Below are 72089 nucleotides of genomic sequence, written 5' to 3'. Positions count from 1 at the left end.
TTGCCCCTTTTTATTTCTTTTCTCTTTTTTTGGGCCTTTCTTTTTTTTGGACAATGCTCTATTTATGATGATCATCACACTTGTATTTATTTACAACGCAATGATTACAAGTCGATACTAGAACAAAATATGACTTTATATGAATGCCTCCGGTGGTGTACTGGCATGGGCAATGAACCAAGAGTGACATGTATGATAAATTATGCATGGTGGCTTTGCCACAAATACGATGTCAACTACATGATCATGCAAGGCAATATGACAATAATGAAGCGTGTCATAATAAATGAAATGGTGGAAAGTTGCATGGCAATATATCTCGGAATGGCTATGGAAATGCCATAATAGGTAGGTATGGTGGCCGTTTTGAGGAAGATATGGGGAGGTTTATGTGTGATAGAGTGTATGATATCACGGGGTTTGGATGCACCGGCGAAGTTTGCACCAACTCTCAAGGTGAGAAAGGGCAATACACGGTACCGAAGAGGCTAGCAATGATGGAAAGGTAAGAGTGCGTATAATCCATGGACTCAACATTAGTCATAAAGAACTCACATACTTATTGCAAAAATCTACAAGTCATAAAAAACCAAGCACTACGCGCATGCTCCTAGGGGGATAGATTGGTAGGAAAAGACCATCGCTCTTCCCCGACCGCCACTCATAAGGATGACAATCAAAGAACACCTCATGCTTCAAATTTGTTACACAACGGTTACCATACGTGCATGCTACGGGACTTGCAAACTTCAACACAAGTATTTCTCAAATTCACAACTACTCAACTAGCATGACTCTAATATTACCATCTCCATATCTCAAAACAATCATCAAGTATCAAACTTTTCATAATATTCAATTCACTCTTTATGAAAGTTTTTATTATACTCATCTTGGATGCCTATCATATTAGGACTAATTTTATAGCCAAAGCAAACTACCATGCTGTTCTAAAGGACTCTCAAAATAATATAAGTGAAGCATGAGAGATCAATAATTTCTATAAAATAAAACCACCCCCGTGCTCTAAAAAGATATAAGCGAAGCACTAGAGCAAAATTATCTAGCTCAGAAGATATAAGTGAAGCACAAAGAGTATTCTAATAAATTCTGATTCACGTGTGTTTCTCCCAAAAGGTGTGTAAAGCAAGGATGATTGTGGTAAACTGAAAAGCAAAGACTCAAATCATACAAGACGCTCCAAGCAAAACACATGTCATGTGGTGAATAAGAATATAGCATCAAGTAAAGTTACCGATGGACGAAGACAAAAGAGGGGATGCCTTCCTTGGCATCCCCAAGCTTAGGCTTTTGGTTGTCCTTGAATTTTACCTTGGGGTGCCTTGGGCATCCCCAAGCTTAGGCTCTTGCCACTCCTTATTCCATAATCCATCAAATCTTTACCCAAAGCTTGAAAACTTCACAACACAAAACTCAACAGAAAATCTCATGAGCTCCGTTAGCGAAATAAAACAAACCACCACTTAAAGGTACTGTAATGAACTCATTCTTTATTTATATTTGTGTTAAACCTACTGTATTCCAACTTCTCTATGGTTCATAAACTCCGATACTAGCCATAGATTCATCAAAATAAGCAAACCACACACGAAAAACAGAATCTGTCAAAAACAGAATAGTCTGTAGTAATTTGGATCTAACGCAAACTTCTCTAACTCAGAAAAACCTACCAAACTATGAAGACCTATATAATTTGTTTAGTGATCTACTGCAATTGGGATCAGTATTTTATCACGTTCCGGTGATTTTTAACAATTGTTTTCGTGAGCAGAAAGTTTCTGATTTTTTCAGGAAGATCAAATAACTATCATCCAAGAAGATCCTATAGGTTTTACTTGGCACAAAAACTAATTAAAACATAAAAACCACATCTAACCAGAGGCTAGATCAAATATTTATTACTAAACAGAAACAAAAAGCAAGAAAATAAAATTGGGTTGCCTCCCAACAAGCGATGTTGTTTAACGCCCCTAGCTAGGCATAAAGGCAAGAATAGATCTAGGTATTGTCATGTTTGGTATGCAATCCGTTATTGGCTCTCATAATAGATTCATAAGATAATTTAATTTTCTTTCTAGGAAAGTGTTCCATGCCTTTCCTTAATGTAAATTGGAATCTAATATTCCCTTCTTTCATATTAATAATTGCACCAATCGTTCTAAGGAAAGGTCTACCAAGAATAATAGGACATGTAGGATTGCAATCTATGTCAAGAACAATGAAATCTATGGGCACATAATTCCTATTTGCAACAATAAGAACATATTAATTCTTCCCATAGGTTTCTTAATGGTGGAATCCGCAAGGTGCAAGTTTAAAGAACAATCATCAAATTCACGGAAACCTAACACGTCACACAAAGTCTTTGGAATCGTGGAAACACTAGCACCCAAATCACACAAAGCATAGCATTCATGATCTTTCATTTTCATTTTAATAGTAGGTTCCCACTCATCATAAAGTTTTCTAGGGATAGAAACTTCTAATTCAAGCTTTTCTTCATAAGATTGCATTAAAGCATCAACGATATGTTTGGTAAAAGCTTTATTTTGACTATAAGCATGAGGAGAATTTAGCACGGATTGCAACAAGGAAATACAATCTATTAAGGAACAATTATTATAATTAAATTCCTTGAAATCCAAAATCGTGGGTTCATTGCTATGTAAAGTTTTGACCTCTTCAATCCCACTTTTACCAATTTTTGCATCAAGATCTAAAAACTCCGAATTATTGGGGCGCCTTCTAACTAAAGTTGACTCATCTCCAGGCCCATCATTATCAACATTCAAATTAGAAAGCAAAGATTTAATTGGAGACACATCAATCACTTTCAGATCTTCATCCCTATTATCATGAAAACATGAAGAACACGCTTTCACAAAGCAATGTTTTTTAGCACGCATCCTAGCGGCTCTTTCTTTGCACTCATCAATGGAAATTCTCATGGCTTTGAGAGACTCATTGATATCATGCTTAGGTGGAATAGATCTAACTTTCAAGGAATCAACATCAAGAGAAATTCTATCCACGTTCCTAGCCAACTCATCAATCTTAGGCAATTTTTCTTCAAGCAAAGCATTGAAATTCTTTGGAGAAATCATAAATTCTTTAAACACTAGTCTCAAAATCAGAGGGCATCTTATTAGAATTTCCATAAGAGTTGTTGTAGGAATTACCATAATTATTAGAGGAATTAATAGGAAGCGGCCTAGGATTAAAGTTTCCTCTATAAGCATTGTTACCAAAATTGTTCCTACTCAAAACATTAATAGGAAACGGCCTAGGATCAGAAGAAACACTCTTATAAGCAAACAATTTCATAAGTTCATCCATCTTTCCACTCAAAACATTAATCTCTTCAATCGCATGAACATTTTTACTAGTAGATCTTTCGGTGTGCCATTGAGAATAATTAACCATAATATTATCAAGGAGTTTAGTAGATTCTCCTAATGTGATTTCCATAAAAGTGCCTCCCGCAGCCGAATCTAAAAGATTTCTAGAAGCAAAATTCAATTCGGCATAAATTTTTTGTATAATCATCCATAAATTCAAACCATGTGTAGGGCAATTACGTATCATTAATTTCATCCTCTCCCAAGCTTGTGCAACATGTTCATGATAAAGTTCCTTAAAATTCATAATATCGTTTCTAAGAGAGAGGATCTTAGCGGGAGGAAAATATTTAGAGATAAAAGCATCTTTGCACGTATTCCAAGAATCAATACTATTTTTGGGAAAAGACGAAAACCAAGTTTTAGCACGATCTCTAAGTGAAAACGGAAATAGCTTCAATTTAACAAATCAACAAAGTTGTTTAAATGCGTAGCGGCATCTTCACTAGGAAGGCCAGAGAATTGATCTTTCATGACAAGATTCGACAAAGCAGCATTAATTTCACAAGATTCAGCATCGGTAATAGGAGCAATCGGAGTGCTAAGAAAATCATTGTTGTTGGTATTGGAAAAGTCACAACATTTAGTATTGTGTTGAGCCATCGTGACAAACAATCCAACACACAGGCACACAAAAGAGCAAACAAAAAAGAGGCGAACGGAAAGGAGGGCGAATAAAACAGCAAAGGTGAAGTGGGGCAGAGGAAAACGAGAGGCAAATGGCAAATAATGTAATGCGAGGGATAAGAGTTTGTGATGTGTACTTGGTATGTCTTGACTTGACTTGACTTGGCGTAGATCTCCACGGCAACGGCGCCAGAAATCCTTCTTGCTACCTCTTGACCATTGCGTTGGTTTTTCCCTTGAAGAGGAAAGGGTGATGCAGCAAAGTAGTGTAAGTATTTCCCTCAGTTTTTGAGAACCAAGGTATCAATCCCGTAGGAGACTACACACAAGTCGCCTCGTACCTACACAAACAAATAAGAACCTTGCAACCAACGCGATAAAGGGGTTGTCAACCCCTTCACGGCCACTTGCAAATGTGAGATCTGATAGAGATAATAAGATAAATATTTTTGGTATTTTTTTATGATAAAGATTGAAAGTAAAGATTGCAAAGTAAAATAGATTCGAAACTTGTATGATGAAGAATAGACCCGGGGGCCATAGGTTTCACTAGTGGCTTCTCTCAAGATAGCATAAGTATTACGGTGGGTGAACAAATTACTGTCGAGCAATTGATAGAAAAGTTATGAGAATATCTAGGCATGATCATGTATATAGGCATAACGTCCGCAACAAGTAGACCGAAACGATTATGCATCTACTACTATTACTCCACACATCGACCGCTATCCAACATGCATCTAGAGTATTAAGTTCATAAGAACAGAGTAACGCATTAGGCAAGATGACATGATGTAGAGGGATAAACTCAAGCAATATGATATAAACCCCATCTTTTTATCCTCGATGGCAACAATACAATACGTGCCTTGCTGCCCCTACTGTCACTGGGAAAGGACACCGCAAGATTGAACCCAAAGCTAAGCACTTCTCCCATTGCAAGAAAGATCAATCTAGTAGGCCGAACCAAACTGATAATTCGAAGAGACTTGCAAAGATAACAAATCATACATAAAAGAATTCAGAGGAGATTGAAATATTGTTCATAGATAATCTTGATCATAAACCCACAATTCATCGGATCTCGACAAACACACCGCAAAAGAGTTACATCGAATAGATCTCCAGGAAGATCGAGGAAAACTTTGTATTGAGATCCAAAGACAGAGAAGAAGCCATCTAGCTAATAACTATGGACCCGAAGGTCTGTGGTAAACTACTCACACATCATCGGAGAGGCCATGTTGTTGATTTAGAAGCCCTCCGTGATCGATTCCCCCTCCAGCGGAGCACCGGAAAAGGCCCCAAGATGGGATCTCACGGGTACAGAAGGTTGCAGCAGTGGAAAGAGGGTTTTGTGGTGCTCCTGGATGTTTTCGGGGTATATGGATATATATAGGATGAAGAAGTAGGTCGGTGGAGCTGCGAGGGGCTCACGAGGGTGGGGGGCGCGCCCAGGCGGGCAGGCGCGCCTCCCTGCCTCATGGCCTCCTTGCTTCTTTCTTGGCGTCCACTCCAAGTCCCCTGGATCATGTTTGTTCCAAAAATAACTCTCCCGAAGGTTTCATTCCGTTTGGACTCCGTTTGATATTCCTTTTCTGCGAAACACTGAAATAGGCAAAAAAACAACAATTTGCACTAGGCCTTCGGTTAATAGGTTAATCCCAAAAATAATATAAAAGTTTATAATAAAGCCCATTAAACATCCAAAACAGATAATATAATAGCATGGAACAATAAAAAATTATAGATAAGTTGGAGACGTATCAGCAATCTATGTCACAATAAATATATGGCATGATATTTTAGCAACTAATTGGGCTTGGCATGCCATCTCAGCTAAGCAGATTGAGTGCAGAATAGGGCAAGGAAGCTTCTTAAGCAGAGCATATTGACTGTAAACTACTTCGGCAAACAGTGAGATTAACAACGTCTATCAGCTAACATTCAGCGCTACACCGACATGCACGGGGCCTCAGTCTAGAATGCGCGTACCGTGGGAGAAGCTCACCGCCGTGCGTCTCCACATGACCGTTGGCAGCGGTGGCGGTGTTGACCGCCGTGCGCCTCCACAAGAACGTCACGGCGCGGCTAGAGGACGGTAGTCTACGAGAGCGTACTATGGGAGCGAGTGGATCGCCGTGCATCCCCTCGATGAACCGCGGCGCCGACGTATCGGCGCGGCGGGGAGGGCGGCTTTAGCGGAGCGAATGGAGTGGATGGGGACGGGGGGAGGGGGTTTGGGGAATATTATTGGCTAGTTGGCTGAAGGGCGGTTGAATTTGGGATTTGGGGGGAATTTTGGGGGGGGGGGGGGGTTTCGCGCGGTGGGCGGGGGGAGTTTGTCGCATGGTCGGTTTCTCCAAGTGCAGTCCCACGTGTCAGTGAAGAGGCAAGCCGAAGCGCGTTCCGTTTGCATGAGCCGTGTGCAGGACCGAACGTGTGTGGGGTGAAACGCGACCGTGACATGGGTGATGTGAGTGTACCGCCTTTTTTCCTTTTAAACTAGGTGCTTTGCCCCCTCACAAAAAAAACTTGGTGATTCGCGCGATCCATTGATACTACTAATAGTAATCCGGTAATCCTGACTGAAACGGCGCGGCCAGGTCTTTTCCCGCGCGATATGCTGGGAGGTTGGCTTAGTTGGGTTTTTTAGGACGAGTAATGCTACACCTACATAATTAACGTAATGAGAAACGTGTGAGCTGTTGATTGTAGATTGGGGGAGGGAGGGGCCCACCACCATGAAAATCAGGGAGGAGAGAGAGAGGCAATTTACGTTAACCCTTTCGTAGGTTCCCGTAGACGTAGAAAGATGTGAAATGCGTGAATGTGTAGTGGACATACTATTGGAGTGCCTAAGATAAATTGTATATGTAGACCCTATGTGTTTATTTACTTCGCATGTTAGCTTTGTCTCGGTTCAATAAAAAGCAGAGTTGGTGATGATGGTGTGCCTTCCATCCTGCAATATAGACCGTCCGATCTATATCTAACGGATAGGAAGGAAACTATGACAATTTACCCGCACTCCTCTCCACATTTACAGATAAGGCCTTCCCTCATTCATCCTTTTCTCCCACAAGATCTTGATGTTCCGTGCAACGCACAGGCATCTTGCTAGTACTCCTACAATATACTATATTATTGTGAAAGTTCATATACACCAGCCGAGATTAATGCAAACACGGCAGGTTTTCATTACATTTCGAACTTTTATAGGACAGAAAAATAAAAGAAACCCGACCCTGAACCTATTCTACAGCGGCGACCGACGTCCTCCATCTGCGATCTCCATGTACGGGGGCGGGGTTCAAGACGAAGGTGCGGTCTCCAGCGAGGAAGAGTAGAACATGGGAGACGGACCGGCCAGTTGGCACACCATGCCTACCGCCTCCCATGCCCTACTCATCATCGGAGGAGTCCCCGACCTCGGTGGTGCCGGACGTTGGACGGCGGCAAGTAGGACGCGTGGCTGACGGTGCTCCCGTCTTCGGCTGCCATCGTGGCCATCGCTAGTGCGGTCGCGTCCGCGTCCGGCTACGCCGCTATTGCGTCGCAAGTGGCGACTTGAGCGAGAGCGGCAACCTCGAGCTTCATCCCCGAAGACAAATCTCTCCCGCAGAGCCTTCACGCTCGCGGTCATGGCGGATGTGGTGCCAGGTAATAGGACGTTGCGCTATGGTGTGGAGGTTAGCTGGGCATTGCCGCTTTAAGTAGCGCATTCCGGTGAGGCCAAAGCGTCCGGGCGCGTCATTAAGTCACCAGAGTTGGTTCCTCGGGCACCGAGCCTCTTAACGACGACATACGGACGGACGGCATGAATGCGGGCAGCTGGCGCCGACTGGGAATGCACCGTGCGATGGCACGAGGGACGAGGGTTTTTGGTGTGCCAGGGTAGTCAGCTGCGGTCGTGGCAACGATGGAGATGCCCTTTGCTCACATGCGACCCCACATGTCATTGAAAAAGCAAGACGACCCGGCATGGTCTCGGGTCTTGTGGATGTAGTTGGTCGTGCTACACCACTCCACGGACGCGTCGCGGCGCGCACGCACTTCGACGCCCCATGAATCCTCGACGAGCCGGGTGTTGATCTGCTGGTCGTTCCACGGTGCTAACGTTACCCTCGGCACACTGAAACCGACCTTGTCCAGCGACGATGAGCGTGTCGCTCACCGCGGTCGCCCTATCCAGAGGCGGTGCTGGAGCTGCGCCACATTGCTGGCCCCCACGACCCACATGAACGGTTACCGGTGGCGAGGAGGTTGTGGGCCAGCTCCTCCATTGGACTAGTCTGCGCCACGTCGTCCTGACAGGTGTGCCCCACATGTCGGTTTCCCTGTTTTCCTGGCCATATTCGAGTGTCAGTGCTCCACGTTGCGCATTCGGCACAGAACAGGTGGTTTTTGTGCCCTGGTTCAAATGTGGTACAGTACCAAGTTGTTACCCTAGACCCAAGTGTGGTGGTTTTGGGTACGGTACCACCCCTTTCCTTTTCAAGTAGTGAAGCATAACACTTGATTAAGTAGCCAGATGGTGTGCTAAATGTAGGTGTCCGACTATTGGAAAGAATAATTGAGGTGTGCCCGCTCCGTGCCTGCATTTAGGGGTCCAACTTACCATGTTCCGGTAGTAGTAACTATACTAGTCCCTGCGTACTCCCTCTGATTTTATTTACTCCACATTTTAGCTTTGATCAAAGTCAAACTTTGTAAACTTTGACAAAGTTTATAGACATAAATAATAACATATACAATAACAAATCAATACTATTAGATTCATTATTGAATGTACTTTCACATCATATATATTTTCTATTGTAAATGTTCATATTTCTACTCTTACTAGCAAGATGCTCGTGCATTGCACGTAACATCAAGATGCATTTGTATGACTAGTTTATCTTGTGAGAGAAAAGCATGAACGAGAGAAGGCCTTATTTGCAAATGTGGAGAGGTGTGTGGGTACCTTTTTGCAAAATTGCCATAGTTTTCTTCCTATCCGTCAGATATAAATCGAACGGCCTATATTGTAGGATGGCAGGCACACCATCATCACCAACTCTGTTTTTTATAGGAGTCCGTCCGATTTATATCTGATGGATAGGAAGTAAATTATGGCAATTTTGCAAAAAGATACCCGCACCCCCTCCACATTTGCAAATAAGGCCTTCCCTCATTTATCCTTTTCTCCCACAAAATAAACTACTCATACAAATGCATCTTGATGTTCCGTGCAATGCACGGGCATCTTGCTAGTGTAGATAAAAAGCAGAGTGGGTGATGATGGTGTGCCAGCCATCCTGCAATATAGGCCGTCCGATCTATATCTAACAAATAGGAAGGAAACTATGACAATTTACCCGCACTCCTCTCCAGATTTGCAGATAAGGCCTTCCCTCGTTCATCCTTTTCTCCCACAAGATCTTGATGTTCCATGCAAGGCACGGGCATCTTTCTAGTTTTCTATAAATTTGTTCAAATTTTATGAAGTTTGACTTCAGTCAAACCTAATATGCAGAGTAAATAAAAACAGAGGGAGTATCTTACTCCATGACCAAGACGGAAGGGAAAACGAGACAACTTATTATTTATTTGAGCTGTTCAAGTATAATCATGCGGCGTTGCTTATTTCTCATTCCTCTCCAACCCTCTTCTCCATCGATCATGCCGTCCTCCGGTCGAGTCCATCCACCCTGATGCCTCATTTGAACATTTCGCAGACTATCATTCGCATGTGGGCCTAGACCATGCTTGTATTTCCAATGTTGTAATTTGTCCGACATGCATACAAACAAACGGTTCATTTAAAGTTTCACTTTGCCTCCACTAAGTGTCGCTTCCTGTCTTAATTTTGACATTCCATCCTGTTCATGCCCCGAAACATCTTGACGAGATCGATTGATGTTGAGAGATCAATTGCATGTCGTGCAAGGAGATAAAGGTTTGGTCTGTTTCTATGATAGAAATGACCCGCGGGGGGGGGGGGGTGGGGTCTGTGGGGATCAAAGGGAGTATATTGTATGTTCATAAGCGAAACGAATGTATTGTACCCACCCTGGTTCTCTTTCAATCGATCTCTGGACATGGAGATGAAATCAAGAGAAAACGAGTGGGTGCATGTGTGATACCTAAGTCGAATTCAAAATTTTGAACCGGTGATCATAGCGTCCGCAAATCATATATAAAGGGTATTCAATGTTTGTTTCGCTTTTGAACGTACAATATACTCCCTCCGATCCTTTCCAGTTTACATATAAGTTTTATGTGTAGTCAAAGTATCTCTACTTTGATCAAACTTACAGAAAAAAGTATCAACATTCAACAACGCCCAATCAATATTGTTAGATTCGTACGTACTCCTAGATTTGTATTTAAACAAAGATGGTTTTCCAATTTGTTTTCAACCACATGAATGTGCTTGTTCTCGCGCATGCTCTTCTGTAAGTGCATCTAGTGCCACCACTAGTTGGTTTTGGAGTATTGACGGCAAACCTGGTTGAGGGACTAATGTGTTTGTGAGAATTGCAGGATAACACAGGTAGTAGTAGTCCCTCATTGATTCGGTTTACCTACCGGAGATGACCCCTAAAAATGTATGAAGACATTGAAGACAATGGTGGTATGTGAAGACATTCACATTGAAGACTATGACATGAGAAGACATCGCGTGAAGACTATGGAGCGCGAAGACTTAGTTGTTTCGTTGTTTCCTTTTCTTCTTGGTTGAGTCATACGAACCACCGTACTATTAAGTGGGGTCCCAGTGACCAAAGTCAGAGTGACTAAAGTGATGCTCAACCAAATCCTATGTCTTCGAGCAATGACAATAAGAGCAAATCTTATCCAGAGCTGGATGAGTCAGCTTTACTTGTAGCCCAAGTCAAGCTGCCACGTGTGTTTGAAATCTGACCGTTGGAACACGTGTCAGTTCCTTAGTGACCCAGGGTCATTTCGGACAAATCAGGTCAGGTTGCCTAGTGGCTATAAATAGCCCACCCCCTACACCATAAATTGGTGGCTGCTCAGAGTTAGTGAACGGCTTTTGTCGTTTGAGAGCAACCCACCTCCGAAGCCTTTGAGAGAGAGAAATCCTTGCGAGGACAAAGCCCAAACACCCAGATCCAAAGAGCGTTAGGCATCACTGAAGTCTTTCTGTCCGCGTGACCTGAAGACTTGTTACACTTGAGGGCTGTGAATCCTCCAGCCGGTTAGGCATCGCGTTCTGAGCATCCAAGAGTCATTGTGGGTCGCCGGTGAACGAAGTCTGTGAAGGATTGGAAGTCTACCTCGAAGACTTACTAGAGAGATTGGGCGAGGACTGGGTGTCCTTAGCTCAAGGGGAATAAGGTGAAGACACGGTCTTCTGAGTTGAATCTCAACCTCCCTAACCAGACGTATAGTTGTCACACCAACTGGAAACTGGTCCAACAAATCATTGTCCTCACCAAGTGACTGGTTCTATCCTCTCCCTCTCTCTACTTACAGATTGTCTTCGTGAAGTCATTGCCTGCCTGTGTTACCTGTTTGACTTCACTGTGTGACTTCTATTGTTGTTTGGCTTCATACTATCTTCCATCCTGATCTTTACTACCTAGCTGCTATTAGTCTTCGTGCTTTCACTTCATTGAATACTTGACTATGGCTTGCTTAGTGTAGTCTACCTTCCGCTGCATGTTTATAGGTTCATTTCTATCGGTTGTCTTCGAAACTCCCATGTTTTGAAGACTTTCATAAAAATCACCTATTCACCCCCCTCTAGTCGATAACTAGCACTTTCAATTGGTATCAGAGCAAGGTACTCCCTTGTTCTGTGTGATTCGGTTTAACCACCTGGAGTTTTAGCTATGTCGACTGCAGGGATAATCAATGTCTCCACTGCTTGCCCCGTCTTCGATGGAACTGAATATCCCTACTGGAAGAATAAGATGCGCATGCATCTTGAAGCCATTGATGTCGACCTCTGGTATGTCGTCAAGAATGGTGTTCCCAAGACTGGTGAAGGTGTCACCCCTGCTGATGTCAAGAAGTTCATTCAACTGGATTCTACTGCCAAGAACATCATCTGTGGTCATCTGACCAAAGGACAGTATGGCCGTGTGAGTGCTCGGGAAATGTCGAAGCTAGTCTGGGACTAGCTCTCCAAGGTCAACGAAGGCGTCTCAACCCAGAGAGATCAAAGGATCGGTGTTCTTCGCAACCCCTTCAACCGCTTCAAGAGAAACGACAATGAGAATGTCCAGCTCATGTTTGATCGCCTCACTGACATCACAAATGAGCTTCGTGCTCTCGGCGCCACTGAGATCACCAAGCATGAAATCGTCAAGACACTCCTGAGATCACTTGACAGCTCGTTCGACACCCTTGCCCTGATGATACAAGAACGCCCTGACTTCAAGACACTCGATCCGTCTGACATACTTGAGAGGCTCAACACACATGAGTTCCAGCTATCTAAGAAAAGAGATATCTATGGTCCCAACTATGGCCGAACTCGCGCTTTGAAGGCAACATCTGAAGAAGAATCTGACTTCAGTTCCGGTGATCCTGAAGACATTGGAAAGGAGCTTGCTATGCTTGTGAAGAAGTTCTAGAAGTTCACTAAGAAGAAGGGCTTCATAAAGTCTTCACGATCCAGCTCAAGAAATGATGAAGCCTCCACTCATGACTACAAGAAGAGAACATGTCACAAGTGCAAGAAACCTGGACACTACATCTCTGAGTGTCCACCGTGGGACAATGAGAACAACAACAAGAAGAAGAGCAAGGAATATGATTCTGATGACAAGAAGAAGAAGAAGAAGTCCTCAAAGTCTTCTTCCAAGTCCTCGTCCAAGTCTTCATCACATAAGAAGAGCTCATCTGGCAAGGCTCGTGCTTTTGTTGGCAAGGAGATGGATTCAGAGGAGGAGTCTGCTTCTGAGGAGGTGGAGGTGGAGTCTGAGGAGTCCGAACCTGACGTTGCAAGTCTTGCTCTAGCTACAGCCTATGTTACCAAGTCCATCTTCAACACTGAAGACAATGGCCTCGTCACCAACACCGATGCTAATGACAAGGACGACTCTGCTTCCACCTACTGTTTCATGGCACGTGGTGCCAAGGTAAAATCACGCGATGCTTACTTTCAAACATCAAGTGAAGATGACTCTGATTATGAATCCAAACCCAGCTACAAAACACTTGCTAAAATTGCAACTAAACAACAGAAAGCTATGGAAAATACTCAAAAACTGTTAGACAAAAGCGATGACCTGTTGGACGCGGAAATGACCTGTTCTCAGTCCTTAATTGAAGACATAAAAAATCTTCATGTTAAGTACCAGGAACTTGAAAGTCGTCATGAAACGCTCTCAACCACTCATGAAAAGCTTTCCTATGATTATCTTCAAAGGAAGCAAGAGCTTGAGAAATTGAGAGCGGCTCATGAAGATCTTCAAAAAGAGAATGAGTCACTTCGCGCTCAACAGATCAGTCCCGCTCAGGAAGGATTTGAACCACCATGTCTAAAATGCCTTGAGCGTGATAACGCTACTTCTGTTGGTGAATGTTCTACTACTGCTACTATTGCAATATCTTCAACTGTTGATGTGGCAACTAACCCCTCTGCTGAGGATACCACTACTATTGCTGATGAAAATGCTAGGTTGAAGACATTGCTTGAAACAGGGATGTACAAAAGTCTCAAAGGGCATCAGACACTGTGCGATGTCCTCAAAAAGCAGATTCTGAACCGAAACCCTAGTAAAGATGGTGTTGGGTTTGAGAGGAAAATGAATGTTGATGGCTCCTACTGGAAGCCTGAGCAGTACCACAAAACCACATGGGTTGCTGCAAAGGGACCTTCGGTGGATCGATCCACCTTATCTGGCTTCACTTGTGCTAACCCTATTATCATTGATGACTCCTTTGATGCAAACTATAAACTGTTTAAGAATCAGAATGGTGAAGTGTTTGCCAGGTTTATTGGTACTAACTGCAGGAATGGGCCACCTATGAAGAAGATCTGGGTTCCCAAAAGTTGTCTTGAGAATCTTCCTATGAATGTCATCATGACACCGCCTGGGAAGAAGACAAATCCCAGACCAAAGGCTTCATATGGTCCAAAGGCTTCATACAGATACAGGACTCACCTGAGTCACCCTAACGCCAATGTTTTGCAGGGAAATCATACTCAAACTTATGAATATGAGCGTGTATCGTCAAACCACTATGTTCATAAGACTAAGAACTATTCTGCTTATTCATATGAGTACTATTCACCTCCTGCAAGGCTATTTGCTAGGGCTTCAAAGCCGAAGTTCTCAGATGCTGCACTTAGACTCATTGCTTCTAAGCCACCCCTGAAGATGTGGGTGGTTAAGAAGAATTAACTTTCTTTTGCAGGGAAAGGTCTCCAGCCGGAAATCAAAGGTGTCTGATGCTAATGCTGGAGACCTAAAACATCTTGTACGGCGCAAGATCAAATGCCCAAATGGTCTCACTATGTATTTTGTTTCTGAATCGCTTGCCAATCATCCTATCAGTCCTAATCTTGATCTGAGCTTTGATAATCCTCTTGTGCGTCAAATGTTTATGCTTCACAATACTCTTGGTGAAGCCTATCCCCCTAACTATACTGTAGGGTATGACACCTCATGCTTCAGAATGGATTATGGACAGCGGATGCACTAATCATATGACTCGCGATCGAAGTCTTCTCATGGACTCAACCTTACGTCCATCTGACAAGAGTCACATCACATTTGCTGACACTGGTAAAAGCAAGGTATTGGGTCTAGGTAGAGTTGCAATCTCAAAGGATCAGCACATGGATAAAGTGATGCTTGTTGAATCCCTTGGTTTCAACTTAATGTCTGTCTTAATGCTTTGTGACTTGAACATGATTGTGATATTCGGAAAATATCGTTGCCTTGTACTAATGGAATCTGACAAGTCTCTAGTCTTTGAAGGGTATTGGAAAGATGATCTGTACATGGTAGATTTCTCAGCAGGACCACAGCTTTCCGTATGTCTTCTAGCAAAAGCTTCAGAGTGCTGGCTCTGGCATCGGAGGCTAGGGCATGCTGGCATGAGCAACTTACACACTCTCGCAAAGAAGAAGCATGTCATAGGCATCGAGGGCGTCAAGTTCAAGAAGGATCACTTATGCGGTGCCTGCGAAGCTGGAAAGATGACAAGGGCCAAGCATCCCTCGAAGACAATCATGACGACATCTCAACCCTTCGAGCTGCTACACATGGACTTATTTGGCCCTACACACTACTCTACTCTCACTACTACTGCTTGTCTCTATGGCTTCGTCATTGTTGATGATTATTCAAGATATACGTGGGTGCATATAATTCTCTACAAGACTGAAGTGCAGGATGTCTTCAGACGCTTCGCCAACCATGCCATGAACAACTATGGCATCAAGATCAAACATATCAGAAGTGACAACGGCACAGAGTTCAAGAACACCGGCCTCGACCTTTACCTGGATACATTGGGCATCACTCATGAGTTCTCAGCTCCATACACACCTCAACAGAATGGCATCATGGAGCGCAAGAACAGAACACTCATTGAGATGGCACGGACGATGCTCGATGAATACAAGACTCCAAGGAAGTTCTGGCCTGAAGCTATTGATACTGCATGCCATGTCATTAACCATGTTTATCTTCACAAGCTTCTGAAGAAGACATCCTATGAACTCCTCACTGGTAAGAAGCCAAATGTCAGTTACTTCAGAGTATTTGGTGCTAGGTGCTGGATCAAGGATCCACATCACTCTTCAAAATTTGCACCGAAAGAACATGAAGGTTTTATGCTTGGTTATGGAAAGGATCCGCACTCCTACAGAGTTTTCAACCTCTTTCACTATAAAGTGGTTGAAACTGTGGATGTGTGGTTCGATGAGACTAACGGCTCGCAAAGAGAGCACCTGCCAAATGTGCTAGATGAAGTTCCACCTAGTGAATCCATCAAGCTAATGGGAACTGGAGAAATCATGCCGTCTGAAGCACAACCTAAAGAGGAACTTATCATTTCTGCACCTAATCAACCTGAAGAGAATGCCCAGCCCGAAGGCAATCCTTCTAACGATGACAATGATCAGCAAGAGCAAAATCTTCGTCCAGTTCATCCTCGTGTTGCAAATGAAGTACAAATTGAGAAGATAATTGATAGCATCAATGCACCTGGTCCACTCACTCGTTCAAGAGCAACAGAGCTAGCAAATTTCTGTGGGCACTTTACATTTGTCTCAGTATCTTAACCCAAGAAAGTTGATGAAGCCTTCATGGAACCTGAATGGATTCAAGCTATGCAAGAAGAGCTTCAACAGTTCAAGCTGAACAATGTCTGGGAACTTGTCAAGCGTCCTGACCCCCTCAAGCGCAACATAATAGGCACAAAATGGATATACCGCAACAAGCAAGATGATCATGGTCAAGTTGTCAGAAACAAGGCTCGTCTCGTTGCTCACGGATACACTCAAGTTGAAGGGATTGACCTCGATGAAACATTTGCTCCTGTGGCTAGGCTTGAAGCTATTCGCATATTGCTAGCCTATGCAAATCATCACAACATCCTGCTATATCAAATGGATGTGAAGAGTGCATTTCTCAACGGCAAGACTGAAGAAGAAGTGTATGTTGCACAACCTCCTGGCTTTGAAGATCCAAAACATCCTCATATGGTGTACAAGCTAAACAAGGCACTGTATGGCCTCAAACAAGCCCCTCGCGCTTGGTATGACACACTCAAAGATTTCCTGAAGAGCAAAGGCTTCAAACCTGGTTCCCTGGATCCCACACTCTTCACGAAGACATATGATGGTGAACTATTTGTGTGCCAAATATATGTGGATGACATTATCTTTGGCTGCACCAACCAGAAATATAGTGACGAGTTTGGACACATGATGCAAGAGCAATATCATATGTCCATGATGGGTGAGCTGAAGTTCTTCCTTGGTCTTGAAATTCGTCAGCAAAGCAATGGCATCTTCATATCTCAAGAGAAATATCTCAAAGATTGCCTGAAGAAGTTTGGAATGCAAGACTGCAAAGGTTATACGACGCCAATGCCAACCAAGAGTCATCTGGGTCCTGACGCCAATGTTAAAGAGTTCGATCAAAAGGTATACCGCTCCATGATTAGTTCTTTACTTTATTTATGTGCATCTAGGCGAGATATCATGCTTAGTGTTTGCATGTGTGCTCGATTCCAAGCGGCACCAAAGGAATCGCATCACTTAGCTGTGAAGTGAATTCTTTGATATTTGGCTTACACCCCAACATTAGGATTATGGTATCCAAAGGGCTCAGAGTTTGATATAGTTGGATTCTCGGATGCTGATTATGCTGGTGACAAGGTGGATCGCAAGTCTACATTAGGCACATGTCACTTTCTGGGACGATCACTTGTCTGTTGGTCTTCAAAGAAGCAGAACTATGTATCACTCTCCACTGCTGAATCTGAATACATTGCTGCTGGATCTTGCTGCACTCAGCTTCTATGGATGAAGCAAACACTCAAGGACTATGGCATCCATCTGAAACAAGTACCACTCTACTGCGACAACGAAAGCGTCATCAAGATTGCCAACAACCCAGTTCAGCACTCGAAGACAAAGCACATTGAAATTCGTCATCACTTTCTCAGAGATCATGTCATGAAGGAAGATATTGATATCATACACGTCAACACTAAAGAGCAATTGGCAGATATCTTCACAAAGCCCTTGGATGAGAAACGGTTTTGCAAGTTGCGGCGTGAGCTAAATATCTTGGAATCCTCGAATGTCCTGTGATCAGGCACACATCCTAACACTTATGCATGTTGATGACTTAGATGTGCAACACACAAAGTAATGTATGTCTTCAATCAATGAAGACTTACACTCTGAGTGTGAATACATTAATGCGGAATTTGACTTCGGAGCGCCACGGTAATTGTGCGCCCTGTCTGGGTCTAATACTTCCTATACGGTGGGTAACGCCACCACCAAATTCTTCTTTTGAAGTGTTTTTCTCATGGCGTTACATTTGCTAAGTCTTCGCATTTAGTTTGTCTTCAATATTAACATGACTTCATGCTTATCTTCACAATGTTGATTTGGTCTTATTCTGATATATACATATATTAGTGTTCTGTCCTCTACAGCATTCATTTATAGCTATGTCTTCTCGTTTGAACCTTTTGAACTAAGTGAATGTGATCGGACCCTAACCTCTCTATGCTTCTACCTCAAACTTTATCTATCCAAATCATATGCATTCTGTTGAAACCGTCAAATGTCTTCTATGTGTCCTTGTCAGCATAAGATACAGAGACAAACATTAAATCGGTTTTAAATGCTCAATTCTTATTGCCTGAAACCCGGAGAAGCCGAAACGACCACCCGACAGTCCAGGCATGCGTGGGAACATGGAATAACTTCCAATGTGTTGCATGTTGGCCACGTGTCCCTCAGATGTGAACCGCCAGGGGCACCTGCGTAATTGCACTGTGCCGTCCCTCTCCCTATAAATGCACATCCCATCGCGGTCAAAATCTTTCTTCCACCTCTCCACCTCGAAAAACCCTAGCGCCACCGCTAGCTCTTGATGACGCCGGCGACAAAGTGCTTAGCTGCCGCGACCTCACCGATGCCATCCTCACGCCGGCCGCGGACATCGTCTTCTCCGCCGCCGCCGTAGGTGTCCTCCGTCGCCAAGTTAGGGCGCGGATGATCGAACTGCTCGGTCTCATCTTCTACTCCGTCTAGGAGTTCATCGTGTGGTAAATTAAAACTCTCTTTTACTGTCTTTTTGATCGGGTAGATTCAATCTTCCTACCAAAAGTGGTTTCTGCCTCCACAAATTTGGATCTATCCTGTTTTGCATCTCATATGATGCCTAGTATATTCACTTATGCTTCACACGTAGTTAGATTCCTCACTTGTACCTATTCTTGGATTCGTACAAATCTGGAACCAACTCTCAACATATAAGTGAATGTCTTCGCGCTATGAGGTCAATGTCTTCTAAACTCATTTATCTTCAAAATCTTCTGAGAATGCATATGACCTCTTCCCCTTCCCTCGCATCTCTAATGCTGTCACTGGTACATGTCCATGGGAGAATCCCTTGGTTCTCATAGTCTGCATTCATTTGCAGAATTCTTACAGCATCATATAAACTCTCCCGAAGCTAGTTCCTGTCTGACCAGTAGACGGAAGCCTTTGACAGCTTTGAAGCCATTCAGTCTGAACTTCATGGCAACAGATAAGTCAGCAAGCAGGGGAGGCAGATAGCGCCGTGGGGGAGCATCAGGAGATTTGCCACCTGACCTCTGTGAGCTATACAAGACAGATCCAGAGGAGGACTAGAATCAGCGCAAAACACGAGTCCAATGGATTCGAAGATATTGGGCAGAACAATGGTACAAGTACAGGTTCGTGACCCAGGAATATGCTGAAAAGAATGCCATCTAGCGACCCTGGGAAGACATCTTGGACAAAAATCATCCACCCCGGTCTAGAGCTGAAGCCATTGATCAAGGTTTCTACCCTTGCATGGTCCGTGGACCACATCCTGCTGATGTCGGCCCTTCTTCGCTGCTATGGTGTCGTGACGACAATCTATTCAAGCGCAACTTTCAGTTTGGCAAGAACTCGGCCAAAGAGAAAAAGAAGTCGCGGGGATTAGAATTCAACCCAGGTCCCTCTGCTCCTCGTGCTGATGGCACACGCGAAGCTGAACCCAATCTTGTTGGGCCCTTCTACAACCTATAAGGTCTCATCACTCATGTTATGGTTCAAGGGGCACCCGTGGATCACTCTGCAGATGACGCTGATCTGACGAAGCGCCTGCACCACCGAAGCCTAAGAAGCTGAAGAAACCCAAGGCTTCGAAGCCTTCCACTGCACCAAGAGCTTCGCGAGCGAAGCCTCTGGCCACTGCTCCTCCTGCACCAAGTGTGCAGTCTGAAGATCTCTCACGCATCTCCAAGTCTGAGAAGAAGAAGAAGAAGAAGAAGCCCATGCACACCACTGGTCAAGCACTGACCCCTGCTGCTGTTCTAAGAAATGAGAACGATGCCATTGATCTGTCGAGTGACGACGATCTTGGTGATGATGCTCTTGAGCTGCTGATAAAGAGCAAGCAAGAGGCAGAAATCTTCAATGATTTGCCTCTCTTTGACGTGGAAGTGTTGAACAATTTTATTGATGAGTGGTTTGAAACCCCCAATCTCAGCTTTGATGATCTGCAATTTTTGTTGCTCGTCCTGCATCTGCACAACAAGAGCATCGTTTGATAGCTCATGAGCCTGCTTCCCCAGAGGCTCCTGAAGCTGAAGACATTCCAGCTGTCAACCCCACCGCAGCTGAAGACATTGGTCCCTAAGACAATGTAGAAGATGATGAAGTCCTTCCTCAGATCGAGCATAATGTGGTATCATCGCCTGTTCTCGCGAATAGCAAACTCATCAGCATTGGTCGTCCTTTGACGCCAATCGCTCAGAATGATTCATGGGCTGATCACCCTCAAGACTCCCCCCGTCAAGAAGAAACACCAGCTACTCCCCCAACTCAAGTCACCACTCTAGTGCTTGAAGATGATGACTTTGAGGCCCAACCTACTCCATCTCCACAAGCGTCGCCAGCGTTCCGTAGGCTTCATAAAGGACCAAGGCCACAAGTCACTCTGTCGAGTGTTCCAGAAGGAGAAGAGCACCAATCAGTATCACGCCAAGTATTTCCTGAAGCCTCTCCTACTGCGAACATCCCCCGAGTCTGAAGCCAAGGCGGCTGAAGATATTCCGGCTGCATCAACCGATGAACAAGAAGAGCCAAGAGATGAAGAAGAACGTGTTGCTACACCCCCAACCAACCCTGAAGTTGTTCTCGAGGAGAACGTGTCCGACCCTCCAGCTACTCGAGTGGAGGTTCATAACATTGAGGCGACCACCAACACCAACACTGAAGCCAATGACGTTGTCATGGCTGAAGCTAATGTGGCGCCTGAAGTTAATGTGGTGCCCGAAGTGATTGCACCTGAAGCCAATGCTGCACCTGATGCAAATCTGTAGCCTAAAGTCACTGCCACTGCCACTGCCACTGCTCCTGTACCACCTCCAAGGCCACATACTATCGGGCAAGCATTTGATCGTGGTCATCTGTTTACAGTCCGATGGCCCATTCTAGTTCCTCCACCTGCTGCTGGTCCACAATTTGACTATCATGTCGAGCACAGGCCTCAGGTCCAGAAGCCGAAGCCAAGGTTGCCCAGGTTTCCAGGTACTGCCACTTCACCAGGGTTGTTCAATGCAAATGAATTTATTGCGCACAACACTTTCTTTGATAGTGCCAAGAGCCCCTATTCCAAGCCAAGGATCTCCTCTGATTGGTTCTGGAGCTATCAACAGCGTATCTACTATTCTTTTGTTCTCTATGACCAAGGGTGCATCTTTCCACATATGCGTCTAGACTGTGAAGCCATTGCTGGACTGCCCTGCCTTGAAGAAGCCCTTGACTGCTTCTGAAATGCTGGTCTGCTAAACTTTGTGACTGATAAGGAGCATTGGAATGAAGAGCTTCTGCTACAATTTTATGCTACCCTCCACATTCGCGGCTACCACAGGGATCCGAAGACTTGGGTCCTTGAGTGGATGACAGGCAATGTCCATCATGAAGCCAAGCTCTTGATATCATTGAGCTAACTGGCCTGCCCACTCTAGGTTTCGAGCCTGGTTGTCAGCTTCACCGCAATGCATTGGAGAGCATCTTTCAGAAGCCAGAGCCCAACATGAGCCAAATGCTAAGCATGATGAAGCCTCTGCCACACGATGGAGAATACCCAAGAGAATTCTTTGTTGAAGACCTAGAGTATCTGCCCCGAACAATCTATCATATCATAAGGCGAACTCTATGGCCCATCAAGGGACACTCTTCTGCAGCAAAACTTGAAGGAGCGATGAAGACATTAGTATTTTATATCTTCAATGGCATCAGCTTCAATGCGCAAGACTTCTTTATCAGGCAATTGGCTGCATCAGGCTCTGATCTCTTTGGTCTGAAGTTCTATGCTCCATGGGTTATGCGCCTGATCAAGCTTCACTCTGCTATCAACTATCAGCCTTCTGCTCGCAACCATCTAATCTTTTTGCCAGAGGTTGATATGCAGTTGAAGCCATATACCCAGAGCCTGCCAAGGAGCCCATTTATCTTCACAATGCTGATCACCAAAGCTTCACCCAGCCCATTGCAGGAGTCTAGGCAGTCACTCATGTTTATCCTTTGGCTGGCAATACACATGGTTCTCATCGTGCCAATACTGAAGCCACTGAGAGCACAATTGCGCAAAGGCCTCGAAAGCGATCTCGTGTCCTTAATGACCGAGAGCTTCTCGTCGCCCTTCATCAGAAACAGGATAAGCATCACTACTGGCTAAAGAGACAGAGGCAAAGCCTCTTGGTGGATGTCAATCGCATTCGCAACCTTGCCACCAAGAATGCCTTTGTCACTCATGAAACCTGTCGGTCGTCATGGAAGAGTTTGACATTGCTGAGTGCTGAAGCAGATCTTCAAGACGATGGCTTCCCTGAAAGATTCAAGTTTGACTCCACTCCTCCATGGAATGCTGTCTTGCGTCGCACTCCCTCTCTTGAAGACTCTGACTATTCCTCCTCAGCTGCAACGGTGAATGCCAGAGTCATAGATGAACAAGATGATGCTACTTCACCACCTCCAACTTCAGCGCGTGTCGACACTGCACCAAGTTCTTTTGCACCGCCAAACACCAATGACAACCCTGCTACTTCACCTACTCCTTCTAGGAACGAGTAGAGGCTCTATGTCTTCAAACCTTTTTGGTCCTTACTGACAAAAGGGGGAGAAGCATATGAGTTGATAGTCTTCAAGCGGGTCCATATGGGCGGTTGCTTTATATTTTTCCTAGTGTTTACAACGCTCGCTTTTGATACATCAGGTTCTTTGAGTTGTAACACTTAAACTTGATGATCGTTTGCTACGTTTTCTGCTATTCTGTGATGCGATGATAAATTCCGCATGTGCGATGGTAAATCCCGCACGAAGTCATATTGCAGACGTCCATTTTTCATTTTGCATGTCATTATCTTCACTATATCAAATCATGCATGATGAATTGTCTTCATAAGTAGAAAAGTATCTCCACAAGTACAACCTGCCATGTGCATTTGCATTCCAAAAGCAAATTAACTATATGCACATCTTCAGGGGGAGCCTATTTCTACTTATGAAGACAATACCTTTATCCTTTACAATTTCACATACTTTTATCCCCGTTGAAAACTTCAACCAGTTTGTCATCAATCACCAAAAAGGGGGAGATTGTAAGTGCATCTAGTGCCACCCCTAGTTGGTTTTGGAGTATTGACGACAAACCTGGTTGAGGGACTAATGTGTTTGTGAGAATTGCAGGATAACACAGGTAGTAGTCCCTCATTGATTCAGTTTACCTACCGGAGATGACCCCTAAAAATGTATGAAGACATTGAAGACAATGGTGGTATGTGAAGACATTCACATTCAAGACTATGACATGAGAAGACATCGCGTGAAGACTATGGAGCATGAAGACTTAGTTGTTTGGTTGTTTCCTTTTCTTCTTTGTTGAGTCATGGGAACCACCATACTGTTAACTGTGGTCCCAGTGAACAAAGTTAGAGTGACTAAAGTGATGCTCAACCAAATCCTATGATTTCGAGCGAAGACAATAAGAGCAAATCTTATCCAGAGCTGGATGAGTCAGCTTTACTTGTAGCCCATGTCAAGCTTCCGCGTGTGTTTTAAATCTGACCTTGGAACATGTGTCAGTTCCTTAGTGACCCAGGGTCATTTCGGACAAATCAGGTCGGGTTGCCTAGTGGCTATAAATAGCCCACCCCGTACACCATAAATTGGTGGCTGCTTAGAGTTAGTGCACGTCTTTTGTCGTTTGAGAGCAACCCACCTCTGAAGCCTTTGAGAGAGAGAAATCCTTGCGAGGACAAAGCCCAAACACCCAGAGCCAAAGTGTGTTAGGCATCATTGAAAGCTTTCTGTCCGCGTGACCTGAGGACTTGTTACACTTGAGGACTGTGAATCCTTCAGCCGGTTAGGCGTCGCGTTCTGAGCATCCAAGAGTCATTGTGGATCGCCGGTGAACAAAGTCTGGAAGGTTTGGAAGTGATTGGGCAAGGACTGGGTGTCCTTAGCTCAAGGGGAATAAGGTGAAGCCATGGTCTTCTGAGTTGAATCTCAGCCTCCCTAACCAGGCGTACAGTTGTCACAGCAATTGGAACTGGTCCAACAAATCATTGTCCTCACCAAGTGACTGGTTCTATCCTCTCCCTCTCTTTACTTACAGATTGTCTTCGTGAAGTCATTGCCTGCCTGTGTTACCTGTTTGACTTCACTGTGTGACTTCTATTGTTGTTTGGCTTCATACTATCTTCCATCCTGATCTTTACTACCTAGCTGCTATTAGTCTTCGTACAATAGCCAACCTTAAATTTTTTTTGCGGGAAATAGCCCACACTACTGTATGACTGCATATAGATGATGGCTATAGATGACATGGCAGTTCCTTATAGCCATCGGCTGGCTATATTATTAACCATGCTCTAATGCGTTTTTCAAAACCGCCTTTGACTATTGACAAGATTAATAGTACATGAGATGTATAATGTGGAAATTATATCATTAGAAGCTCCTTTCACATACGAATTTGACTGTATGCTTTGTGTAAGTTGCATGTCATATATTATTACTCTAACATTTGGTCAAAGTTAGCCTTGAAAAACGCATTAGGCCCTGTAGATGGAAGGAGGGAGTAGTAGTGGAAGTAGATCCTCTGACGTAGGTATCCCTGCCTTACCCTCGCTTTCAGTCACTTACTGGAGGACCCCATGCTTGCTAGGCCCCGCATGTCAGTTACTCAATGGGTTTGGCCACGTCAAGGGATCCTCATCTGTAGTATACTCCCTTTATTTTTATTTATTCCGCATAAAACGGAGGGAGTGGTAGTATAAATGACGCGGGCAGGGGAGGGGGAGGGACGTCGGTTTGCTGTCAACTGCAGTCCCACAAGCGAGCGAAAACGCAAGACGAAGCGCGTTCCATTCGGTGAGTGACGTGGAGGGTCCAGCATGCCGGGGCGCAACGCGAACGCGACAAGAGCGATGTACAGTCAAAACCGATTGACCGGTCATCACCGGAACCACTATTCACACTAGAACGTTCGCTGCTCAGCCTACGCCAACCACTGCCCCAAAACCACACCTCCTCTCCAGCCCATTCCCCCACCTTTCGATCCCCTAGCCCGCATCAAGCGTCCCCTACTTCGCCGGAAAGCCATGGTGCGCGGCACGATCACGTACTACAAGATGCTGACGCCAGAGCGCCGCGCACAAATCGCGGTGGCGGTCGGCGCCACAGACCTCTGTTCCCAAGCTCACTTTGCGGCGGGCCAATCCCCGAGTTCTCTGGAGCCAAGCTGCGAGGATGTAACACCCCGGATGCGACTTTCCATATTTGTAACTCCAACTCTTGCCATTTTCGGCTATGTGTTATGATATTCCCTCCGTGGTTGGGTTTTGTCTTTCGTTTTGCATTTTGTCCATGTCATGCATTTCATATCATTGCCATCATGTGCATCGCATTTGCATACGTGTTCGTCTCATGCATCTGAGCATTTTCCCCGTTGTCCGTTTTGCAATCCGACACTCCCACGTGCACCGGCGGACCCCTCTTGTCTCTTCTCGTGAGTGGGTGTTAAACGTTCTCGGAATGGACCGAGTCTTGCCAAGTGGCCTTGGTATACCACCGGTAGACCACCTGTCAAGTTCCGTTCCATTTGGAGGTCGTTTGATGCTTCAACGGTTAACCGGGTAACCGCAAAGGCCTCTTGTGTGTTGCAGCCCAACACCCCTCCAAAATAGCCCAATAACCCATCTAAGTCACCTCCATGCTCTCCGCCGTTCGATCACGATCGTGTGGGCGAAAACCGCACTCCATTTGAAGTCTCCTAGCTCCCTCTACCTATAAATATGTGCACCCCCTCCAAAATTCGGGCGAAACCCTAGCCTTCTTCCACCCCGCGCCGCCGGACACGTCCGGTCCGGCCAGACAAATCCCGCCGCCGCCGCCCTCGTCCAATCGGGGCCCGCCACGTCACCACCCGGGCCGCCCCACTTCACCGCGCCACCCGCGGGCCCGCCGTCCCCGCCGCCGGTCGCCGAAGCCCGCCGCGGGCCCTCCCGTGCCCCGACCCGGGCCACGCCCCGCGGGCCTTCCGGCGCCTCCCCGCCACCGGCCCGCGTCTCCGCCGCCCTTCGCCGCGGCACGCCGCCGCCGCCCGACCCGGCGGCCCGGGCCGCCGGCTTCCTCCGCCGCCGCGCCCGGCCCCGCCTTCACCTCCGCCGGCCGCCGCCTCGGGTCCACCATCGCCGCCGCCGGCTCCAGATCCGGGCGCCCCGGTCCCCCGGCCTTCTCCGGCCACCGCTGCACCCTCTCCGGCGAGCAGCTCCGGCCCCGCCTCGATCCACGTGCCCGATCCAGATCTGAAACGGTTGACTTCTTTCCCCCTCGTTTTTCTCCAAGTCCCGAATTTCTTATAATATGTTGCCCTGTTCATCGCATCATATCTGCATGCATCCTGCTCCGTTTCGTGCGTGCGATATATCAAAATGTTCATCAGGAGATGCTCTTCATTTTGATCCATTATGGCATGCTCATTGGAGTACATATGGGAGCCCAAATCTCTGATGCAAGAGTACTATATGATGTTTACTGCTGTTACTTATCAGAACTTGGTGTATTGTCATTTTTGCTGCATTTAATGTGTGCATCTTATGAGCATGAGCTCTACATGTGTTTTGATCTATGCCATGCCCTCTTCATAGGGGTTTATGCCATGTATTTTTGTGATCTATGTGGTGACTAGCACAAGCATGCAAACTAGGCTTCGGGATGTTTCTGTTTTCAGGGACTTAGAATTTTGCCAAGTCTTTGTCTGCTGTTATTTTTATGCCATGAAAACTTGATGCTACAGTGAGATCCATGCATATTTTAAGATACTTGATTAAGGATGTTTTGAACATATGCTTATGCTCTATCCATCGATGCCACTTTTTGCAATTATGGAGTGCCCTAACATGTCTTAATCTTGCTCTACTTTTGCTATAAAATGTTCCTGGCAGATTGTTTACATGTTACTCAATTTTGCCAAGGTTTTTGTAGTTGATCCATGCATGCTATGAACTTGCTCTTTCCATGGTTAGCTTCATAAACATGTCTTATTGCTAGTGGTATGCTTGTTTTGTCATGCAATGCTTTGTGTGGAGTGAATCGAGCTCACAAATTTGCCCTCATTATTCTGTCAATGCCATGCTCTGTTTTCTGCTAAGTCTGAAATCTGTTAACGAAACTTGCTATGTTTAAATGGATACCATCATATCTTCTGTGACTTTTTAGCTCATGGTCAGTAAAGGACTTTTGTTCTATGCATTTAGTAGACTCATGGCGTGCCTTGTTTTGCTATGATATGTTCCCGTAGCATGTTGATTGCTTCCTCTGAACATTGCTACCTGATGTTGTTATGCCATGTTCAGTATTTTCACCAAGTCTGTGAAACTGATATCTTTTGCACTTTTGCCATGCTTGTTAGAACCTGTTATTTTGTGATCTAGCCGTAGCTCAGTGTTCATCTTTTGTCAAGCATCTGGAGTAGATCACTTTCATATGCCTTGTTGATATGTGGGAGTGCAGTAGCTTAGCTTCTTGATGTATTCTAAGTGCTATCATGCTGTTAATCGCAGAATCATGTCATTCTCGTTTTGCTCGCCATTTGCAAACCGTGCATCCGATTCCGGTGATCTTTATATCGATTTCGACCAAAATCATCTCATCTTTCCAGCAGAATACTTGGTTTTCCAAGTTGATGCCTGGTTTCATCATTTTCCTTTCCGGAGCACGCATATGCATTGCATATCCCATCTCGCATATCATGCCATGTATTGCATCGTGTTGCTTGTGCATTTCCCGTGATTGATTGTTGGTCCATTGCTTGTGTTCTTGCTTTGGGTAGAGCCGGGATACGAGTACGTGAACGAGGAACATGTTGTGAACGTTTACGAGGATCAAGCTCTCGACAACTCTGAGAACCTTGCAGGCAAGATGACCATACCCTCGATATCATTTCTATCATTGCTTTGCTAGTTGTTCGCTCTATTGCTATGCCGCGCTACCTACAACTTGCTATATCATGCCTCCCATATTGCCATGTCAAGCCTCTAACCATCCTTTCCTAGCAAACCGTTGTTTGGCTAAGTTACCGCTTTTGCTCAGCCCTTCTTATAGCGTTGCTAGTTGCAGGTGAAATTGAAGTTGGTTCCATGTTGGAACATGGATATTTTGGGATATCACAATATCTCTTATTTAATTAATGCATGTATATATTTGGTAAAGGGTGGAAGGCTCGGCCTTATGCCTGGTGTTTTGTTCCACTCTTGCCGCCTTAGTTTCTGTCATACCGGTGTTATGTTCCTTGATTTTGCGTTCCTTACGCGGTTGGCTGATTTATGGGACCCCCTTGACAGTTCGCCTTGAATAAAACTCCTCCAGTAAGGCCCAACCTTGGTTTTACCATTTGCCACCTAAGCCTTTTCCCTTGGGTTTTCGCTAGCCCGAGGGTCATCTTTATTTAAACCCCCGGGCCAGTGCTCCTCTGAGTGTTGGTCCAAACTAGAGCACCGTGCGGGACCGTCCCTTGGCAACTTGGGTTACGTTGGTACCTGTATGCTTAGCTTATCCGGTGTGCCCTGAGAACGAGATATGTGCAGCTCCTATCGGGATTTGTCGGCACAACGGGTGGTCTTGCTGGACTTGTTTCACCATTGTCGAAATGTCTTGTAAACCGGGATTCCGAGACTGATCGGGTCTTCCCGGGAGAAGGAATATCCTTCGTTGACCGTGAGAGCTTATTATGGGCTAAGTTGGGACACCCCTGCAGGGTATTATCTTTCGAAAGCCGTGCCCGTGGTTATGAGGCAGATGGGAATTTGTTAATGTCCGGTTGTAGAGAACTTGACACTTGACTTTAATTAAAATATATCAACCGCGTGTGTAGCCGTGATGGTCTCGTTTCGGCGGAGTCCGGGAAGTGAACACGGTTTGGGTTATATATGAGCGTAAGTAGTTTCAGGAGCACTTCTTGATCACTTCTAGAATTCTCGACCGATGCGTTGCTTCTCTTCTCGCTCTCATTTGCGTATGATAGCCACCATATATGCTTAGTGCTTGCCACAGCTACACCATATTACTCCATCCTTCCTATAAGCTTAAATAGTCTTGATCTCGCGGGTGTGAGATTGCTGAGTCCCCGTGACTCACAGATTCTACCAAAACAGTTGCAGGTGCCGATGATACCTATGCAGATGACGCAACCGAGCTCAAGTGGGGTTTTGATGTGGGCCGTGGTCGTTACTATGTTTCGTTTCCTGATGATCAGTAGTGGAGCCCAGTTGGGACGATCGGGGATCTAGCATTCGGGGTTGTTTTCTTTCATTTTGGTTCCGTAGTCGGACCTCGATTGTACTCTGAATGATGTATGTTTAAATTATGCATTGTGTGAAGTGGCGATTGTAAGCCAACTCTTTATCCCATTCTTGTTCATTACATGGGATTGTGTGAAGATGACCCTTCTTGCGACAATACCTACAATGCGGTTATGCCTCTAAGTCGTGCCTCGACACGTGGGAGATATAGCCGCATTGTGGGCGTTACAAGTTGGTAATCAGAGCCATCCCCGACTTAGGAGCCCCCTGCTTGATCGAATCGCTGGCGTTGTTGAGTCTAGAACAAAAATGTTTTGAGTCTTAGGATTATATATATCGGAGAGTAGGATTCTTTTTACTCCTCAGTCCCTTCGTCGCTCTGGTGAGGTTTCCTGACGTAGAAGTTTTGACTCTTCTCTCCTCAAATTTCACTAAAAAAATTTTAGGATCACACGGGTATCTTGGAATCGTTCTGATGGTTTTGTGACGAGAACATTGTTCTTGGTGCCTCCTGACATTTAGGGGTTGTGGCAGTGTCCCGGGGATTTGAGCTCCGAGGTCTTGTCGTCACAATTTTATCGTTGCAGTTCTGGAATACCTGAGTTTCGCCGACATCGAAAATCTCTTTTATGCAGTTGTTGGTGAGATAACCTCGACGCCACCCAGTACTGGGGAGGGTGATCGTGAGTATTGCCATAACTCGTATAACGGATGCTTTTCGAAGGTTGAGGTAAATGATTTCCGAAGGATTCTTGGTTATGTGTTGAAGGATGGATACAACTGGATCTAGGTATTGTTAGTTTGGGTGATATATTTTGTGTCCCCTGTATCCCCAACACCTGATTGCATAACCAGAAAGTTTCGAGAGTTTATAAGTGGGAATTCAAGTAGCTCTTAGCATTTCTTCCCGCTGATATTTGGTTTGTGATTGGGTAATCCTTACCATTTATTTGTTCCAGTTGCACCTTGTTATTTTATTCATCAACCCTTTATCAAGTGGCTTCTCAACTTATGGAAGTGTGATGATTTACTATGGAATTCATTCGTTCATCCTTGTTCGAATGTTTATTGTGAAGACTATATGTTGCAGTTTCTATCCGTTGATTCAACTTGTCCATCTGTCCATCAAGATGCTAATGGATGTCACCCTCTTCAGGATGGCTCCGCCAACGCGTCAAAATCCGGAACGCAGTGATGGGAATCAGGCGAACCGTCTGCCACCACCTCCGCCTCCAGAGGCATGGCAAGCTATCATGGCAGCCACCAACGCCAATGCTCAGGTGATTTTGCAACTCTTGCAAGAGCGCACCCAAGGGCAAGGCAACCAAACAATTCAAGGCCAAGGCAACAATCGGCCTCACTTCGCTACCCTCAACCAGTTCCTTGCAAATCAGCCTAAGTATTTCAGCTACTGTGCCGAGGTCACAGACGCCGATGATTGGCTCATGGACATCAACACGCATTTTGAATGTAGCAAAGTCAGGCCTGAGGACTATGTCAAGTTTGCTTCTTTTCAACTCAAGGGTCAAGCTGCTGATTGGTATCAACAATACAAAGATTCCAGAGGAGGTCGTGTGATCACTTGGTCTGACTTCTGTCGGGACTTCAAAGCTCACCACATTCCACAAAGTGTTGTTGAGAGCTAGCATGAGGGGTTCCGCAATCTCAAGCAAGGCAGCATGTCTGTGTATCAATACAACATCCAGTTTCAGAAACTTGCTCGCTTCACTAAACAAGACGTTCCTGATGAATAGAGCATGATCTATCACTTCAGAGGTGGCCTTAGAGAGGATCTGCAGTTAGCTCTCGTTCTTGTTGAGCCTACTCAGTTTGATCAATTCTATAACATGGCACTGAAGCAAGAAGCTGCTCAGCTCAAGTGTGAGGCTTCCAAGAAGAGAGTCAGGGACGCAGTTCAGTCTTCTTCTTCCTCACTTGTGGTAGCTAAGCAACAGAAGTTCGGGTTGCCTCCTCCTCCTCCATTTCGTCAGTCGTTCCAGCAGAAGAACAAAGGTGGCCATGGATCTTCCCACCCACCCAACCCTGGCTATCAGAACAAGTCTCAGAATCAAGCTCCAAGGCCAAATGCTCCTTATCATCGTCCGCTCTCAGAGGTGACTTGCAACAAATGTCAGCAGAAAGGTCACTATGCTAACAAGTGCTTCAACCATAGGCGCCTTCCGCCTCCTCCTCCTGTGAGATCTTCCAGCAATGCAGTGGTCAAGCATTATCCCAAGTCTGCAAAGGTGAACATGATGAATGCAGCTCAAGCAGAGGACTTTTCAGAAGTGATCATGGGTAATCTTCCTGTTAACGACTTCCTTGCAAAAGTTCTTTTTGGCACTGGTGCATCGCATTGTTTCATGTCAAGATCATTTGTTGCAAAGCATGATTTCATTTCGGAAATGTTGGAAAAACCCATGGGAGTTGTTTCTCCGGGCTCGTCTATGAGGGCTACCACAATGATTCCGGATGTTTCTATCAAGATGGGCGACTATAAATTTCTGTCTAAACCTTTTGTTCTTGGCGACTCTGATATTGATCTAATTCTCAGGATGGACTGGCTTTCTAAGCACAAGGCTCAACTTGATTGTGCTACCAGGGAAATTCAGTTGACACACTCTTCTGAGGATGTGATCATCTATGCCGCTCGTGATGAAACCATTCGGTTGTTTTCTCTCAATGAGAAGGGCGAGCTAGACACAATCTCTCAGATTCCAGTCGTTTGTGAGTACCAAGATGTCTTTCCAGAAGAGCTTTCGGGTATGCCTCCTCACCGGCCAGTTGAGTTCGTTATAGATCTTGAGCCCGACACTGAACCCGTTTGCAAGCGTCCATACAAGCTTGGACCCAAGGAGCTGAAGGAATTGAAGAAACAGCTCGATGAACAAGAGCGTCTGGGTCTGATCAAACCGAGTTCATCTCCATGGGGTTGTGGAGTTCTTTTGTCCAGAAGAAGGATGGCATGGACCGACTTTGTGTCGACTACCGCCCATTGAACAAGAAGACAATCAAGAACAAGTATCCACTTCCCAACATCAATGAGCTATTCGAGCAACTTAAAGGTGCTAAAGTGTTCTCCAAGCTTGACCTCCGTATGGGTTATCATCAGATTCGCATTCGTGAAGAAGATATTCCTAAGACAGTATTCATAACAAGTTTTGGTTCTTATGAATATACTGTCATGTCTTTCGACCTTGTCGATGCTCCTCCAACATTCTCTCGAATGATGAATTTCATCTTCAACCCCTATACTAATGAATTTGTGCTGGTGTATCTCGATGATATCTTGGTCTTCTCCAAGAATAAGAAGGACCATGCCAAACATTTGCGATTGGTGCTCGACAAGCTCAGAGAGTATCAATTCTATGTGAAGTTTTCCAAATGTGAATTTTGGCTTGATGAAGTTCTTTACCTTGGTCATATCATCTCTGCCAAGGGCATCGTTGTTAATCCCGCGAAGGTGTCTGTAGTTGTGGATTGGGAACCTCCTCAGAATGTCAAGCAGCTCCGCAGTTTTCTTGGTCTTGCAAGCTATTGCCAAAGATTCGTTGAGAATTTCTCTAAGATTGCAAAGCCTCTTTCCAACCTCCTCCAGAAGCATGTGAAGCATGTCTGGACCCCTGAGTGTGACGTTGCTTTCAACACTCTCAAAGAGAAACTCGTCACAGCTCCTGTCTTAACTCCTCCTGACGAATCCAAGCCATTTGAAGTTTTCTGTGATGCTTCTCTTCAAGGTCTCGGTGCTGTGTTAATGCAAGAGAAGAAAGTTGTGGCCTATACCTCTCGTCAGTTGAAGCCCAACGAAAAGAACTACCCCACTCACGATCTTGAGTTGGTGGTAGTTGTCCATGCATTAATAACATGGAGACATCTCTTGTTGGGAAGGAAAGTGGACATATTCACCAATCACAAGAGTATCAAGTACATCTGCACTCAGCCCAACCTCAATCTCAGGCAAACTCGATGGGTCGAAATGATTAAAGAGTACAATCTGAGTATTGAATATACTCCAGGCAAAGCCAATATCATTGCAGATGCTTTGAGCAGGAAGGCTTATTGCAACAGCTTAATTCTCAAGCCTTTTCAACCGGATCTTTGTGAAGCTTTCCGCAAACTGAATCTTCAAGTTGTTCCTCAAGGCTTTCTTGCCAACCTCCTAGTCTCTCCTACTTTGGAAGATCAACTTCGTGACGCACAACTCCTGGATGCCATGGTGAAAAAGGTGAAACGTGGTATCGACAAGGGCATTTCCAAATACAAGTGCTATCGCATTGATGACAAAGATACTCTTTTCTTCGAGGATCGGATTGTGGTTCCTAAAGGTGATCTGAGAAAAGTCATTATGAACGAGGCACACAATTCTCTTCTTTCCATTCATCCTGGAAGTACGAAGATGTACCATGACCTCAAGCAGTCATATTGGTGGACTCGAATGAAGCGAGAAATTGCTCAATTCGTGAACGAATGTGATGTCTGTCGAAGGGTGAAAGCAGAACACCAACGACCAGCTGGTCTCCTCCAACCTCTTGCTATTCCAGAATGGAAGTTTGATCATATCGAAATGGACTTCGTGACTAGTTTTCCCAAGTCCAAGCGTGGGAATGATGCTATCTTCGTTGTCATCGACAAGCTTACTAAAGTGGCTCATTTCCTTCCAATCAAAGAATCTATCACAACTGCTCAGCTGGCAGAGCTATACACCTCCAGGATTGTCTCTTTGCACGGCATTCCACAATTGATTTCTTCAGATCGTGGAAGCATCTTCACTTCTAAGTTCTGGGATTCCTTCCAGGTGGCCATGGGCACCAACATTCGCTTCAGCACAGCTTTCCATCCTCAAACTAGTGGCCAAGTCGAGCGAGTCAATCAAATCCTTGAAGATATGCTCAGGGCTTGTGTCATTTCCTTTGGCATGAAGTGGGAAGATTGTCTTCCATATGCCGAGTTCTCCTACAACAACAGCTTCCAAGCGAGTTCGGGCAAGGCCCCATTTGAAATTCTCTATGGCAGGAAGTGTCGTACTCCTCTCAATTGGTCAGAGACTGGTGAACGCCAACTTCTTGGCAATGACTTAATCAGAGAGGATGAAGAAATGTGTAAAGTCATCCGTGAAAATCTCAAAGCCGCGCAATCGCGCCAGAAGAGTTACTATGATAGCAAGCACCGTGACTTGGCTTTCGAGATCGGAGACCATGTCTACCTCCGCGTCTCTCCAATGAAAGGCACTCGTCGCTTTGGTATCAAAGGGAAGCTTGCCCCTAGATACGTGGGTCCTTTCAAGATCATTGGCAAAAGAGGCGACCTCGCCTATCAACTTGAGCTTCCCTCCAACTTCGCGAACGTGCATGATGTGTTTCACGTATCACAGCTTCGCAAGTGCTTCAAGACTCCTGAGCGCACCATCAACTTTGAAGAGATTGACCTCCAAGAAGATCTGTCTTATCATGAGCACCCCGTTGCTATTCTTGAAGAAACTGAGCGCAAGACTCGCAACAAGTCAATCAAATTCCCGAAAGTGAAGTGGTCACACCATTCCGACCGAGAAGCCACCTGGGAGCGCGAGGACCACCTCCATTCCGAATATCCAGTTATTTCAGTCCTAGATCTCGGGACGAGATCCTCTTGTAGTGGTGGAGTGTTGTAACACCCCGGATGCGACTTTCCATATTTGTAACTCCAACTCTTGCCATTTTCGGCTATGTGTTATGATATTCCCTCCGTGGTTGGGTTTTGTATTTAGTTTTGCATTTTGTCCATGTCATGCATTTCATATCATTGCCATCATGTGCATCGCATTTGCATACATGTTCGTCTCATGCATCCGAGCATTTTCCCCGTTGTCCATTTTGCAATCCGACACTCCCACGTGCACTGGCGCACCCCTCTTGTCTCATCTCTTGAGCGGGTGTTAAATGTCTCGGAATGGACCGAGTCTTGCCAAGTGGCCTTGGTATACCACCGGTAGACCACCTGTCAAGTTTCGTTCCATTTGGAGGTCGTTTGATGCTTCAACGGTTAACCGGGTAACCGCAAAGGCCTCTTGTGTGTTGCAGCCCAACACCCCTCCAAAATAGCCCAATAACCCATCTAAGTCACCTCCATGCTCTCCGCCGTTCGATCACGATCGTGTGGCCGAAAACCGCACTCTATTTGAAGTCTCCTAGCTCCCTCTACCTATAAATATGTGCACCCCCTCCAAAATTCGGGCGAAACCCTAGCCTTCTTCCACCCCGCGCCGCCGGACACGTCTGGTCCGGCCGGACAAATCCCGCCGCCGCTGCCCTCGTCCAATTGGGGCGTGCCACGTCACCACCCGGGCCGCCACACTTCATCGCGCTACCCGCGGGCCCGCCGAAGCCCGCCGCGGGCCCTCCCGTGCCCCGACCCGGGCCGCGCCCCGTGCGCCTTCCCACGCCTCCCCGCCGCCGACCCGCGTCTCCGCCGCCCTTCGCCGCCCGTCGCCGCCGCGGCACGCCGCCGTTGCCCGACCCGGCGCCCCGAGCCGCCGGCTTCCTCCGCCGCCGCGCCCGGCCCCGCCTTCGCCTCCGCCGGCCGCCGCCTCGGGTCCCACCATCGCCGCCGCCGGCTCCAGATCCGGGCGCCCCGGCCCCCCGGCCTTCTCCGGCCACCGCCGCACCCTCTCCGGCGAGCAGCTCCGGCCCCGCCTCGATCCACGTGCCTGATCCAGATCTGAAACGGTTGACTTCTTTCCCCCTCGTTTTTCTCTGTCCCGAATTTCTTATAATATGTTGCCCTGTTCATCGCATCATATCTGCATGCATGCTGCTCCGTTCCGTGCGTGCGATATATCTAAATGTTCACCAGGAGATGCTCTTCATTTTGTTCCATTGTGGCATGCTCATTTGAGTACATATGGGTGCCCAAATCTCTGATGCAAGAGTGCTATATGATGTTTACTGCTGTTATTTATCAGAAATTGGTGTTTTGTCATTTTTGCTGTATTTGATGTGTGCATCTTATGAGCATGAGATCTACATGTGTTTTGATCTATGCCATGCCCTCTTCATAGGGGTGTATGCCATGTATTTTTTTGAGCAATGTGGTGACTAGCACAAGCATGCAAACTAGGCTTCGGGATGTTTCTGTTTTCAGGGACTTAGAATTTTGCCAAGTCTTTGTCTGCTGTTATTTTTATGCCATGAAAACTTGATGCTACAGTGAGATCCATGCATATTTTAAGATACTTGAGTAAGGATGTTTTGAACATATGCTTATGCTCTATCCATCAATGCCACTGTTTACAATTATGGAGTGCCCTAACATGTCTTAATCTTGCTCTACTTTTGCTATAAAATGTTCCTGGCAGATTGTTTACATGTTACTCAATTTTGCCAAGGTTTTTGTAGTTGATCCATGCATGCTATGAACTTGCTCTTTCCATGGTTAGCTTCATAAACATGTCTTATTGCTAGTGGTATGCTTGTTTTGTCATGCAATGCTTTGTGTTGAGTGAATCGAGCTCACAAATTTGCCCTCATAATTCTGTCAATGCCATGCTCTGTTTTCTGCTAAATCTGAAATCTGTTAACGAAACTTGCTATGTTTACATGGATGCCATCATATCTTCTGTGCCTTTTTAGCTCATGGTCAGTAACGGACTTTTGTTCTATGAATTTAGAGACTCATGGCGTGCCTTGTTTTGCTATGATATGTTCCCGTAGCATGTTGATTGCTTGCTCTGAACATTGCTACGTGATGCTGTTATGCCATGTTCAGTATTTTCACTAAGTCTGTGAAACTGATATCTTTTGTACTTTTGCCATGCTTGTTAGAACCTGTTATTGTGTGATCTAGCCGTAGCTTAGTGTTCATCTAGAGTACATCACTGTCATATGCCTTGTTGATATGTTGGAGTGCAGTAGCTTAGCTTCTTGGTGTATTCTAAGTGCTATCATGCTGTTAATCGCAGAATCGTGTTATTCTCATTTTGCTCGCCATTTGCAAACCATGCATCCGATTCCGGTGATCTTTATATCGATTTCGACCGAAATCATCTCATCTTTCCAGCGGCATACTTGGTTTGCCAAGTTGATGCCTTGTTTCATCATTTTCCTTTCCGGAGCACGCATATGCATTGCATATCCCATCTCGCATATCATGCCATGTATTGCATCGTGTTGCTTGTGCATTTCCCGTGATTGATTGTTGGTCCATTGCTTGTGTTCTTGCTTTGGGTAGAGCCGGGATACGAGTACGTGAACGAGGAACATGTTGTGAACGTTTACGAGGATCAAGCTCTCGACAACTCTGAGAACCTTGCAGGCAAGATGACCATACCCTCGATATCATTTATATCTTTGCTTTGCTAGTTCTTCGCTCTATTGCTATGCCGCGCTACCTACAACTTGCTATATCATGCCTCCCATATTGCCATGTCAAGCCTCTAACCATCCTTTCCTAGCAAACCGTTGTTTGGCTAAGTTACCGCTTTTGCTCAGCCCTTCTTATAGCGTTGCTAGTTGCAGGTGAAATTGAAGTTGGTTCCATGTTGGAACATGGATATTTTGGGATATCACAATATCTCTTATTTAATTAATGCATCTATATATTTGGTGAAGGGTGGAAGGCTCGGCCTTATGCCTGGTGTTTTGTTCCACTCTTTCCGCCTTAGTTTCCGTCATACCGGTGTTATGTTCCTTGATTTTGCGTTCCTTACGCGGTTGGGTGATTTATGGGACCCCCTTGACAGTTCGCCTTGAATAAAACTCCTCCAGTAAGGCCCAACCTTGGTTTTACCATTTGCCACCTAAGCCTTTTTCCCTTGGGTTTTCGCTAGCCCGAGGGTCATCTTTATTTTAACCCCCGGGCCAGTGCTCCTCTGAGTGTTGGTCCCAACTAGAGCACCGTGCAGGACCGTCCCTTGGCAACTTGGGTTACGTTGGTACCTGTACGCTTAGCTTATCTGGTGTGCCCTGAGAACGAGATATGTGCAGCTCCTATCGGGATTTGTCGGCACAACGGGTGGTCTTGCTGGACTTGTTTTACCATTGTTAAAATGTCTTGTAAACCGGGATTCCGAGACTGATCGGGTCTTCCCGGGAGAAGGAATATCCTTCGTTGACCGTGAGAGCTTATTATGGGCTAAGTTGGGACACCCCTGCAGGACATTATCTTTCGAAAGCCGTGCCCGCGGTTATGAGGCAGATTGGAATTTGTTAATGTCCGGTTGTAGAGAACTTGACACTTGACTTTAATTAAAATATATCAACCGCGTGTGTAGCCGTGATGGTCTCTTTTCGGCGGAGTCTAGGAAGTGAACACGGTTTGGGTTATGTATGAGCGTAAGTAGTTTCAGGAGCACTTCTTGATCACTTCTAGAAATCTCGACCGATGCGTTGCTTCTCTTCTCGCTCTCATTTGCGTATGATAGCCACCATATATGCTTAGTGCTTGCCGCAGCTACACCATATTACTCCATCCTTCCTATAAGCTTAAATAGTCTTGATCTCGCGGGTGTGAGATTGCTGAGTCCCCGTGACTCACAGATTCTACCAAAACAGTTTTAGGTGCCGAGGATACCTATGCAGATGACGCAACCGAGCTCAAGTGGGAGTTTGATGAGGACCGTGGTCGTTACTATGTTTCGTTTCCTGATGATCAGTAGTGGAGCCCAGTTGGGACGATCGGGGATCTAGCATTTGGGGTTGTCTTCTTTCATTTTGGTTCCGTAGTCGGACCTCGGTTGTACTCTGAATGATGTATGTTTAAATTATGCATTGTGTGAAGTGGCGATTGTAAGCCAACTCTTTATCCCATTCTTGTTCATTACATCGGATTGTGTGAAGATGACCCTTCTTGCGACAATACCTACAATGCGGTTATGCCTCTAAGTCGTGCCTCGACACGTGGGAGATATAGCCGCATTGTGGGCGTTACAGAGGAGGAGGAAGCTGATCCAATGTTCATGGCGGAGGTCGCGGCGCAAAAGGCCCCCGATGGGTATGAGACGATGGACGTCGACTTCGTGCCGGCGTCCGGGTCCCCCATGGTGCAGGCGGACCAGCGGTTCAACCTGGTGATACTAAAGGAGGACCGGGAGGCGGAGGCTCAACTCGACTTGGAGCACGCGCATGCCGCTGCCATCGAGGCTCTCCTGCAGGCGGAACCAGATGTCGTGGATGTGAACCGGGCGGCGGAGGCTAAACTTGACGCGGAGCACATGGATGCCGCTGCCATCGAGGCCCTCCTGCAAGCGGAACCGGACGTCCTGGACTTGAACCGGGCGGCGGAGGCTCAACTCGACGTGGAGCACGCGGATGCCGCTGCCATCGAGGCCCTCCTGCAGGCGGAACCGGACATCCTGGACTTGAACCGGGCGGCGGAGGCTCAACTCGACGTGGAGTGCACGGATGCCGCTGCCATCGAGGCCCTCCTCCAGGCGGAACCGGACATCCTGGACTTGAACCGGGCGGTGCTCTCGTCCGTGCAAAGCGCCCGCACGCTCCACGTCAACGAGTAGCTGGAGGCCGAGGACAACTACGGTGCGGAGACACACGTCGGCAGCTACGGCTGGTTCACGCCGGCAGCCAAAGACGACGAGGCCGTCTCATTCCGTGAGAAGTGATAGTTTTTCTTTATGTTGTTGTTTTTACGGATCTTTTGCTATGTAAAAACATATATTGTTATGCAAGTCGCCTCACTTTCATCATTTGGGCCAGTCTACCATTTCAGGCGGTTGGATGAATATCCTACGTCTCCTAACCCTTCTTCCTCACCTCTTCTTCTTCCCCAACAGACCACCGCACGGGCCGTACGGATCCTCCCCAACATGCGGTTGGATAAACATACAGTATGAACGAAAATTATGTGTCAGCGGTAGGATGGCTGAGTTTGGTTTGTTCACATGCGGTAGCACCTGTCAGTGAGGGTGTGTTACCTTGGTTGGGTTTGCGGCGTGCATGAGCGACTGTGTGAGGGTCCGGTGCGACCGCGGCGTGCACGAGCGACTGTGTGAGGGTGTGGTGCGACCGCGACAGCCGTGCGCAAGTGTACCTCCTTTTCATTTTGAAAACTTTAGGCAAGCTTGGCAAAAATGTGTGGCGAAGTATGGCAATGCAAGGCCTAGACCCAAACAGGATACAAGTACGTACGTACTAGGAGTACTAGTGTTAAAAAAGAAAGGCGGGGTTTTCTTTCGCGGGATTAATCTATACAAATCCTCGTTTGACGTCTCAATTAATGCATTTTTTTTCTCCAAAGCCCAAAGAGCTAACCATCTCACTCCTCATCGCTTGATTAATGCAGCGCCATGCAAACCAACCTTCTCACTTCTGCATGCATGCAAGGGTATATTAATGTCCTTGGTTACTAGTATGAGGAAAACACCATCAATTTTGCCTCGATTAGTGTTAGTGGCCTTTTGCAAATTGTAATTTTGATATACTGGCCTTGTGTACAAAAAAATGGAGGCAGTAACTATTTGACTTCCTTCCCCATTGCGGTGACGTCGACGATATCTCGAATGTTGCGGTTTGGCGAAGTGCGTTCGACGGAGAACACCATTGAGGGAGACCACGGTAAGTCATTCGCAAGTGCCGCCTGCAAGCTGAGACAACCGCCTTATTTTCATCCACGAAGTCCATTGAACCAAAGGACTTGTAATTGTACTAGTACTACTAGTATAAACAATAGCGTCGTCCGTCCAGCTTACTGCGGTGAGGTGGTTTCTCAAAGTAGACGATGGAGAAGCGGAGTCAGCGAAGAGTGAAATGATGGTTGCTTTCTTCGTTCTTTGTGATTCGATGCCTCACTGCTTTGTGATTTGTGATAGAAGGGACAGGGGAGTAGACTCTATGCTCTATACTATACATGCTTCCAAGCACGGGAGAAAGAGGAGAGACGTTGCATTTTTCTATTCCTTCAATCAATCAATCAGGGAGCTTCGGTTCCATCTTTTTGGCTTTGGCAGCACCGTCCACAATGGTTCCCATCGATGCCAAAAGCTATTTTCACATTTGGCTACACATTGTGGATGCCCTTAACCGTACCACTTGGTTTTGCTCCTGTGTGCTATCTACACAAATCTCAATTATATTGGTCTAAAAAAATATAGAATCAAGATTAGTAAAAAGGAGGTGATTTTGCAGCGCGGATGGTGGGGGAGGTTTCTTATTTTAGAGGACGTTGGGCTCGCGGTTTTCTAACATGCGGTCCCACATCTCAGTGCTTTACCACGCCGATCCACGTCCCACATGAGGCAGAACAACGACAGAAGCAATACGTGGTTAACTTGAAGAAGATGAGGGAGAAGCGGATTCAGCAACGAGTGAAATGATCATCGCTTCGCCCCTCCAACTTCTTTTTTTAGCATTATTACTTCATCCCTCCAACTTAACTGCGGGAAAGGTGTAGCTTTGTGATTTGACGCCTCATTGCTCATTACTATGCCGGCGCCATGACTGGGGTGCTTCACCCCTGCTGCTCTGCACTGTATTTCGGTATGGCATGTCGACCCGCTAGCTTGATGTCCCACATGTCGGCGAAAGGGACAAGAACATTTATGAAAGCGAGCGCTCCACTCTTATGACGGAGGAGGACACGACACAGCGGCCAAGTGAACTGTTCCTTGTACTATATATAGTACTATAGTACTATAGTTTTGTTGTTCCGCACGATCCATCGATAGAAACCCGATTAAACAGGAAAGGGCGGGATTTTTCCCGCGCGGTAGATGACACTGGCCATACATTTCAAAGGCAATTTTAATGTATGCAAACTAAATAATTAAGTAACAATATTATATCTAGTATAACTAAAAACACATATGATTTATTGTGTTAGAGTGTAGTAGTAGTAGTGATGTTTTACACAGTTGTTAGATGTAACATGCGAGAACGTGTAGAGATGTAGTTTTGGAGGGCCTATAGAGAGAAAAGCGTAATACGGTCACCGACCTTCAGAATATGCTCATTACGGTCACTATATACGTTTTGCGGTGATTATACGGTCACTTGCTCACCGTCCAGCATCGGATTGCACTTTGTTGACCGGCCAAATAGTCTGCGTGGAACCATGTTGAGTAGTTAAATTGACCATGTTCCTTGTGGGTCCCACCTGTCAGCTCGCATAGGAAAAAGGTCAGATAAACGCAAATTTACGCGGGCGCGACAAGACTCCAACCCGTGCGTGGGAATCACCAGGTTGTGTATGTGTTTGTCAGGGCCTGATGTGTGCGCATGCACGTGTAGGTTGAGCACTTGAGCATGAGAGTGTGTGTTGGTCGTGTGGTGTGTGCATGCATGTGTGCGTGTGTGCGTGTCAGTGTTGCATGCATGCGTGGCTGCATGTGTACGTGTGAGTGTTGCGTGTGTGCGTGGCTGCATGTGTGAGTGTGAGTGTTGCGTGCATGGAGTTCGTGTGCATGCGTGCATGTGTGTATAATCACCACACCAGCTCCTGTGTGTTAAAATAGACGGCTCAGCATACCAATACAAGGCCACCTTGTCCGTTGTGCCTGCGGTCATGACTTCGAACCACCCTCCAATATTTTTTCTGTCGTTTGTTTTCATTCTTACTAGCAAGATGCCCGTGCGTTGCACGTAACATCAAGATGCATTTGTATGACTAGTTTATCTTGTGAGTGAAAAGGATGAATGAGGGAAGGCCTTATTTGCAAATGTGGAGAGGTGTGTGGGTACCTTTTTTCAAAATTGCCATAGTTTCCTTCCTATCCGTCAGATATAAATTGGACGGCCCATATTGCAGGATGGCAGGCTCACCATCATCACCAACTCTGTTTTTTATAACAGTGTAGATGTAGATGTAGAGTAGATACAAACCGACAGGTGGGCCCAATGGCAGTGAGATGATGTGATGCAACAGCAACACTAGAGGTGCCACGTGGAGTGTTTAACTGGTCAACTAGTCGTGTCTTGAGCAAATACAGAGCTGTACGGTGAGCCCGTGACTGTATAATAACCACAAAACGTAAATGGTGACGTAATGAGTGGATTCTGAAGTCCAATGTACGTATCGTGCTTTCACTTCAAATACAATGATCGTCACTGTATATATCGCGAGAGAAAGATGAAACATGTGTGAATTTGCTTGGGCTTACTTTTAGAGGACTTGGAGATAGTTTGTGTGCGTATGCGAAAGGGGCGTAGAGGGGGTGTATGCGATGGAGAGAGAGATGCTCTTTGTTTCTCTTTATTATGACTAACTTTGTATATAGTATAAAAATATAAAATTCACAGTGCGGAATAAATATCATTGCGGGCACCATGCAATGCAAATTAACGTTCATACTCCTCCATATAACTTTGTAATGTTGTATATATGTAGAAATTCTAAAATAATTTTTTGGCCACACTTTATTCAACAGGAATGTTGTATGCGAAATAAATGTGAAGAGAGGGCTTTTTAGATCAATGGGGTACGTGATGTAACATGTGTGAATGTGTAGTTGATGTATTTGGCAGGGCCTAGAGAGGTATGTGTCTGTATTACGTATTCGAGAGAGGCATGGATAGAGGGGCCGGAGGGGGGAGGGGCCGTGGGAGAAATAGCACGAGAAATGAGAGAGCTCTAGAGAGAGAGACGAATACGATGTCACGTCGAGAGATTCCCTTGAGTGTGTATATGCAAGGGGGAGGGATAGAGGCACGAGGAGAATTTGTTTGTGTGGTGTCTATGTTGGTATGTGTGGGTGTGAGAAGATAACGAGACCTGGGGGCATATGGTGTGTCACCGCGTGAGGTCCAGCGGGTCGAGGTGAGGCCCTTGGTTCGGTTCCGTCCTACGCCACATTGGTCGGCCCGTGACGCATTTAGGGATACCCATGGATGACTAGTCGTACAAGACAAACATAGAAGAATCGTGAAGGACTCTGTGTCCACTGACAAACCGGCTAGGATTTGTAACCCTAGGTCCTCGGACTAAGGTAACCCCACATCTCTGATATTACTATTCATCCAACCTAACTTTAAGTGGCATCCTATAGAATGCTCTGCTAGAATCATACTCGTCGATTAGGAAGAGAGTGATTGCTCCCTGACTATAACGCCAGAAAACTCCTCTCTGCTAGGACTACGTCGGTATTTCCCCAAAGAGGAAGGGATGATGTAGCACAGCGAAGCTAGGTATTTCCCTCAGTGATGAAACCAAGGTTATCGAACCAGCAGGAGAACAAAGCAACACAACGTATACAACACCTGCACACAAATAACAACACCTCGCAACCCAACGTGTTACAGGGGTTATCAATCCCTTTCGGATATCGATGCCAAAAGTTTGTAGTAGATTGAAATAATAGATCATAAATAAAATAAAGTGCAGCAAATTATTTTTGTATTTTTGGTTTAATAGATCTGAATACAAATGCAAAGGAAAAGTAGATCGCAAGCAAATATATGAGAAAGAAGACCCAGGGGCCGTAGGTTTCACTAGTGGCTTCTCTCAAGAAAGATAGCAAACAGTGGGCAAACAAATTACTGTTGGGCAATTGATAGAACCTCAAATAATTATGACGATATCCAGGAAATGATCATTACATAGGCATCACGTCCAAGATTAGTAGACCGACTTCTGCCTCCATCTAATACTATTACTCCACACATCGACCGCTATCCAGCATGCATCTAGTGTATTAAGTTCATGGGGAAACGGAGTAATGCAATAAGAACGATGACATGATGTAGACAAGATCTATCTATGTAGAGATAGACCCCATCGTTTTATGCTTAGTAGCAACGATACATACATGTCGGTTCCCCTTCTGTCACTGAGATCAAGCACCGTAAGATCGCACCCACTACCGGGCACCTCTTCCCATTGCAAGATAAATAGATCAAGTTGGCCAAACAAAACCAAAATATCAGAGAAGAAATACGAGGCTATAAGAGATCATGCATAAAAGAGATCAAAGAAACTCAAATACTTTCATGGATATAAAAAGATAGATCTCATCATAAACTCAAAGTTCATCGATCCCAACAAACACACCGCAAAAGAGTTACATCATATGGATCTCCAAGATACCATTGTATTGAGAATCAAGAGAGAGAGATGAAGCCATCTAGCTACTAACTCCGGACCCGAAGGTCTACAAAGAAGTGCTCACGCATCATCGGAGAGGCACCAATAGAGGTGGTGAACCCCATCCGAGACCGTGTCTAGATTGGATCTGGTGGTTCTGGACTCTGCGGTGGCTGGATGAATATTTCATCGATGCCTCTAGGGTTTCTGGAATATTAGGGTATTTATAGAGCAAAGAGGCAGTCCGGGGGGCACCCGAGGAGGGCACAACCCTGGTGCGCCCTGGTGGGTTGTCCCCTACCCGGGACTCCCCCCAAGTGCAACCAGGGCCCAAAATGTTCCTTCTGGTCCATCAAAAATCTCCGTCAAGTTTCGTGGCATTTGGACTTCGTCTGATATTGATTTTCTGTGATGTAAAAAACACGAAAAAAAACAAGAACTAGCACTTGGCATTATGTCAATAGGTTAGTACCAAAAATGATATAAAATGACTATAAATTGATTATAAAACATCCAAGATTGATAAAATAACAGCATGGAACAATCAAAAGTTATAGATCCGTTGGAGACGTATCACAGAGGTGTGAGACAATGCGTGAGAGACAAGCCTACAGATAATGTGTGTACAGGAGACACGTAGGAAGGTCTATGTATATAGAAAGGGTCAATGGGGATTGTGCGTGTGTATGCTTGTGAGAGGAAGAGTGCTTGTGATAAAGGTTAGTGAAAACAGTCGTAAATGGTTATGAGAGGGAGGGAGGGTTATATCGAGAGCATGTCTGCGAGAAAGACACCTCATGAGAGAGTGTGTGAGCATGTGTGAGAGACCACCGATGGAGAGTGAAACTACACGTAAAAGACTGATGTACACATTGATTAAAGATATAAATTGTATCCAAATATTAGGATGGGATCATGATATTTGCAATTCGCGTAAGGAACGGTCGTTGATCCATCAGACATCTAGATTCTATCGAATTTGAGCATGTATATGTTATTGCTCGACATAATTGATCCACATAGTTAGTATTTTGAACTACAGACAATGCATCGCTTTAGCAATCGAATATAAACGTGAGTATAGTTCATGTCGTGTGTGTAAAGCACATTATACCTACGAAAGTTACACAATGAACATTATAAATAGCTAGCTATGAACTAGCATACATTTGAATTCAACTTAAGGTGGTTAAAAAATTCAAATTCAACATGAAGTCCATTCAATTATTTGAATTAGATATCATGTCATTTGTAAATCATACCTAAATTATGGGGGCACCAATCTTTGCTCTGATTTTGTACATAATAGCATATATAGTCGTGTACAAAATAGATTCGAATTTAGCTCCTCCATTCCAAAATAATCGTAGTTATAGGATTTTCAAGTGTCAAAATTTCAAAAAGAAGTGCATAATTTAATGAGGATTTCAAACATAGAAGGTCAAATTTAACGTTGTCTATTTAGGTCAATCCTCAAAGTTCAAGAGTACTCTAAACGTGAATGCTTCTATTTCAAAAAATTTAACAAAGCGCCAAAAGAGCCTCTACTCGCCCGAAACCGCGTGAGACCAGTGTTTGGTAGTAGAAGAAAATTACTTTTCTAACTCCGACCCGTGAAACCTACCAGCCCGACGTCCTAAGGTCTAAACCGGGGTAGGTTTGTAGCTTCATCTAGGCGCCAGGCAACCGCCTTCGAAAAACATTCATACACAATGGCCGCCAAAGCACACATGCACGCGGCCGAAATCGCTCCCCCCTACTATTTGGGACACCAGGGATTACCATCCTACCCATGACCCGCAGTAGGTCCGAAATTTAAGAGGGGCGCAAAGTTTGTACTTTCCCCAAATTTCAAACAAGCGCGCCCCATTTGTTCAAAAAACCCAGAACAAGCGTGTCCCAGACCGAAACATGGTTCTCCCTTAGCTCCCCCACCCCTGCCTCCCGTCCGATTCCCCAGTCGTACTCCGTGGGCACCAAAACTACCTCTCCACCAGCCGCGAAACCCTGGCATCCTCCGTCCGCCACCCCATCCCACCCATCAACCGCCGCCCTCCTCCATCACGCCGGAGCCGATACCCCGAAGTCGTCGTCCACCGCAACCTAAACCGCAAAGCCGAGGCCTAGTAGTTGAAGCCGAGGCCGAGTCGTCCGTACCCGAGCCAGTTCAACCACGCCGTCCTGCACCTCACCGCTACCACTCCAACTTCTCCACCCTCCACCGCACCGGAGCTGTTCCTGCTACGCCGTCCTTCGCTGCCTCAGATCTGCTTCCCCTCCGCCGACATACAGCCACATCAATTGATGTCTACTACACAACCTTCTTCTTGTAGACGTTGTTGGGCCTCCAAGTGTAGAGGTTTGTAGGACAGTAGCAATTTTCCCTCAAGTCGATGACCTAAGGTTTATCAATCCGTGGGAGGCTTAGGATGAAGATGGTCTCTCTCAAAAAACCCTGCAACCAAATAACAAAGAGTCTCTTGTGTCCCCAACGCACCCAATACAATGGTAAATTTTATAGGTGCACTAGTTTGGTGAAGAGATGGTGATACAAGTGCAATATGGATGGTAGATATAGGTTTTCGTAATCTGAAAATATAAAAACAGCAAGGTAACTAATCACAAAAGTGAGCGAAAACGGTATTGCAATGCGTTGAAACAAGGCCTAGGGTTCATACTTTCACTAGTGCAAGTTCTCTCAACAAGGATAACATAATTAGATCATATAACAATCCCTCAACATGCAACAAAGAGTCACTCCAAACTCACTAATAGCGGAGAACAAACGAAGAGATTATGGTAGAGTAAAATGCATCCATGGTCATTGAACTTGTGTCAAAATCTCACTTTGATCACTGTACATAAGAATACGATCAATACGGTCACTATATACGACTTGAGGTGATTATACGGTCACCGGTTCACTGTATAGTTCCGTATTTCACTCTGTTGACTGGTCAAACATCATAGCACCCTCTCTCTATCTTTATATGGGTCCCACCTGTTAGTGGAAAAAAAGAAATAAAAGCCATGCATCGCAGAGAATCGAACCAGGGACATCCAGCAACAGTCCTGTCCAGCCGCACGCCGCGTGTGTGCATGCATGCACGCTATCGTGCACGGGCGGGATGGGGCTTTCTGCTCCCTGTGCATGCTACGATCCGTGCGTGCTTTCCCAACACAAAAATGAAAACAATCCTTGTACTCAGCCACAGGGCCATTTTTATACCTCTGGTATGTAGGTATATTATGTAAATACATATACAGGACGTTGGCCGTCTTCACCCACGGGCGCATCCCCCAGGGTGCACGCCGCTTCACTCCATGCGGCACGCCGTCGCCACCGGCACCTCAACAAGCCCGGCCACCATCGCCGCATGCATTGCGCAGCTCCACGCCGGGAGCAGGTACTAGTATCTATTTGCGAACGTGTATATGTGTCTGTATAGATAGTGCTCCTCCTAGTTGTGTACTTTGTAAGGTTGTCTAGGACCTAGTCTTCAGGCTGGTTATGTGTCAGTTACTTGAGACTCTGTACGTACACTCGCTCTAAATCTGACAATGTCCTCTTAGTTCCCTGACCCCTTCACCATCTTCTTGAGCCCACGCGCATGCGTATGCACGCAGCCAACAGTGCGCGAAATAGTGTGTTCTTCTCAAACAGCGTCTGGGGCACAAACAGCTGAGCCGGTGTCCTCGCTTGAACACGGCCATGTTACCGTTCACCGGCACGCACGCGCAGCTGCACAGCCCTTAGCTCGACAAGGTGGGCACCATGATATGAGCACGACGAAGGTTCACACATTTAGGGCTGGCCCCGCAGCGTCCGCCTTGCTACGCGTAAACATTAACACGACGACGATGGCGCCCAGGACGTGCACCACCAGGTGGACGGTGACGCCGACAAAGAGCTGCGACAATACGACGTTGAGTCTCGAACTCGTGTCGTCTAAGTAGTCCAACAATTGCTCATCTCATCACGGTCGACGTACGGTTTTCGACGGGACGGCGGCTGCAAAAGTGGTGCATGCATGCATGTAAGTGTGTTGTGGGCGTGTTAGTTAAATAACCGTAACCTTGACCCTCAAAAAAGAAATAACCGTAATGCTCTACGGATTTAACACAAAGTTGTGTAGGAGAGAGCCACAGAAGTTAGCGTACGTGAGCTTCGGCAGAGTATCCCTCGTATGATTTTCCAGCGACGCTTATTTTTTCTTTCCCAATAACAGGTGGGATCCGCATAGGTAGAGAGAGGATGCTGTGATGTTTGACCAGTCAATAGAGTAAAATACGGAGTTATATGATAAGCCAGTGACCGTATAATCACCTCAAGTCGTATATAGTGACCGTATTGACCGTATTCTTAAGTACGGTGACCAAAGTGAGCTTTCGACACAAGTTCAATGACCGCAGATGCATTTTACTCATTATTGTAGGGTATGAAACCACCTCAAAGTTATTCTTTCCGATCAATCCATTGGGCTATTCCTATAAGTGTCACAAACAGCCCTAGAGTTCGTAGTAAAATAACACCTTAAGACACAAATCAACCAAAACCATAATGTCACCTTGATACTCCAATGTCACCTCAAGTATCCGCGGGTATGATTATACGATATGCATCACACAATCTCAGATTCATCTATTCAACCAACACAAAGAACTTCAAAGAGTGCCCCAAAGTTTCTACCGGAGAGTCAAGACGAAAACGTGTGCCAACCCCTATGCATAGATTCCCAAGGTCACGGAACCCGCAAGTTGATCACAAAAACATACATCAAGTGAATCAATAGAATACCCCATTGTCACCACGGGTATCCCACGCAAGACATACATCAAGTGTTCTCAAATCCTTAAAGACTCAATCCGTTAAAATAACTTCACAGGGAAAACTCAATCCATTACAAGAGATAGAGGGGGAGAAACATCATAAGATCCAACTATAATAGAAAAGCTTGCGATACATCAAGATCTAGCCATATCAAGAACACGAGAGAGAGAGAGAGAGAGAGAGAGATCAAACACATAGCTACTAGTACATACCCTCAGCCCCGAGGGTGAACTACTCCCTTCTCATCATGGAGAGCGCCGGGATGATGAAGATGGCCACCGGTGATGGATCCCCCCTCCAGCAGGGTGCCGGAACAGGGTCCCGATTGGTTTTTGGTGGCTACAGAGGCTTGCGGCGGCGGAACTTCCCGACCTAGGTTTCTTTTCGAGGGTCTCTGTATTTATAGGAATTTTTGGCGTCGGTCTCACGTCAGGGGGGTCTCCGATTCATCCACGAGGCAGGGGGTGCGCCCGGGGGGGTAGGGCGCGCCCTCCACCCTCGTGGATGTCTCGGGACTCTTCTGGCCCAACTCTTTTTCTTCGGGCTTCTTTTGGTCCATAAAAAATCCACAAAAATTGGCAGGTCAATTGGACCCCGTTTGGTATTCCTTTTCTGTAAAACTCAAAAACAAGGAAAAAAACAAACTAGCACTAGGCTCTAGGTTAATAGGTTAGTCCCAAAAATCATATAAAATAGCATATAAATGCATATAAAACATCCAAGATGGATAATATAATAGCATGGAACAATAAAAAATTATAGATAAGTTGGAGACATATCAAGCATCCCCAAGCTTAGTTCCTGCTCGTCCTCAAGTAGGTAAATGATAAAAACAAAATTTTTGATGTGGAATGCTACCTTACATATTTATGAATGTAATCTCTCTTTATTGTGGCAAGGATATTCAGATCCATAAGATTCAAAACAAAAGTTTAATATTGACATAAAAACAATAATACTTCAAGCATACGAACAAAGCAATCATGTCTTCTCAAAATAACATGGCCAAAGAAAGCTATCCCTACAAAATCATATAGTCTGGCTATCACTACAAAAAAATACACTTCCGTGATGATACGTGTTTGTCACAGTAGGTCACGTTTTCTGTCATGCATGTACATCCATGACAAATTTATGACAGAATCAAGATAGTCATACCTGTGCTGTCGTAGAAGTGTTCCATGACATTACCAAAATTATCATCATGGAAGTGTCAACTTCCATGATGATAAATCGCACGTCATAGAAGTGCTTTCGTCAAGGGTGACCGACACGTGGCATCCACCATAACGGGTCGCTGTTACGCTATCGGGTCCGGTTTTCGATCCGGTAACCCGTTAATAGCCCGGACCAATGAGGATTTCCCACGTGTAAAATTGTCATTGGCCGGAGGAAAGACATGTTGGCTCACCGTTGGGACAGATGTCATCCATTCATTGGATTGGAGGCGCCTATGATACGTCGACAGGTGGCACGGCCCGACAAAGGCCCATATAAGTTAAAAAGGACGGCCTAGTCAAAGGCCCGTAGTACTTACTCAGGTACTAGTGGGCCAGCCCAATAATGGGCTATTTAATAAGGCCCATTTATGGCCCGAAGCCAGATCTGGCCCGTTAATTGTTCACCGAATATTTGGGCCCAATTACGGCCCAGTGATTTTCGACCTGTTGGATGCCCAATGTAGACATGGGCCCATTTCAGCCCGGTGTGTCTTTCGGCCTGGGAATGGCCCGTCCTGCCCATGGGCCATATATGGTCCAACGCTACATCCGGCCCACTAACGGCCCGTGATAACGGTGGTAACTGTTCAGCCCAATGTGACTTTGGGCCTCTTATAGGCCTATCGTATAATTCGGCCCATTGATGCCTGGACTAACCTTTCGGCCTCTTAAAGTCCCATGATATTAGTGGGCCAACTCAGGCTCGAAATATGTTTTGGCCTAGTAACGATCCGTCATATAACTGGGCCTAAAAAGGCCTGGTCTACCTTTCAGCCTGTTGAAGGCCCGTCGACGACTAGTGAAAATTGAGGCCCAACATGAATTTTGGCCTGCTAAAGGCCCATGGTTTCTTCTGGGCCGTAACAGGCCACCAGAATATTCAGCCTATTAATAGCCCAACGCTACATGGGCGAAACTAAGCGCTGGGTCCACAAAATGCCCAACTAAAATTTGGGCCTAGTCGACGACATCAGATTTTTTTTCAGATAGCGAATGATGGCAGTAACTAGTAGGAATTAACGACAAACCTACTCTATACAATAAAGGTATTACGGCATAGTAACTTAGAATAAACCTACACTATACAATAAAGGATTTATGGTACATCCATTGGGCATCAAAGTTCGCCACCAGTGATCATAAAGCGCAACGAAGAAGCAGATTACAAAAACTGGGCACCATTGCAGCGTAACAAAATAATACTGAACCGAGACCACTTCCAAGGCAGTTCAAGAAAGGTTAGCCTTGCGCGGGAACTGCTGTGCATGCTGCTGATCAAGGCTGTGAGACCGGCCTAGCATGTCGGTCAAAGCTTCCAGGTGTAGCTATTTAGCAATGAGGTTCTCATTGGTGTTCTCTGCAATCTTTCTTAGAGATAGGACTTCCAGTCGAAGTTGAGTTGCAGAATGCCTTTCTGATAGAGCTGATTCAGACAACGATTCTATGAGCTTGTCTGACTGCTAGTCTCAAGTAACTTGAACACTGCATCAAGACAAGACTTTGGGGTTGTCTCGCTATCTTCAAGATGTTTTGACTTCTTTGCTGCAGTATATGTTGGGTTTGTGTCACAGCCTTCAGCAGACTTGTGCGTGCCATCAGGCATATCACCCTGAAACAAGCAGAGAGATGACATGTTTTGCACGTGTATAAACAAAGATGATAATTGTGCTGTCAATTCCATCCAATTTCTAATTAGAAAATAAAGAGTAAGTTCAAAATGTCAATAGCATAATTTGGCATTGTTGGTAATGCGGGAGCTTCACCACACTACTGGATTACCATGTCAACATAACAAGCATAGATGAAGGGCAAAGACAATCATTGTATCTATTTTGGTTAATGTGCATGGCATGTTGTTCATATCATCAGCCACATCAGTAAGACAAAACATGAGATGACAAGGTGCAAACGTGGGCTGCTTCACCACACACTGGATTATAGATCCAGAAAAACAAGCATACATATAGGGAGTATTGAGTAATGTGCATGGTATGAATAAGGAATTTGGTTTTACAAGTAAAACTTGGAACTTACGGTTGTTGTGAACATGCATTTTGATAGAAACAACAAACTAAACAGCAGTAAATGATAGGGAGTATGAGCAAACTAAACAGAAGTTGAGGATAAAGGCTTTAGAAGGGCTAACTTACATTAACAGTTAACACCGGCTTTATAATGCCCTTCTCCATGTCAAGGGAAGGATAACTCAAGAATTTCAGCACAGAATCTTATTCATAAGCATTGCCTGTACTCTACATTTTGTAGAGAGTAATTATTGATATGATAATACTGGAAGGGATAGAGGATAATGAAGATAAGATGCAGATTGATGCTACATAATCAACTACCAATCCCTAGAAGTACAAGCGTTACATGACAAAATGTACTGACAAGACCAATGAGCTACACTTCTGCACTGGCGTTGTCTGTGTATTCAACTTTTTGGTAAGATTAAATATAGATCTGATATTTTTTAGTAAATGGTGGGCGAGGGAGATAAGATGCAGAATGCTACACAATGAACAAATCTCTCTCCCCATAATACAAGAGTGTTTTGAACACTGGTGTACTGTATTCAACTTTTTGGTAAGATTAAATATAGATCTGATATTTTTTAGTAAATGGTGGGCGAGGGAGATAAGATGCAGAATGCTACACAATGAACAAATCTCTCTCCCCATAATACAAGAGTGTTTTGAACACTGGTGTACTGTACAAAACGTTCTTACATTATGGGATGGAGGGAGTTGCTTTTAATGTAAGTACAGTGATAGACGACGTTTAGTCCTTACAAGTGGACTACAGAGCCAAACCTCTTCAAAAGCATTGGGTTGATTCTAAATTTATGTAAGAGTCCATAGGATCTTATAATGTCCACCAAATGGACGATAACGAGGCTAACATGTGCAGTGATGCTACATAATCAAACAGCTATGAAAGTAAGTATGGTCACACACGGCTAGAGGTACTCACAAGAGCAATGTAGTGTGTAGTATAGTTGCGAGATGCTGTGGTCCCTTGAGAATGAATGCTCTTCTGCTAACAGTTTTCGTACAAGTGAGACGTTAAGGAAAATGCAGAAATGTAGTTCAAATTGTGATGTGATATCATAGACAGTACCTTACGCTGCAGATGATACAAATGTGTAAGAAGATTATTCCAGTCACTATCTGATAAATGTGGCACCGGAGACTTTACAGAAATTTTGTTTGGAGGCTTACCACCAAAGTGCGCTTGCCTCAGCTAGGAACGATACTTCATAAATGAGTGCTTGAAAAGTGCAACCAACCCTTGCTCTTCTTGACAATCCAGTTTGGTCCTCGCCTATTTAAAAGAATGAAATCTTGTGTCCTCTGTCAGCAGAAACATATGCAATAATTACCATGAATAACATTAGTACATTACTTACGCGTAAGTTGCGGACGAAGACTGGAAATTGTTCTGTGTATGAGTATAATCTTTCCATGAAGGAAATATGTGCACAAAGTTCCTGACAACAATATAAGCTTCATCTTCTAAACTGGGAAGAGCTGGAACAGGGGTCCTATTTGCTGCAATTGGGGCTCTCTTTGGTTTGAAAAGGGATTTGACAACTGTATTTGGTGTACTCTTTGCTGGAATGCGGGTTTTGCGTCGTAGAGCTGGTGCTATGTCAACTGGAATCATCATACTATTTGCTGCAGTTGGGGTCTGCTGAGTTGTGGCATCAGAAATGATCAGTGTAATAGGGCTAGAGTCTGCTAGAGTTGGGGTGTTTTGTGGGTCAGGTGATATTGCAACTACACCTAATGGGCTATTTGATTTATCAGGTGTCACTACCTTTTCCAAATACTTTGCTCGTGCTCCTCCGCTATCAGCAATCGCCCTCTTCCTTTTGAACGTCTGATACACAAGAACAACATTTGAATGGATAAATATGGTATGATGATAGATGGAATATGTATTGAAAATGGATATGCAGGGCGTATTCACATACACGATGTGTAAACTAAGCTAATGGCAGTGCAACAAAGTAGAAACAATGCAAAGCATCAGTTGCAAGATATGTGCGACCAATATAACCTTGGAAAGTTAGAGCAAGCACCTTGATGGGTGAATAAGATAGGGCATCTGCTCTGACTCCTCCACTAGGGAGCTCCATTGACTTAGGTCTCCGTCTAGCTCAGAATCACTATTAGGATCATATTCTGAGCATGAATCTGTAGGTGGAGAGCGTTTGGATTGCATTGCATCCAGACTTGATTTCAGTCCCTTAATGCCAAGTTTGACAGCCATGGCATTGTTCTTCTTTATGCTTTTGATGCGCGCAAGCTCCTAATCATTATGAAGCTGTTAAGAATTTGAGATTCATGAAAACATAAAAAGTAGTCAGATTATCTATGGAATGCATTGCGGATTCAACTCGAAGAGTGTCTCCCTATAAAACCCTAGATATGCAAAGTTCACCTCCCAACCGTGCTGACCAGACCACACACAGAAATACAAACCTCTTATGTCTCTATAACGGGCAGACACACATTTCAAAACTAAAGTTGGAACATTAGAATCATATCAAATTTGTATTTGAACAAATAAACTAAGGAATTATCAGTGGAATAATGTTTAGCTTCAAGGGTCGAGTGCTGGTAGTGCGACACAAAGCAAGTAGGCAGATTGTATTCCATGTAAAAGATCGTAGTCTATGTAAAAGCTGGAAATGACACTTTCTTGCTATACAATGCAGTGCTCGTTGCCCACACATGATGGAAGAGATCACACAGAGAAATACTACTCACTCATGTTTACGGTCCAGTATTTTGAAACAGGGTGGTCCACCCTAAAAGAATATTGACAACAAATATGACAAGGCAAGCATAGATGTAGTGAATCAATCATTTACTTGTGAGCTTACTAGGACAGGTATGCAGAATTGTAACTGCAGTAAGAGACCGTCCAAAATCTGAATCAAGAAGTTTGTCTAGCACTTATTGTTTGCAACTAATGGACGTGAATAATTGGATATCATATCGAATGACTAAGAAAGACAAGTAAAATTGTCAACAAACCTGGCCTGCAGTAGTAATCTAGGTTAATGTCACTACGACCAACAATCCAAAATGACTAGTGTCTGTTCCTAGGGCTGGAATTTTGAAACCCTGTGAACTTTACAGGTACTAAAGGTTACTGAAATACATCTGAACCATTAAGTGTAGGTAGCACTCAGCACACAACAAACCCTAATGACAGTCCTGCCTAATGAGTAATTAATCAATTAGAAAATGGGTGATGAGGAGTGGCTGCTGAGATTTGAGGACATATCTGAGGATAAATCGGGTAGTGGGAGCTGCACGCCTGAGCCCTGAATGGACAGGGAAGGTAGGCACGGCGGCACGCCCGGGCAGCGGTGACGCTGTTGGGCGAGCGGCTCCTGACCTCCTGTTAGTCCGACATCTCGTCCTAGAGTCATGCCTTCCGAGGACGGCAAGTCGCCGGCGAGGCAGGCGGCTGGGGGCGAGTAGATATCGGAAGCGCGCAGCAGAACAGTGGGGAATCGGGGCCTGGGCCGACCCAAAATCCCAGGGTGGGTCGCGGCCCACCGTGGGCACCCTGTAGAGATACACACCCAAGCGGCGAACATGCATTTTCGAAACTAAATTAGGAACATTTAGCTGACCAATTTAATGACTCTGTTTTAATAATATCAGATTCGTATTTGAACAACTAAGCTTGTTTAGCTTGATGGGTGGAGCAGTGCTATTATGACACGTATAGTGATCATAAAAGGGGGAAACCCTAAGCATTTTTTTGAGCAAAAGAGGGTTTCCCCTCCGATTTCTAGTAAAGAAACCACCAGGAACCAACATGATCAATTAAACCCTAAGCATGATCAATAAACCGTATTATGACTGTGCCATGGCAAATTTAAAGCTGCAAACCGAGGAAATGTTATTTAGAATCCATTGTTTGCTTCGAACTAAGAACTAAATTCTAAGAGCTGAAAAGAAAGTACAGTAACCAAGTTACGATCTATTTTCTGGTTGAGATCAAAAAGTTGTGGAGATATGAAGTACCACCTCTCTTGCGGTGCCATGTAGGCATCGGGGGTGCAATGGCTGTCGGTGGCATTGAAGCAGATCTGCGATGGTAGACGGGTGCATCGGGGGATAAGTCACGTTGCGGTGGAAGCGAAGGTCGTGTGAGCGGCCCCGGCAAAGAGGACGACGGCGCCGATGAAGCAAGAGGACGCGATGCAAGGCTCTTGGTCCGTCGCCGTGGATGAGAAACGTCCATCTCTAGCAGTGTACGACGCGGTCTTGGTAGGCGATATGGCATGGTGGAGGACGGTGGCGATGGATGGGGTGTAGGACGACGGCGACGGATGGGGTGGCGGACGGAGGAGGCTGGTGAGGGGATGGTGGTCTAGCGCAGATGGTGTATGAATGGGAAAATGGAGGGAGAGATACGGGGAACCATGTTGTTGGGACGCGCTTGTCTGAAATATGGGAAAGTTACGAACTTAGCCCCCGTTTAAAATTTGGACGTCTCATCGGTTCGGGATAGGATGGTAATCTCGCATCTCGCAAATATTTGCCCAGAGCGATTTCGGGCGAGGAGAGGGTGTTTTGGCGCCCATGGTTGGCGCCCACGGTGTCACGTCTGAGTGAAGTTACAAACCTGCCCCTATTGAAAATATTTGCCTACATCTATTTCGGCCGAGTCGAGTTTGTTTTGCCGCCCACCGTGTATGAATGGGGAAATGGAGGGAGAAACAGAGGTCTTTCGAACGAGCTTGAATCAAATGTGTTTTGCCGCCCATGTTTGGTGCCCACCGTGTCGGAATGGGCTCAAAGGCGGTCGTGTCACGTCTAATTGAAGTTACTAACCTACCCCTATTGAGAGCAGTGGAAATCGGGCCGATGGATTGTTCGTGTAAGGGTAGACAGTAATTTCCATCTCCCAAACAATTGGCTTCGGGCAGCCGACGTGGGAGTGGACATTTTGCCTCTTCTTTCAAATTTAGGGACAATAAGCATCCACGTTTACCCTGGCAAATAAATTCGAATCCATTCCTGTACGAATCTCTATAAATCATTCTATGTGTTTTTATATATCTTCAAAAGCACGACAAAGATGTATTCCACTGTCATATATGAATATGATTTACAAATGCCGATACTCGAATTCAGAAGCTAGAATCTAGTTTAAGGTGAATTCGAATATTTGGAACACTTTATGTCCAACTCAAATGTCACACGCAACATAATGTGTACTCCCATTTAGATATGTACACAAGCGATGTATCAAGATTCAAATACCGAGTCAATCAACCAATAATGTACCAACCTAACTGGCATATAAACACTTATAGAGTATATGGATCAATAATATCAACTAACATACATAAGCCAGGCCGTTGTACTTTTTTTTGCTAGAAGAGCATCCTTTTTTTTGGCGAAGCTAGTACAGCATCTTGGCCCTTTCCGATGCATGCCACTTATGGTCCATCTATACTACTATTATTCTTGAATGCACATTCAGCCCGATTGGCATATTTGTAGGTCTGGCACAACAATCAAAATGAAATGTCTCCGAGTCTTATCAATTAATACAAACTTGTGCTCAAATAAAATTACAAACCAAAAAACAAAAAACAATTATTACATGATCTCTAAAACAAATGGTTTGGTCGATTACTTGAACAAACAACACAAAGGTTATTCAACGATGGAAAGAACATTTCACCTATGATTTACCAAGTGGGAATTTAATTTCCTTTTTTCCTTCAGGACCTTAACAATGCGGTCAGTCTCAGCTTGTTTCGCTTTGAAATCCACTAAATATTTAATGGTTGTCTTGAGTATTGCTTGTGATTGTGCTGTTTGCTTCCTCAACATGTCAACTTCATCTCTAAGTGCAGAAGCAGAATCTCTTTCTACCACTAGTTTAGCCTCTAGAGCATGAGCAGTTGGCAATTCGTGATGCACGATTGGGCCGGTGCCACTGTTGTGGGATGATACAACATCCACGGGGACCTCGCTCCTTGATCTTGGGCTAACCTGTTTAGCCATTAAAGTTCCGATTGGATTCCGAAAACTTGAATTTAGCAAAACATCTAAACTGGGAGTTATAACAGCAATCCAGTAAAACAAACAAGGAAATAAAGAGTTTCAATTGGATGCTGAAAAGTAGTTATTAATATCATTGTAACCGGTTGTTGCAGCAGCAAAGCAGTTAAACAAACAAGTTTTGCAAAAGGTACCTGTTGTGGCATTGGAGTTTCTCTTGGATCCTGAAAAGTTGAGGAGCCAGTAACGTGATTAGAGCAACCGGTTGCAGCAGCAAAGCAGTTAAACAAATAAGTTTTGCAAAAGGAACCTATTGTGGCATTGGAGTTTCTCTTGGATCCTGAAAATTTGAGTAGTTAGTAACTTTATTAGAGCAACAAGTTACAGCAGCAAACCTGTTACACAAATATATTTTTGAAAATGTACCTGTTGTTCAATTGGACTTCCAATTGGATCCTGAAAACTTGAAGTTGGTAAGATGATTACAACAACAAGTTACAGCAGCAAACCAGGTAAACAAGGAAGTTTTTGAAAACATACCTGTTGTGCCAACGGAGTTTCAGTTGGATCCTGCAAACTTGAATGTTAGCAATCAATAAATAAAGTTTTGCAAGAGCCATAAGAAACTAACATCAAACTAGTAAAACTAACTAGTTTTGGCAACGTATTTAATTACACATGAACTAGTAAAACTAACAAATTCTTGGCAACGTATTAATGTAACAAGTCGGTACCGTTTACCAGCAACACAGACATCTGTAAACTTCTTTGATGTAAGCAAAATGATTCCAAAACAGATATAAGTTAAAAAGACGGTGTCCCTCATATAAACCTGACAGTTGTCTATCTATGAACATGCAAACATTACTAATGCTACAAGTGATAACAACAAATCATTTAAACAAACATGTTATCAGAACGTAAATTACTTGTGAATTCTGCTGCACCCTAGAAGTACATATGACCAGCTATCTACGTGCTTAAGTAGCTATTTAAGTTCAGGAAAACAAGTAATTCTTAACAGTAAGTATCAAACACATAGATAGGCGCAGCCTATAATAGGATTAATAGGCAATGGCATTATGAAATCAGTAGCAAACTAAATTAAGCCAAGCAACGTGATTGAACAATTTTGCAATAAGTGGCTAACTAAAATTCCGAGAAGCACGTAACTGAACTTACTCTAGCTCTTTGTACAGGCACAATGCAACTTCTTTTTCGCTTACAAGGTTCTACGAACGAGTCCATGGCATCAATTGCTTGGATACCCAGTCCCAATACTTATCTCTTTCCACACTGCATTGGTAAGTCGAATGGTTAATCTGGTAAGATGGTGCGTCCTTGATATGTTATATGAGGACGTGTAGTCGGACTAGTTGTAGCCACACACATCACACTGGTTTTTACTGTATATTTCATGCAATTACATTTGGCCTACCAAGATCTAAGCAATCTACAATAGGATGGAAGACTGGCATCCTTCACATTATTGGCGAACTCAGTTCATAGAAACAAGAAATTCAACCATTCTGTGGGTAAATCAAAAGCGCCACTGGAATATTTTTCACTACCCCAATCATACACGCAAAAAGGGGCGACGCCACCATAGGGGCTGGTATGGGCGGCCGCCTCGGGTGGCTGGAAAGTGTGCACTTAGTTTGAGTCGTCTAGGTTGGCCCAGGCTAGTTATGTTCGTCCCAACACACGAGCAGGCAATGTAAAAATGAAGAAAAATGTTTCAATTCGGATGGGCCAATAACGTAAGCGCAAGGCAGGACCTATAGCTGGCTCGTGGCCCAAACGAGCACCTCCCATATCGATCGATAACAGGAAAAATACCAATTCATTCCCTCCAGCCTCCAGTCTGGTTCGCTCCTAACCTAGCCGTCGCTGGACAGACCAACACAGCACTTCCTCGCGCCCTCATTGGAGGGCAGTCGGCGGGCTTCAAGCGAATGGAAGGACAAGAAGATGAAGATCCAGCCCTGGGTGTAGCCTGCGTGGGAGGCAGCGGCGGCAGCATAGGCATGGCATCGAGCTTGCGCAAACGGATAGTCACAGCTAGCAAGAGCAGCATGCGCAATGAGCAGGTACATTACATCCCTGATTATATCTAATTCAACTGTTCAATTTTTGGCCAATAATTAAACCTGACGGTGTTGTGAAACTGCTTGTATGTAGGGAATCTATGAGAAAATGAAACCAATTTCTGCTTATTTTATAACTCCCGCAATCAATACTGAACTGACTGAATCTGATGTACCTAATCAAGTTTCCGGTGCAAACATACAAGCTCATGTTGTTCTTGAGCCTGAAGTGTCTAATGAACAGACTACTAATGAAGGATTTGATGCAAACATTTTACATGCTCCTGGTGATGAACATGTAGTGTCTAATGAGGGATCCAATGCAAGCATTTTGCAAGCTCCCATTGAAGGATTTAGTGTCTAGCGATGATCTGCTATGTTGAGAGAGACATAGAGATTTGTAGGCATTGATGACAAGCAAATTATAGTACATTTTCATGGCTTTAGGAAATGTCGAGGCCATCTACCAGAAAGTCCCCGTATTATGACAACGTAGCATAAATAATTTTCTAATTTGTTGTTTGAAACTATTGGCATACTTGTGCAGGATAGATATATTGATATGCAGTTTGCGTACTAGTTATAGGTGCAATTACACTTCGATATTTTCAGCCAGAGAACAAATAATTCAAGCAGGTATAGACCATGTTAGTAGTCCTTGTACACCATGTTGCATTAAGTGTTTTTTGGTGCTTCCATCATTTAGTGTTTTATAATCTGAACTACTTTGGATCATTAGCTGGTTTTCAAAGTGCATGTAGCTTTACATTTCTCAAGTTATGTTGATTTCCGGAGTGCAAGTGCCTTCGTATTTTTTAAGTTAAATGTTCGCCCCTAGTAACTTGAATTCGTGGATCCGCCACTGCACACAAATCATACACGCAGGCCAGTACGAATGAAATGAAATGCAGGGACTTACGCTAGCTCGTTGTATTGGCTCACTGCAGCTCTGCTTGCACTTGGGATGTTCCATGTACAAGTCCATGTTACCACTTGCTTGGATGTGCAGGCCTTGTGCTCCTTGCATCCCCCTCTGCATTTTTGACACGGCGAATGGTTGATCAAATAAGAGGAATCGACCTTGCTGTTGTACCAGAGGACAGATACTTACAAGGTTATACGGGTGTGTAGGATGTGTTGCAGATCCCGTAGCGCCGTCATGCTTCGCTAAAAAATAGTTCTGCTTGTTTCAGATGATATCTCTAGAAGAAACAAGAGTTAAAGTCAGAGTTGCATAGGCGTGTAAGCTAAGAGAGTAGTGAAAGGTTATCCAAACATCATCGGAACTATGCACAAGGGAGTGATGTGTGGATACCTAGTTCGGGCCGGCGTTTGGGCATGCTCGCCTAGCTAGAGTGCTGGTCACTTCAGAGCCATTGAGGGTGATGCGCTGGCGTTGGCTGGCCGCGCACAGATGCAGATCTAGAGTGGCAGCGGAGCGCTACGATGCGGTGGACAAGACCGTTGGTGAAGCCCCAACGGCCTCGGGGGGCGGAGGTGCGACGATGTGCTCGGTGAAGTAGCCTAGGTGAGGTGGGAGACGGCGTCGGTGAAGCGCACCTGATGCGGTGGAAGTCGGTGTCTGTGAGGCACATCGGTTGCGGCGGCCGAAGTTGTCGATAGACCACCCGGTGCGGTGGACGAGGGCGTAGATGAGGTAGCTCCGGTGCGGTGGTCACTGGTACATCGACGTCCTAAACAAACGGTTTAAAACCCCTTTACGCGATGACATTTGGAACCGTTGCCAAGTGAGTGTGTGCGATAGGGTGTCCTTCCAACATGACCCAAAAATCATCGGGGATAGGCCCTCTTGGGACCCAGGCTGGGGCCATGTGCGATCGGGCGAGGCATCGGAACCCAATCATTTTTGTAGGTATGGACATCCCACACGGTGAATCCCAGAAATCATTTTCGTAGGTATGTACATCCCACACGGTGAATCCCAGAAATCATTTCCTTAGGTATGTACATCCCACACGGTGAATCCCAGAAATCATTTCTGTAGGTATGTACATCCCACGCGGTGAATCCCAGAAATCATTTCCGTAGGTATGTACATCCCACACGGTGAATCCTAGAAATCATTTCCATAGGTATGTACATCCGACACGGTGAATCCCAGAATATCATTTCCGTAGGTATGTACATCCCACACAGTTCTTTGTGTTGAAACATTTGTGCAAGGTGGCCTAACACAAACAGTTCGCTGCTGGAAGCTGTGTGTGATTGTTAGTTGATCGAACACGCCTACTTTCTAGAAATCATGCGGGTTGTTTGAGTTCATCGCCCATGGTGCTGTCTGAGTAACCGTTTGCAATAGAAAACCCCAATAAGCAAGGTAATTAGCCTATTATTGATAATCCATGTACTAATCAAACTGATATTTCTTATAAAACACGCCAGATATTTCATATCCGTATAAACACTGGTGCCTGTCGGTCCTAAACAAACGACTTTTTACCCCTTTCCGCGACGGCATTTGGAACCATCGCGAAGTGAGTGTGGGCGATAGGGGGGTCCTTCCCACACGATCCAGAAACCGTTGGGGATATGCCCTCCTGGCACACACGCTCGGCAAAATGAGGTCGTGTGCGACTAGAGAGCACTCAAATACAGAAATACGTACAATAGTGCTAAAAATACAATTTTACAGGCAAAATCATTTCTGGTCGTAAGTACATCCCACACAGTCAGTCACCACTAAACGTTTCCGTTCGTATATACATCCCACACAGTCACTACAACGAAAACGTTTGCGCAAGGTGGCGTAACGCAAACAGTTTTGAAGAGAATGTCGTGTGTGATTGTTCATTGATCCAACATGGTTTATTCCTAGAAACTGTGTGCGTTGCCTTAGGTCATCGCCCACGGTGTTTTCTCATTAACCATTTGCAATAAGCAAACCCAATTAGCAAGCTAATTGGCCAATTAGCGGGCTAATTGGCCTATTATTAATAATCCATTTACTGATCTAATTGACATTCATATTAAGCACATAATATATTCCATTTCCATATTAAGGAAGCAGGATTTCATAATTGAAATACATCGGAGTACAACATGATATAGCTGCAGCACTCAGCTACCCCATTACACAACTGCACCGGCAGCAAGTTTCACATGCAACATCTAGAACCTTTTGAAATTAGCATCATAGACGGTACATAGACAGATGCATCTCATCTGGAAAACTGCTGAAGCGGAAGGCGAACATTGAGCCTTCATTCATGTTGAAGGTCTTTGCAACTTTAGGCCAGTGCCTATGGATGACTGACCATCCATGCTTCGACCTCTTCAGGAACACTTCAATATTGAACCGCGGGTGTTGTATGAAAACTTTCCTCGCCTCCTGACCATAGAGGTGGTTTGAGAGGTAATCATCAGTGAACCCTGAAAACAAGGATGTGCATAAATATCTTCTCTATTTTGGAAACGAGGCAAAGGAATAAAAAAAGGCAAGGTATAATAGTTAGTACCATATTGTAAACCTCAGTGCTTCCGATTGTTTGCTTGCAATACATATAAGGTAATTAGTCATCAGGTTAAGTAAGGGTTCGCATGCTATCAGTAAAATATGTTGATGAAAAATAAGCACATTGAAGATTCATCAGATTAATTCAAGCCACATGGAAAACCCATTTATCCAAACCAAGCATGATTAAGAACTAGGAAATATATCACTTGTGTATGTTCCTCATGTATTAAGTGCAGCCAAATTCGATTTATTCCTCACATAGTATACAATAAGAGAATGCAGCCACAACAATTGAACATCGCATTGCAGAATTGAATCAAGCAGTTAACTAAACACCACAACAAATGAACCAAACATTAGCTGAGCACCACATTGCACAATATAACATACTCATAATAGTAGATCAGACAGTTAACCAAACCCAGCATGCTTAACAAGTTGGAAATATAGCAATTGTATTTGTTTCTCATGTATTTAGTACAGCCAAACTCGATTTATTCCTCACATGGTATACATTAAGAGAATGCAGCCATAGCAATTGAACATCGCATTGCAGAATTGAACCAAGCAGTTAACTAAACACCACAACATGTGAACCAAGCCACAAAAAATGAACCAAGCAGTTAACTAGACACCAATTGAACAATATAACATACTCCTAATAGAAGATCAGACAGTTAACCAAACCAAGAATGCTTAACAACTTGGAAATATTGCACCCTGAAGAATTGAACATCTCATTTGAATAATTGAACCAAGCAGTTAATTGAACACCACATTGCAAGACATATAGAACATATACACTATAGCAGAAGATTGCATGGTGAAAGTAGATAGCACAATTCACTAGAATTTGTTAAGGAAATGCAGTAGCTAGCAAACTGAACATGGGTCCTTGTAGTGAGCTAATAAGACAAGCTACTCCTCATTGTCGGAGATATCGATGACGATTGGCTCCTTGGACATGGAAGAGGGTGAGGCCACCGCATCGTGGGTGCCCTCGTTGTAGTGGTGAGTTGCCTGAGCCGCTCTGGGCACCAACGTGCTGGCTCTCGAGATGAGGTAAGCACGTGCACGCTAAGAAAACACCTCGTAGCCTTCATCGAAGGCACCGACGGTGGCCTCAAGAAAACACGATGAACTGTCGTTTAGAGCAGCCAACCGCGTCGCGGCATCGGTGCGCGAGGCGTCAACTGTGGCCTCGACGGCGAGGTGCTCCTCCAAGATCTGGGAGTCAGCACGAATGGCAGCCATCGCGACCTCATCTGTGCGTGCGGCCGCGATTTGCTTCTCCACTGCCAAATGCTCCTTGAGGTCCTCGCTATACTGCATGCACTATGGCTTAGGCCGGCGCTTATTTGGTGGAGGGGTTGGTGATTTGGGTGGAAGGCTCACGCACGGTCCGAAGATATTTTGTGCTGCATCTCACACGGATGGTCATAATAAACTGTGTGGGATCTACTTGATTTTTCGTCTTGATTTGAATTACATAATGGGGTCACAGCGGCCATGGACGGTGTTTGAATTGCTTGACCTTTTATCTGCAGTGATCATAAAAGAATTGGAATTGTTCAGGGTTCGTTTGGACATTTTTATGCATTAAGTGAGTTTTCAATGCATTTATGTGCATAATTCAAATTTGAACTACATGCACATGCTCCGGTGCATATAAATTGGTTGAAAAACCAAATCTTTGTCCTTGGGTGCATGCTTGGGTCCCCTGCAAGAAATGGGAATGAATGTCAAACACCCAGCAACCGTCACTCGGCCGCAAACATTGAGATACCTGGTTTTTCAATTGTAGTAAATCCAAAACTCGTCTGAAATTCATGAAACCTGGCATGCTATCATGCAGCAGTATCAACATGGCGTGGTAAAGTTTTTGTCCCATTTGGCGCAAGTTTGGGTATATGCTTCTCACGAACCAGAGCTTCTCACAACAAGCATGATGGTTTCGGTAGGGAACGCCTTAACTTTGGGGACGAAACGATATCGATTGCCTCTAATTGCTTTCAAATTTTTTTCTCGTGTCAACATAGAACAACGGGAGTGTTGTGTTATTTCTGGTGATTTTTCGGGGCTCGTTTGGAAATTTTTATGCATTAATTGAGTTTTCAATGCATTTATATGCATAATTCAAATTTGAACTACATGCACATGCTCCAGCGCATATAAATTGGTTGAAAACTCAAGTCTTTGTCCTTGGGTGGATGCTTAGGTCCCATGCAAGAAGTGGGAATGAATGTCAGACACCCTACCACCATCACTCGACCGCAAACATTGAGATACGTGGTTTTTAAATTCTTGTAATTCCAAAACTCGTTTGAAATTCATGAAACTTGGCATGCTATCATGGAGCGGCTTCAACATGGCATGGTAAAGTTTTTGTCCCATTTGGGGCAGTTTGGGTATATGCTTCTCACAAACCAGAGCTTCTCACAACAAGAATGATGGTTTCGGTAGGGAACGCCCCAACTTTGGGGACGAAACGATATCCATTACCGCTAATTGCTTTCGAATTTTTCTCGTGTCAACCCAGAACAACAGGAGTGTTGTGTTAATTTTTGTGATTTTTTGGGGTTCGTTTGGACATTTTTATGCATTATGTGAGTTTTCAATGCTTTTATGTGCATAATTCAAATTTGAACTACATGCACATGCCCCAGTGCATATAAATTGGTTGAAAAATCAAATCTTCGTCCTTGGGTGCATGCTTAGGTCCCATGCAAGAAATGGGAATGAATGTCAAACACCCTGCCACCGTCACTCGGCCGCAAACATTGAGATACCTTGTTTTTAAATTCTAGTAAATCCAAAACTCGTCTGGAAGTCATGAAACTTGGCATGCTATCATGAAGTGGCATCAACATGGCGTGGTAAAGTTTTTGTCCCGTTTGCGGCAGGTTTGGGTATATCCTTCTCACAAACCAGAGCTTCTCACAACAAGTATGATGGTTTCGGTAGGGAACGCCCCAACTTTGGGGACGAAACGATATCCATTGCCTCTAATTGCTTTCAAATTTTTTTCTCGTGTCAACATAGAACAACAGGAGAGTTGTGTTATTTTTTGTGATTTTTGGGGGTTCGTTTGGACATTTTTATGCATTAAGTGAGTTTTGAATGCATTTATATGCATAATTCAAATTTGAATTACATGCACATGCTCCAGTGCATATAAATTGGTTGAAAAATCAAATCTTTGTCCTTGGGTGCATGCTTAGGTCCCATGCAAGAAATGGTAATGAATGTCAAGCACCCTGCCACCGTCACTCGGCCGGAAACATTGAGATACCTGGTTTTTAAATTCTAGTAAATTCAAAACACGTCTGAAATTCATGAAACTTGGCATGCTATCATGGAGCGGCATCAACATGGCATGGTAAAGTTCCTGTCCCATTTGGGGCAGGTTTGGGTTTATGCTTCTCACAAACCAGAGCTGCTCACAACACGCATGATGGTTTCTGTAGGGAACGCCCCAACATTGGGGACGAAACGATATCCATTGCCTCTAATTGCTTTCAAATTTTTTTCTCGTGTCAACATAGAACAACAGGAGTGCTGTGTCATTTCTTGTGATTTTTCGAGGTTCGTTTGGAAATTGTTATGCATTAATTGAGTTTTCAATGCATTTATGTGCATAATTCAAATTTGAACTACATGCACATGCTCCAGTGCATATAAATTTGTTGAAAAATCAAAACTTTGTCCTTGGGTGCATGCTTAGGTCCCATCCAAGTGGGAATGAATGTCAAAGACCCTGCCACCGTCCCTCGGCCGCAAACATTGAGATACCTGGTTTTTGAATTCTTGTAAATCCAAAACTCGTCTGAAATTCATGAAACTTGGCATGCTACCATGGAGCGGCTTCAACATGGCATGGTAAAGTTTTTGTCCCATTTTTGGTAGGTTTGGGTATATGCTTCTCACAAACCAGAGCTTCTCACAACAAGCATGATGGTTTCGGTAGGGAACACCCCAACTTTGGGGACGAGACGATATCCATTACCTCTAATTGCTTTCGAATTTTTCTCGTGTCAACATAGAGCAACAGGAGTGTTGTGTTATTTTTTGTGATTTTTCGGTGTTCGTTTGGACATTTTTATGCGTTACGTGAGTGCATTTATGTGCTTAATTCAAATATGAACTACATGCACATGCCCAGTGCATATAAATTGGTTGAAAAATCAAATCTTTGTCCTTGGGTGCATGCTTAGGTCCCATGCAAGAAATGGGAATGAATGTCAAACACCCTGCCACAGTCACTCGACCGCGAACATTGAGATACCTGGTTTTTAAATTCTAGTAAATCCAAAACTCATCTAAAATTCATGAAACTTGGCATGCTATCATGAAGCGGCATCAACATGGCGTGGTAAAGTTTTTGTCCCGTTTGGGGCAGGTTTGGGTATATGCTTCTCACAAACCAGAGCTTCTCACAACAAGTATGATGGTTTCGGTAGGGAACGCCCCAACTTTGGGGACGAAACGATATCCATTGCCTCTAATTTCTTTCAAAAAATTTCTCGTGTCAACATAGAACAACAGGAGTGTTGTGTTATTGTTTGTGATTTTTCGGGGTTCGTTTGGACATTTTTATGCATTAAGTGAGTTTTCAATGCAATGATGTGCATAATTCAAATTTGAACTACATACACATGCACCAGTGCATATAAATTGGATGAAAAATCCAATCTTTTTCCTTGGGTGCATGCTTAGGTCCCATGCAAGAAATGGTAATGAATGTCAAGCACCCTGTCACCGTCACTCGGCCGCAAACATTGAGATACCTCGTTTTTAAATTCTAGTAAATCCAAAACCTGTCTGAAATTCATGAAACTGGGCATGCTATTATGGAGTTCCATCAACATGGCATGGTATGGTTTTTGTGCCATTTGGGGCAGGTTTCGGCATATGCTTCTCACAAACCAGAGCTGCTCACAACAAGTATGATGGTTTCGGTAGGGAACGCCCCAACTTTGGGGACGAACGATATCCATTGCCTCTAATTGCTTTAAAAAAATTTCTCGTGTGAACATAGAACAACAGGAGAGTTGTGTTATTTTTTGTGATTTTGCGGGGTTCGTTTGGACATTTTTATGCATTAAGTGAGTTTTCAATGCATTTATGTGCACAATTCAACTTTGAACTACATGCACATGCTCCAGTGCATATGAATTTGTCGAAAAAACCAATCTTTGTCCTTGGGTGCATGCTTAGGTCCCATGCAAGAAATTGGAATGAATGTCAAACACCCTGCCACCGTCACTCGACCGCAAACATTGAGATACCTTGTTTTTAAATTCTAGTAAATCCAAAACTCGTCTGAAATTCATGAAACTTGGCATGCTATCATGAAGCGGCATCAACATGGCGTGGTAAAGTTTTTGTCCCGTTTGCGGCAGGTTTGGGTATATGCTTCTCACAAACCAGAGCTTCCCACAACAAGTATGATGGTTTCGGTAGGGAACGCCCCAACTTTGGGGATGAAACGATATCCATTGCCTCTAATTGCTTTCAAATTTTTTTCTCGTGTCAACATAGAACAACAGGAGTGTTGTGTTATTTTTTGTGATTTTTCGGGGTTCGTTTGGACATTTTTATGCATTAATTGAGTTTCCAATACATTTATGTGCATTATTCAAATTTGAACTACATACACATGCTCCAGTGCATATAAATTGGTTGAAAATCAAATCTTTGTCCTTGGGTGCATGCTTAGGTCCCATGCAAGAAATGGTAATGAATGTCAAGCACCCTGCCACCGTCACTCGGCCGCAAACATTGAGATACCTGGTTTTTAAATTCTAATAAATTCAAAACATGTCTGAAATTCATGAAACTTGGAATGCTATCATGGAGCGGCATCAACATGGCATGGTAAAGTTCCTGCCCCATTTGGGGCAGGTTTGGGTATATGCTTCTCACGAACCAGAGCTTCTCACGAACCAGAGCTTCTCACAACAAGTATGAAGGTTTCGGTAGGGAACGCCCCAACTTTGGGGACGAAACGATATCCGTTGCCTCTAATTGCTTTCAAATTTTTTCTCGTGTCAACATAGAACAATAGGAGTGTTGTGTTATTTTTTGTGATTTTTCGGGGTTCGTTTGGACATTTTTATGCATTAGGTGAGTTTTCAATGCATTTATTTGCATAATTCAAATTTGAACTACATACACATGCTCCAGTGCATATAAATTGGTTATAAAATCAAATCTTTGGCCTTGGGTGCATGCTTAGGTCCATGCAAGAAATGGTAATGAATGTCAAGCACCCTGCCACCGTCACTGGGCTGCAAACATTGAGATACCTGGTTTTTAAATTCTAGTAAACTCCAAACACGTCTGAAATTCATGAAACTTGGCATGCTATCATGGAGCGGCATCAACATGGCATGGTAAAGTTCCTATCCCATTTGGGGCAGGTTTCGGTATATGCTTCTCACAAACCAGACCTGCTCACAACAAGCATGATGGTTTCGGTATGGAACGCCCCAACTTTGGGGACGAAATGATATCCATTGCCTCTAATTTCTTTCAAATTTTTTTCTCATGTCAACATAGGACAACAGGAGTGTTGTGTCATTTCTTGTGATTTTTAGGTGTTCGTTTGGAAATTTTTATGCATTAATTGTGTTTTCAATGCATTTATGTGCATAATTCAAATTTGAACTACATGCACATGCTCGAGTGCATATAAATTGGTTGAAAAATCAAATCTTTGTCCTTGGGTGCATGCTTAGGTCCCGTGCAAGAAATCTGAATGAATGTCAAACACCCTGCCACCGTCACTCGGCCGCAAACATTGAGATACCTGGTTTTTAAATTCTTGTAAATCCAA

The sequence above is a fragment of the Aegilops tauschii genome, chromosome 6 (assembly GCF_002575655.3).
Source record: "Aegilops tauschii subsp. strangulata cultivar AL8/78 chromosome 6, Aet v6.0, whole genome shotgun sequence".
In the NCBI taxonomy this organism is placed as follows: domain Eukaryota; kingdom Viridiplantae; phylum Streptophyta; class Magnoliopsida; order Poales; family Poaceae; genus Aegilops; species Aegilops tauschii.
The sequence above is the reverse complement of the archived record's forward strand: the minus strand, read 5'-3'. Positions refer to the sequence as shown.